General features: G+C 40.6%; 2 protein-coding genes and 1 pseudogene across 2 annotated transcripts; all 3 read right to left on the bottom strand.

The window, feature by feature from the left end:
• Window positions 1-1,447: 1,447 nt before the first annotated feature.
• LOC139457608 (contactin-5-like) lies at window positions 1,448-17,363 on the bottom strand. The gene is made up of 12 exons (XM_071238965.1): window positions 17,297-17,363; window positions 15,782-16,090; window positions 14,876-15,184; window positions 13,819-14,160; window positions 13,033-13,338; window positions 12,030-12,323; window positions 10,984-11,265; window positions 9,587-9,868; window positions 7,003-7,284; window positions 6,250-6,348; window positions 2,393-2,408; window positions 1,448-1,577 (listed from the first exon to the last, which is right to left on the bottom strand). Exons 1-12 carry the CDS (start codon window positions 17,361-17,363, stop codon window positions 1,490-1,492), a joined length of 2,676 nt encoding a protein of 891 aa, XP_071095066.1. The 3' UTR covers window positions 1,448-1,489.
• Window positions 17,364-24,862: 7,499 nt separating this feature from the next.
• Window positions 24,863-41,556, bottom strand: LOC139457607 (obscurin-like). Its single transcript, XM_071238964.1, has 11 exons — window positions 41,479-41,556; window positions 35,733-36,032; window positions 34,707-35,024; window positions 31,580-31,921; window positions 30,625-30,930; window positions 29,882-30,175; window positions 28,952-29,248; window positions 28,470-28,751; window positions 28,178-28,285; window positions 27,220-27,235; window positions 24,863-25,738 (listed from the first exon to the last, which is right to left on the bottom strand). Exons 1-11 carry the CDS (start codon window positions 41,540-41,542, stop codon window positions 25,651-25,653), a joined length of 2,415 nt encoding a protein of 804 aa, XP_071095065.1. The 5' UTR covers window positions 41,543-41,556; the 3' UTR covers window positions 24,863-25,650.
• Window positions 41,557-56,855: 15,299 nt separating this feature from the next.
• Window positions 56,856-57,039, bottom strand: part of LOC139457955 (C-type Lectin CRL-like) — a 2,191-nt pseudogene continuing 2,007 nt past the window's right edge.

The following is a 57,039-nucleotide window of genomic DNA, read 5'->3' as shown; positions in this document are numbered from 1 at the left end:
CCTCAAAGAAAAGGAAAGGCATGCTGTCAAAGCTCATTTTTCAGTTTCTAGCACTTTAAAGTTGTAGAATATTTGAGTCTGGCAATACATTGACTCCTATTAGCATGCATTGCAGAGTTCAGCTAGTCAGTGATTCATAATACACACATGTTGGTTGGTTGGTTTGTTGTTTAACGCCGCACTCAGCAACATTCCAGCCATATGACGGCGGTCTGTAAATAATCGAGTCTGGACCAGACAATCCAGTGATTGACATTAAGTCTACACACATGTAAACGACAACATAAAAATATGTGGCAGAATATTTATTTAAAAAGCAAATTCAAAACAACAGAATTATAGCTGATTTTCTACAAGGACAGCAGCGTGAAGACGTCCAAAAGGATTGACATCTTTCACAATAAATCATTATGAAAAAGAGGTTTGTTCAGGTCAACCTCACATCAACACAACGAAGAAGGAATTATGAACAAAAACAAAGATAGTTTAAATCCCTTACAAACAGTCAATAACGGTCAAATAAAATATATTAAGCTGCAGTTAGATGAAACCAGAAGTCATATATGCTCAAACAAGCAGGTGTACAAAAACATCAATGTTAAAGCTGGTTTACAAGTCTAAATTTTCAATTTTGATCATCAGGTGGCCATTCTGATTTGTTATCGAAATAACATAGAACATACTGTTATATTGCTTTTCAATGAACACATGAACAGTGGCCTTGCTTCTGAGTTACGTCCCTTAAAATGACAGGATGCACTGACCATTGGTTCTTAGTAGTTAATCACTGTAAACATGAGGTTTCACAAACAGTGGTAACAGGGTATGGCATCACAAAGGTTTTCAACCCATGAAGTTAACGCACATTGATATAACTGAAATATTTACAAAAGTGAACGAAAAAATGACTCTTTCAAAACAATATCTAATAAGATAATAATCACAAATATCAGATAACATAAATTGACATTAATACGTATATAAACAAAAAAGGATCGTAAAAGCAATGACCAACAACAATAAATGATCAACACCGCAGTTTGTGAAAGACTGCAAATCAAGGCCAAAATCCAATTTAAAAACAAACCATTTGCTTATTACACTTTTCTTTTACCAAATGACAGGCACATTGTTCAATGCAATATCTAATGTATAAAATTCCCTTATAACAAATAATATCTATGGACATGTCTACGCATATATACACCAAATAGAATGATAAACGCAACGACTAAAAGAAATAATTGTTCTCAATAAAATAATAATTCATAATACTTCAGTAAAACACTCTCTGTGTGGTGTGACTGGAATCTTGGATTGCCCTATGGTGATAAGTCAGTTCTTTAAATCCCATGCCATGGGATTTCGGGCTCTTCTCACGTATTAGGATGAAACACTATGATATAAATGAAATAATCCTCAAAGCAACATTATACATCTCCCCCAACAAAATTGCTTCACCGAAAAATCATGAAGTTTCGGGATACAACTAGTCTTGTATAAGCATTTCCTGATCTGAGACATATATGTCTGGCTGGTCGATGTCGCTCATCCGAACACTGTCTGCAGGGATATATCTGTGGAATGACAATGAACAACAATGTATTTGATATGAAAAACCATGATAAACAACGCACTGTTTCTTTCCAAATGTATCTGTTATACGTCTCAATACCTCTAAAATAGAGACTAGAGGAATGTTTTCTGTAGTATGGATTGGATAACAGGATTTATTATAGGCTTCAGGGTGTGTTTATTACCACTTAAATTGTCTCCCTTTATCGTAAGTGTCTGGCACGTAATCAAACTGTTGACTTCCTTTTTACGTTAGTTCCAGATTGACAAGATAAAATAATGACAGCTAATCGTTTGTGGAGTTAATGTCGCTTCTTGACGTTTGCTATTTTTACCTGAAAATGTTTCGTTATAAACTTTGAATTACTCCTTTCACTGAAGTTGCGTTTCCCTCATCGAGTGGCGGGGAAAAGGAGATATTTTCACGAGTGGCGTACCATGAATATGCCTTTCAACATTGCGGTGTTGTTTGTCTCTCGAATACGTCAACACTTTCATTAATGTTTCTTATTAATAGCTAAATGTAATGCATTTTAATGTCGCACGTCACATATCACGAAGCACACAATTCAAAGTACCAGTCTACCAATAATACAGAGATCACTTTCCTTTTCTCAAATCTGAACTATAACAATATACACTTATTTCAACATTAGGAGCTCTGATTAAATGCTGCGAGAAGACAGGCTTAAGATTATTGTTTCATGTAGCTATATGGGTGTAGTTGGGAGTGGGCGTGAATATTTGGATAAGGCGTGTTTACTGATTATTATCATCATTATCATTTAAATAGAATATTTTAAAATGAATACTGCACCTTATTTCCACTGAACCTGTGGAGGAAACGTAATCATGATTATGCATACTATGCATTCACATTATTATGCCCAGGTATTGTCAAAGCGTATTTGGACTGTTGAAACATTTAGGAGTGATACACATAAGGAGAAGATTTTATGGATTTCAACTTTCAGAGATTATACTTACTCCTCCATCAAGTGAATAAATGCTCTGAATGTAATGAGGCCGCATAGCATTTAGTCACCTGATGAAGGAGTAAATATATACTCCGAAACGTTGTGTTCCTCATAATAAAGAAGTTGACATCCATAAATTCTTCTCCTTATTTAGATTGTGTTTATATTGCACCTCAGAAAAACATTTCATGCCATTACTCTTCAATGACTGAAAGACAACATTCAACTATGACATCAATACAAGCATGCAACCTATGTCAGCAATGTGTTAAATACAAGCTGGTACTCTCTTATTGCACTTACTTAATGGTGGAAACACCCTAAAGTGTAAATGGGGACCGCTGGTCGGGCATTTTAGCGTTTGAGTGGGGATAAGTATAATTGATATTTTTACTCTAAAGAGTGAGTGAGTATTGTTTTACGCGGGTTTGAGCAATATTCCAGCAATATCACGGTGGGGGACACCAGAAATGGGCTTCACACATAGTACCCATGTGGGGAATCGAACCCGGGTCTTCAGCGTGACGAGCGATCGCTTTAACCACTAGGCTACCAAACCCCCCTTATTCCAAAGAATACATATTTTACCTTATCATGACTAATTGCTTAAATGCAACAGAAGGTTGTGGGTTCCACCAAGTGTGTGATTCAGACAGTAATCTGTGCATAGAACCCTATGGGAACGTTATTCTTCTTAGTTCTTCCATATCTTGTGGGGCACCAAAGACTTCTTGGTGAAATGGTAGGGGTAAATCTTTTAGATTTCATGGATTTGTATAGTTTGCTACGTCCTTCCCGCTTGATTTAAATGGTTATAGAAGAAAGAACACAATCTTTGTCACGCTTGATAGTGGGTGTGTATTCTGTAACAAGGTCTATCTTCTAGAAGGCATTGTCAGTTGTTGTGCGATTAGGTTTTCTTCGCAAGAGGTTCGAAGTCAAAAGAACTCTGCTTCTTGGGTTTAAGTGGCGTTACTAGCTAATGAAAATGCCTTAGATCTTGCAAATTGAACAAATCTTTTCCATTTATCATCATTTAAATTCCATAAATTATATTGTAAAAAAGGGAACATTGGCACTCAGTCATGGCTATGGGACAGGAAGCTGACGTCTGCAATCTGCGTGATAGTGGGTGAGTTTTGGTAGACATTTTCAGTTGTTGTGCGACTTCTAATGATCTGACGTGAATAATTCCAGCTGCATACTTCTAGCAAAATCCCTAATATAGTGATTTGCGAAGACAGTGTCCAATCTCGAAACACAAGCTTCCATAATCGTCGGGATGGAGCAGTTACCATGTAGAGCTAAAGTGGATGCTTCATGTGGATTTGATGCTGAGGGTGGAACTAAACCTGCTGCCTTGTAGGTTCTGCGTATAACTGCTCTTATCTAGGAGGAGAAACTTCAGCTAAAGAATTCCTTGATAGGTGCTCCTGCATCAGATGTTTAAAGTGAGCTTGTTCTAAAGTTTTGTAGGCATCACTGGTAAAATGTTGGAGTACTCTATTCAGGTATATTGCTATCTGTTTGTTGAATCTGGTTGCAAATAGATCCACTGATGGTCAACCTCCTTACTTTTATTTTGCCAGTCTTCCGCCTAGTCTTGTTGCTGTATATGGACGGTGGAAAGTCCCAATCGTTCATCTGCTCCCACCTCTTCATCAGTCTTTCCACCTGTCTCTAGCTTTCTGGATTCCACAAATTGGGTTCTGGATTAACTCTCTGGATACGACTGTCACAAAAAGAGGGTTTACGTAATAAGGGCTTCATATAAAGGTTTAGCCAATGTGAACTGGCTACTAAACTTTGATGACGTAGTAATGTAATATCTGCAGAAATTTAGCTGATATGGCCTGAGACGAATTTTTGATACTTCTGACTGTCCATTGCTGAAAGATAATGGTATCTAGTTGGGCCAGCTTCTTGTCCTCCATTGTCTTTGTCTACTTCTGGTGTACGAATGAAAGTGGTCATGTCATGCATGGGTTGGGTTTCCTTGGGTTAAATGGTGGGGCTGTTCTTGTAGTCTTAACAAAAGAAACGTTCTCATTCTTTGCCGCTTGTGATGCATTTGTAATACGTGGAATGGGTAGAGCGTCAGTGTCATCTTCCTTAAAACATTAAGTATTAGAAGACGACACTTCTCTAGAAGGTGAAGAGATGGGAAGTCTATCTGTGATCCCAAACATTAACTCGACGCCCTCGTAGATGGAGGATGGATGTTCCTCTGGTTGTGATGACCTCCCATGAAAGACAGGTTCAAACACATCCTTTTCCTACAGAAGGTACGATGGGTTAAGGTTTGGAGCCATGGCAGAATGGAGAGAGCTCTTTGAAACTTCATCAGCAAACAATGCTGAAGGGGTGGTCAGCATGGAGGGGTAGTTTAGTGTCTGCCGCTGCTGTGCAGCACATAAAATATATATGCCATGTAAAACTGTTAACTATATCTGTATCAGATGATGTAGTAGGCAAAAATGTACCTTACTGGAAGAACGCAGGCTGCGTGATCACCAAAGTCTGCGTAAGCCATGGAGCCGTTGTGAAGGTAGAGTGCTGCATGAAGGTTTGCTGCTGTGCAAAGCCCGGTAGTTGCACAAAGGCTCTGGGTTGTATAAAGGACTTGTCCTGCTTATAGGTCTGGATCTGTAAAGGTTGTTGGAGGTTCATGAACCTCTGGAGACGCGTGGAGGTTGTCGGCTGCGTGCAGGTATCAGTTATCTGTGCTTAAACAGCAGGCTTCATGGAGATGATAACCTTTGCTATGATATGCGCTCTTGAAATTAAGGACGACTTCGATGAAGAGGACGAAATTCTCTTCTTCATAGGTATGTAGATTCTTACTGTGGTTGGTAGTAACAGCAGTAGGCTTCTTCTTAAATGTGAACGTACTCTTACATGGAGTATTGACGCCTTCCAAGGAAGAAGTTTGTAAAGGCTTTACTGCTTTACTCTTTGTGAATATCGACCTTGATTTTTTCTGTGTCATCAGTCCTCCTCTGAAGAGGGTGTAGGCGTAACCACACCCTTCATTTACTTTATGGTTGTCGTCTTTGATGAAGGTGATCTCTTACAGTCAAAGTCGTTCCTCTGCATGACAAAGAGGTAATGTGCAGTCTTCTTATCTTAGTGAAACACAGAAACTGCACTTCTTATTTTAAGGTGCAGTGTTGCGGGACACAGGATGCGCAGAGCTGACATCCGTCATATTGTTGAAGTACTGCAGCATTAAATCTAATTCACTCATTCGGATTATCCATATTCACTGACATACTATTTAACATGTAACTAGATGGTCAATTTGGAAAGACCATGGTCTAGTGGTAGAGCGTCCATCCGGAGAGCGGAATGTCCGGGGTTCGCTCCCCGGCCGTGTCATACCAAAAGTCGTTAAAAAGTGGTACTTGCTGTTACCCTGTCTGGCGCTCGGCATTAAGGGGCTAAAACAAGGACTGGTCGGCTCGGAGTCAGTATGATGTGTCTGTGTGGGGTATTCATGTTAAACTGCGGCATGGTATCTCAGTGAGCTAGCACTATAAATCGGCATCAGTCCGGACTAGTACAGGCAGCCACATACACACACACACACACACACACGTGCATGCACGTCGCTATATAAGTGCAATAATCTTGGACGCGACGTTAAACCCAATTTCACCTCACCTCTTCAATTTGGAAAAAAAGTGTATATACTGACGTTTCATCTTTTTGTACAGAAGTATGATGATAACTGCAGCACTTGCAAAGACTGCTGCACATGCTCCAGCAACAACAGTTGTTGTATGTGATTGCTCCGCTGCAAATGAAAGACAAAATGCCAAAGGAAATGCTCAAATTAACATTGATGGTAACTACCACAGATTAAAGGTTTATTATATCTTTTGTCTGATTCTCAATAGATACATATACATTGATATCCATGGTTGTATCCTCTATAAATAATCCGTCTGCCTTAAATCTTATACATGGCTCATATGTTTAGATCAATGTGGATGGTTTGCATTGATGGATATTTTGCTGAATTGCAATAGATAAGAATATATACTTGTATACATTCCACTTTCTTTATAAACATCATGTAATTGGATGTATTGAGCTTAAAGGCACATGTGGCAGGATGTCCCCATGAAAGGTTATTAACCAATTACTTTTTTCAAAGAGACCCGTGAAGATTACGGGGTAGAATAGGTCTTTAGCAACCCATAAACGACAATGCTTGTCGTAAAAGGCGACTAACGGGATCGGGTGGTCAGGCTCGCTGAATTGGTTGATGTATGTCATCGATCTGAATTGCGTGGATCGATGTTCATGATGTTAATCACTGGATTGTCCGGTCCAGACTCGATTATTTACAGACTACCGTCATATAGCTGGAAAACTGCTGAGTGCGGCGTTAAACAACAAACCAACCAACCAGACATTTTTTTCAAAGAAGATGATCAAAACTAACCCAAAATCAGGACCTCAGTTGTCTCACTCCAGTCAGAGGACAACGTATCGTGTTCAGTCTGACACGAATATGTGCCCTCGTCCTCCTTTCTGGCATCAGTAATGGTGAGAGTACCTTCTTCCAACTGATACCTCCCTCCACTCTTTACCTGAACGTTGTTCCGTCTCCAAGTGTAGGCCACATGTGTAGTTTGGGATCGACTCCAGGCAGGGGAGGAACATGTTAGTGTCACAGTCTGACCAGGTGTAGCTTGAACCGGGGCGCTGACATGAGGGGCAGGGTCTGTTATAACCATGCAAAACACATTTTAAATTACACTTTCACAATATGGCTTACATTTCATCTCCTTGTGGAGAAGGAGAGAGAAATGATAAAGATAAATGTCGGTTGTTGTCATCTACAAAATGTCAATAAAAATGTTCAAATCAACATTGATGGTAACTGCCACAGATCAGACGTTTATTTTTCTCTAATTTTAGAAAGGCACAGGTATTGATATTCATGATTCTAAAATTACATTGAAGAATGCCTTTTTCTGATCGGTTAAAATGAGGCATTAGGTTTCATTTGGTTTCACCTATTTGCAGAAACAAAATATAAATATGAATACGCCGATAGGCTGTACATTATTCCATACAAAATGGCTACCGATAACCAGTCAGAACCATTTATACTGAACAACAAAAGTTCCAGTGACATTGAAAAAGATTTAATGCAAAGTTATGTTTTTTACCAAATCTGAAACAATTTCGGTTTGCAACAAATAAAAAAACTCCTGTAAGTGTTCAAATTTTAATTTGCAAAACTGACTTCAGAAAATGCGTGATTTCATAAAAAAACCATGAACATGCCAAAATGTCAGTTAAACATCAATAGCGTGTGTTCATCTCTGGTTGCGATGCAAGCAACACATCTTCGTCTCATGGAATGGACCAGGCGTCGCACAAAGTCCTGTGGGATATCTGTCCATATCTGCTGGAGCATGTTTCGAAGTTCCTGGAGTGTCTGTGGAACACGTGGTTGACGTCGAAGGCGCCGATCCATCTCATCCCACATGTGCTCGATTGGTGAGAGAACAGGGGAGCGAGCCGGCCAGGGGATGACATTCACGTTCTTTTGTTGAAGGGAATCCTGCACAAGTCGAGCCATATGAGGCCGGGCGTTGACATGTTGCAAAGTAATGCCTGGGCCATGACGACGCAAAACGGTAGAACAACAGAGCCGATGATCTCGTCGCGGAGGCGCGGTCCATTGAGATTTCCCTCTACCACTATCAAACGGGTCCTCTGTCTTGCTGTGATCCTACCCCATACCATAACGCTGCCGTCCCCGAACCGATCTTCTTCCATGACACAACGGTACACTCGAATCCGTCCATCGCTGCAGCTGAGCTGAAAACGAGACTCGTCAGTGAATAGAACTTGTCCCCACTGCATGGCCGTCCAGCGTAGACGCTGTCTGCACCACTGTGGACGTGTTTGACGGTGGTTTCCTGTTAAAATGGGACGTGTGGCGGGTCTTCTGGCGACAATCCCTGCATATCTGAGGCGGCGACGTACGGTTTGTGAAGATATTCGTCGAAGGCCAGAGATGCTTCTTGAGGTCACTGTTGTGTGGCTGGAATCGATTTCGTAGGTGTGTTGTTCGAATCCAGTTGTCTTGTCGATTATTGGTTACACGTGGCCTGCCACTCCGAGGATGGTCTCTGACTGCATTTGTCTGTTGCGAACGCTGCCATAAACACCAAATGGTGTTTCTATGGACGTTAAATTGTCTTGCAACATCACGATCCTGCTTCAAGCATACCAATGGCTCGCAGACGCTCATTTTCGGACAGGCGTGGCATTTCGTAATATTGAATGATTGCGTGATTTTGTTGTTTTTCTGAGTGGTTGTCAGCACGCTGCTAAACAATGCATATGGAATCCCGTTAACGCACATGTTTTTATACCCATTCTTGGGTAGTGAAATGCATAGGGGCTTGCATAAAAGTCAATTCTGCATGGAATGCATGCTTTTCTGTAGCAGTTGCGTTTTTGTGACTTGATTCCATACATGTACTACAATATTGAAAACCAAACTTTACTTGTTTGAAAAATACACAAAAATATTGGTGTCACAGGAACTTATGTTGTTGTGTATTGCTTTTGCGACGACTTTTATGCCCTTTGATCTTAACCCTGATCGGTAAGGTGTTGAGGTCTAAGACGTCAACAAAACATCAAACAATGATGCATGTCAATTGCGTGGATCGATGCTCATGATGTCAGTCACTGGATTGTCTGATCCAGATTCGATTATTTGCAGACCGCCATCATATAGCTGGAATTCTGCTGAGTGCGGCGTTAAATAACAAAAAACAAACACATGCATATAATTTCATGACAATATTAATTCAGTTTTTACCCATCAAAATCATGCATTCTTCCATGTCATGCCATTATAGTATATATTCCACTTTCTTATAGAATCATGCAGCTGAATGTAATAGATATAAAGGTCCTCGCGACAGGATGTCCCTATGAAAGGTGATATGAAGATCATTTACGAATTACTATTTTCAAAGAAGACGATCAAAACCAACCCCAAATCAGGACCTCAGTTGTCTCACTCCAGTCAGAGGCCAACGTATCCTGTTCAGTCTGACACGAATATGTGCCCTCGTCCTCCTTTCTGGCATCAGTAATGGTGAGAGTACCTTCTTCCAACTGATACCTCCCCCCACTCTTTACCGGGACGTTGTTCCTTCTCCAAGTGTAGGCCACATGTGTAGCTCGGGATCGACTCCAGGCAGGGGAGGAACATGTCAATGTCAAAGTCTGACCAGGTGTAGCGTGAACAGGGGCGCTGACATGAGGGACAGGGTCTGTTATAACCATAATGGATACATTTCAAATTGCACTTTCACAATATGACAAGATACTTACATTTCATCTTTTTTGTGTAGAAGGAAAAGACAATATATAAAGCTGATGTTCTTGCAATGATTGTTGCACATGCGCCATCAACAACAGTTGTTGTAAGTGATTGATCAGCTACAAAATCTCAATGAAATTGCTCAAGTTATCTAACTGTCACAGATCAATCGTTTCTGATAACTTTTCTCTAATGTTGAATAGTCACAGGCATTGATATACATGATTCTACAATGATATTGAAGTATACTTTATTCTGACTGGTTAAAATAAAGTATCATGTTTCCATTTGATTCTTCTGAATTTAGCTTTTTTGAAGAAATAAAGTATAACTATGAATTCGTCGATAGACTTTATATTAATGCGTACAAAATGGCTGCCGATAGCCCGTCAGAACCGTACAGTTTGATGTCGGAACATTATTCGTTATTTTTGGCGTGGACTTTTATGCCCTGGACCTTAACCTTGATTGGTTAGGTGTTGATGCCTAGGACGTCATAAAATATCAAACAATGTTCCGATGTCGAACATATACAGTTCTGATCGGGTATTGACAGCTTTTGCTTTATGCATAGCACATTGGACTATCAATATATTCATACACATGCAGGCCCGTGAAGATCCGTGTTAGAATAGATCGTCAGCAATCCATGCTTGGATTAACAGGTGACTTGACTTGTCATAAGAGGCGATCGGATGGTCAGGCTCGGTGACTTGGTTGATGCATGTCATCGTATCCCAATTGCAGGGATCGATGCTCATGGTGTCTGGATTGTCTGGTCCAGATTCGATTATTTACAGACCGCCCTGATATAGCTGGAATCCTGCTGAGTGCAGCGTTAAGCAACAACAACAAAATCATACGCATGCATAGAATTTCATGTCAATATTAATTCATTTTTGACCCATCAAAATCATGCATTCTTCAATGTCATGCCATTATAGTATATATTCCACTTTCTTTAAAGCAGCTGAATGTATTAGATATAAAAGTCCTTGCGACAGGAAAGGTGATATGAAGGTCATTAACCAATTACTATTTTCAAAGAAGACGATCAAAACCAACCCAAAATCAGGACCTCAGTTGTCTCACTCCAGTCAGAGGCCAACGTATCCTGTTCAGTCCGACACGAATATGTGCCCTCGTCCTCCTTTCTGGCATCTGTAATGGTGAGAGTTCCTTCTCTCATCTGATACCTTCCTCCACTCTTTACCGGGACGTTGTTCCTTCTCCACGTGTAGGCCACATGTGTAGCTCGGGATCGACTCCAGGCAGGGGAGGAACATGTCAATGTCAAAGTCTGACCAGGTGTAGCGTGAACAGGGGCGCTGACATGAGGGGCAGGGCCTGTTATAACCATGAAGGATACATTTTCCATCACACTTTCACAAAATTACGTTATACTTACGTTTCATCTTCTTGTAAGTGGGTGAGTGAGTTGGGTTTAACGCCGCTTTTAACATTATTCCAGTTATATCATTGCGTGTCAGCTTAATGTGGGAGAGAAGACCGAAGTGATGCAGGTCTCAAACGTAGACCACTTTGGTGAAATCCACGAGCACGGGTATGGTGCTGACAAACCTAGAAACATAACTGGGGCGAACCGAGATTTGAACCCACAATCATAGGTTTCTGGCGTGCCCAAGGGACGCAAGTCTGCACAGCGAATCGCGGCGCCTTAGACGACTGGGTCACCCATGCCCCGCCCCATCTTCTTGTGAAGGGGAAAGGCGATAGAAAACTAATATTGGTTTCTGTCAATACTGATTCAAATTTATGATTAATGGTATTTCTTTCAATCTTATCCAGCACATCCGGTTTAGAATGATTTTTGAAATCTCAACAAATATGCAGTTATGAGTCACATATATATATATACCTGAATGCAGTGACATTAAAGAGTGAATCCTTGATAGGACTGAAATATTTTTCAACGTAATGATAAGCATTTCTCATGCTCTCACTTTCTACATGGTTCAACAAGCACCTTATTTTAAAATTGTAAACACTCTCTTCATGAAACTCATTTTAGTATGTGTGCAACAATCGAGATTACATGTATATTGATTAATATCAGCAGTTATTTGTATACAACACATAAATATTCTAACCAATGATGTCAACACTGACGTCATCACTCCATACAGAGGCCAAACCTCTCTCTTTGGTCTGACACGAATATCTGCCTCTGTGACATATGTTAACATCAGTGATAATAAGATGAGGTCCTTCCATCGCATATTCTCCTCCACGTTCCAACAGTTTGCTATTTCCCCTCCAGATATAAGACAATGGTTGGCGGTATTCTCTCGGCAGACTCTGCGCTCCTGAGATGCAAGTTAATCTCAAATTCCCTCTGACAACAGCTGCGTCACTACCATGTATGAACGGTTTGGCTGGTGGTTCTGTCAGCAATAGAGAAAATCTGGGTAGGACGTTTTGTTTATCTGATGCTGAACCCAGCACCTGGCAACATGATACTATTGTGACGGTTTGTAAGTAATGAAGTCGAGATCTGACAATGATCGATCTTCAGGGATATGATAAAATGCAGCAACCAAGTTACGGGGCATGACTACCCGATCCTGTGAGTTCGCCTCTCATGGAGAGTATGGGATGCTATCTGCGCCTCTGACAACTTGATATCTGACTATTGGCAGGTCTGCCTTAAGGACGGGGACCAGTGTATTCAAGTATAATAGAAATACTTGTCTGACAGATATTTACCATGTGATCATATGGTTAGAACGGTTGGTCATTTTGTTCCATGGGAGTCAGGTGAGGTAAAGTGGGATTTAACGTCACGTTCAAGAAATTGCACTAAATTAGCGACGTGTGTGTGTATGTGTGTGCGTGTGGCTGTATGTACTACTCCAGATTAATGCCGGCTTTGTAGCGCAAGCTCACGACGATACCATGCCTTAGTTTGAAATGGATGTCCCACTCCGAGCCTACAAGCGGATGGTTTATCCCCAGAATGCCAAAAGTCCGGCAGAGTAACAGCAGCGGCAGTCTTTCGACGTCTTTTGGCATAAGTTGGTGTGGGGGGTTCATGGTTGCTAACATTCATTATACAATGCCTTAATGCTGAGTACACACATGAACTACACTTACTTTGTACAACCAGAACATTGTCACACAACCATCGGTCACAGCGGTAGTGTCCAGCATCTGTCAACATCACGTTGTACATTGTCAGCAGCAAAGCGCGAGAGTCAGGGAAGACAATAATCCTTGTTATCTTTATTCTCGTCCAGAATTTCTGAAAGACGTGCACAGTGTCATGTAACATGGACATCATGATGCTTGGTTTCGGATTCATTATGCGGAACCAAACTGCTTGATGGGGCATCTTCCATACCATGGTGGCGTTCCCTCCCTCACGTGCAAGTGTGTAATTCATATAGAGTTCTGTTGGCACTGAAAAACGATTGAAATGTGATGACTTAAATATACTTGTACTGCAGATCTCATTTTTCTAACAACTGGATCTTATATGAATTGTGTTATATTTATTGTTTTGGTGGATACATACAATAACAAAATGACACGCTTAATCGTAAAAATATCTGTGGATAATCAACACTTATTGTCAGTAATTTGAATAGAGCATTATTATTATTTTTGCATGCTGGTTCCTATTGTTCTCTTGTTTTTATTGTTTGCGAAGTTTTGTCATATGAACACACAGTTATAAAAAATTGAAGATAATATCATCAATAGTTTATGTCATTACAAACGTGCTTACACACCTATGTACAAAATGCGTACATAGGTGCATCCTGGTTAAATATCATTGCTTCCATATTTTTGGTAAGGAAACTTTCAGGAAGTGCTATAAGCATTATATATGATGAACATCTGAAAAGTGTAAGCATTAGATCAGAAACATTAGCCCACATTTCTTCCCAATGGTGAAAGGAACACTCTTCTCAGTGCGGAGTCGGTGATCCAGTTGGGCTTGACACGTGTAGTTATCAGTGTCGTCCTCCATACTGACATTGTTGATAGTCAGATAGCTAATGTGATATCGTACTCTTGGCTCCCACTGAGCATGTGTTGACGACAAGGAATATCTATCTCCTGTCTCCAGGGTTACACCATTCCTCCACCATGTGAAGGATGCGATGGTATGATGGTATCTGTTGCCGTTAACAACAATATTTATGTGGCAGGCTAGCTGTAACCCTTCTCCAGGGTGTGGAACATCGGGCCCGACGATGTACGGATGCTCTAGGTCACCTGATTAAGAAAAATACCGTAATGATTTACTTGCTTTGTTTTAGTTTAGATGATAAAAGAGTTGAAAAGCAAAACTAACCACTTTTAGCATGATTTTGTGACTCATGTATCGGCATGTAGGGTATGAAGATGGTAGGATATTGTTATTTTGTAACAGTAGATTGGTTTCACACCATTATCAAGCATTTAAGCTTCAGTACAGGCATTTGTTAGATAGAATTGTGTGCAATTGGTTACAAAGCTGCATGATTAGGTGATTGACATGATGATATTGCCAGAGACAAACTATTGACAATGTCACAGATGTTCAGTGATTGCAGAAGACGAGTTTGGCTCAGTGATGTGTGGTTTGTCAGACCTCATTATCGGGACAAAGTTTTTAGAATTAGTCGGGGTACCCTTGTCACATAGGATTGGTCGTTAGTTGCATAACTCCCACGTACACACAGTACATGTTTCAATGGATTCCTGGTCGCAACACTATTGAAAATCATTGGGTGCAACAACTTCCAGTAGAGCCTCACAATCTTTACCAATTCTTTGTACCTTTGCAAGGGAATTGGCTATATATACACCAAGGGATGCATTCCTAAGCCAGGCAGTTGTCCGGGCCTACTCGGGTGACACTCGAAGTGGCATCCTTTATTTCACATTGTACTTGAAAATGACCATTTGTCATCTTATGCCCACTAAATAATCATTGTAGAAGCAATACTTACTAATTTACCACATGCAGGTATTCTTGTCCCTATTGAATTTGGTGAGCCGAAATAACATCTGAAGTATCCATCATCAGATCTGCTCAAAGTTGGCAGATCAAAGCTGAATACCCCACTTCCTGATTGTGTGATATTTCCGGTGAAAGTTCCGTTAAAGCCGCCGCACTTTGAGACTTGATTGTAATTGACTACGTGGAAGAAGCATTCACCTGACTTCATCACAGTGAACTCCATGATGCTCGGGTTTGGCAGGTTCCAGGAAATAGACAGAGGTTCTCCATGGATACCATATGTGGCATAGACTTCTGAAAATATCATGTTGTACATGACAATATCATGGTCTTTGGTTCTATACAGATTAAATCACAATGTGCTCCTCTTAACATAGTGGAATATAAGTATGCACGTGTGTTCGAGACAAAATGTAACAATAGGTGTACAAGCAATGAAAACCACCTTCTTGGTTTTATTAGACAGCAGGTAAGTGGTTTGATCCCTGTTGCTCCACGTAGGCCACACCAAAGAGAACGAATTTGACATCTCTTGTCATTGGCACCATATCAAATCAAAAGGTTCTGCTATTAACAGTGTTGAATTAAAGCAGGTGTCTATTGATAACAATTAAATACACTGGATGTAAAAAAAAATAGACTGTCCATGGACCGATGCATTTGGCAATAGCTGATAACGATACAATGTCATAATTGACATTTGACTGAAAAAAAATAGACTTGCATAGTTAACGCATACACTAGACTGTTCCACTTTGTAAGGGATGATGAACGAACTTACAGTAAACCATGTACATCTTTAAGTTTATCTCCCACTAAACTTTACCTATGAAGATGTTGTTTCATTAGTCTTATTACATAACCTAAACATGGCGTACATGCAATACGTACCCACCACATTAAGTTCTTCTCCACAATGAGCTATCATTGATCCCCCATGATGAGGTGAACCTCCATAACATATATACCAGCCGTCATCGTCCTGTGTGACGTTCAGTAGAACAAAACTGAACACTCCAGCTCCGTCTGATGTCACGTTTCCGGTGAACTCTACTCTCGGGTCACAGGCTGTGATGTTGTCAAAGTCAGTAACGTTGAAGACACATATGCCTGATTTTAGTACTGAAAACTCCCTGACAGGGGGGTCGGGCTGTTTCCATGACAAAGACACATTTCCTCCCTCATGGATAACGGTAAGTCCTAGAAACATACACATATACACCTGTTAGATCTTAATTGTAGCTGCAACAGTATGTATGTTTTCCTCCGTTTGGCAAAAAGAGTCACATACTACAGAACAAGACGTCGTCGAAACGTGTCTTCACGTGGGGCATGTTATGAGGATAAAATGCCTTATTTAGGAGATCTAGCTAGTGTATTTTCAATTTAGAGATTTTGACACAATGAAAAAAGAAACGTGAACACTTTAGTCATAGAAGAGACGGTTAGTAATGTGACATCGGTTGGACCAAATATATTTACAGAAGGTTGAAAGGTCGAATTCAGGAATCATTGAAGATCGATGATTTTAACCTGCTTCTGTTTCCTTTATCTAACCAAACCATAATTTTCACCCTAATACTTGAACCAGTTCATGATCAATGAGACGCAAAAACATCACGTAGGCAGATACCATGTTGCCACCCCTTTAGCATCCTAATAGCATCCCGCAATCCGCCTGGATTATATTGCCGGACATGTTGTAACTACTCCCCCTTTTTATTTCGAAAAAAAATCTTTATTTCTGTATAAATTACCACCAACGACAATAAATAGATCTTAATTGTTTCAATATGATTCTTAAATGTTAGGCAGACTAAAGGTTGATTTACGAATATTTCTTATATAATTACTTGACTTGAATAACATGGGACAGAGGTTTCCTTAAGCTGACATACATGTTTATATGCGGGAAACAACCTTTACCACCACTCTGCTCGTTTTTGATATATACTGAGCTTCAATGTACCTACCTGAAATATTTAAAAACGAGGTCATTATTGTTTGCGTTTATGGAAGAATAACATACAAACAGGTGTTGTTCATCCATGTAGCAGTCAAGGACAGTCATGGAACAGATATTTACATGTCATTACACATCCAGTTTGGTTTTCTGTATGTCAATACGTTTGTCACTAAATAAAAAAAATGTATGTCGACAGTAATGACTGAAATATGTTATTGTTTTAAAGAAATATATTATGCGGTACTTATCTTTGTTTCATGTATATGTTTCTAGTGTTTTTGATTCGATAACTTCGTATACTGCTTCAGAATAGGAGCAGTATCCTCATAGATATTAGTCAAACTGACACGAAATTTGCAGAAACTAACATTGTTACAGTGGCGTTACCACACCCTTTCACGCTTCATTTCATAATATACATAACATTAAAGCCGACTTACCTTCAGCAGACCGACATAGTACAATCCAGACTATGGCAATATGGAGCACGCACTTGAGTGCCTTCATCGTGCCATACGCTGTCATACTGAGGAGGTAGCTGTCACTAATTTTCAGTTGTTCACGTGATTAAATAAATATTACGTGCTGTTTACCATCAACTATATTTTAATCTGTGGAGTCATTGTGGATCATCATATATGTATCATGCATCCGCCTTGGAAACGTATTGCACGGCAATATGAATTAATAAACATTTGAATCTGACCTGTGACCGAGTGAGTAGACTCACCACCCAAGCATTGTGTCCTGCCACATCAGAGAAGGGTGCCCTCGTGAGGATTCCGGGTTAAACTGAGATCCAGGCTCGGTGACACTGCCTATTGCGTGTCTTTGTACCCCGACGCTGTTGGCCGCTGCTCATCATATCAAACACTGGATTGTCTGGTCGAGAATCGATTTTTTGGCAGGCAACATAGACAAATGACATTTTAAATGAGCTTCAAATGGTGTATCAATTGCATTAAATATACGGAGCTAATAAATGATACCTCTGCTACGTATGAATCCATGCATCCTTCAGTTGGAATTAGGGGCGGTCGGGTAGCTTATTGGTTAAAGCGTTCGCTCGTCACACCAGACCCGGGTTCGAATCCCGACATGGGTACTATGTGTGAAGCCCATTTCTGGTGTCCCCCGTGGTGATATTGCTGGAATATTGCTAAAAGGCGTAAAACCAAACTCACTCACTCACTCAGTTGGAATTCTTCCTTGGTCTACCTTCTGAATGATAAAGTCAATCACGAGATTGTGACGATCTCTATTTAATAATTGTTCACTTTGTTTACACTATCATCAAACTTGATATGAAAACCATTCATTTAGGTTAATGTGGACACGTGTGTCTGTGTGAGGTCTGACGGGCAACCATAACAGACAGGCGGGAGGAAATGACGGTCTATGATTTCAATCAAATTATCAGGAAAGGCGAGTCATCTAAGCGTGTGTCATGCATGTAAGTATTTGATGTATAAAGTGTGAAGTATATACGGATATTGCTTCGGTTTAATGCAAAATTCCCAGAGAATGTAATAGATTTTGTGTTTGATAAAATTGTGTTTGAAGCAAGTGGAATGAATCATTACTATCTCAATCACTGATGATGATGCTCCGTGCCCATCTCTCTGATTCTTAAATTTAATATATTGCCAAAACAGCACCATCCCAGCCATTCCCTTCCAACCCTTGGCGTCAGACAGTAATATACTGATTTACAGCCGAGGGTCCAGGGTACAATATACATGTACACATAAGAAAAATAAAATCGCGTTTAGACAAATGCTTCTGGTTAAAGTTTTTTTAGCCGAGGAATTCTTTACGTTGAACAAGTCTTGCTGAAATGATTCAGAAAATTGATCTATGTTTTGAATCCTGCTCATACATGAAATTTTCAAACTGTCAGACATGACCCTGACTCATATGTTTCTCTCATGTTCACGCTTACATATCCTGAAGCCATAATTGTCCCCCGTGTTCAAACTGTCAAACATACCCTGTAGCTATAGGTGTCTCCCGTGTTCAACCTGTCAAACATACCCTGTAGCTATAGGTGTTACCAGTGTTCAAACTGTCAAACATACCCTGTAGCTATAGGTGTTTCCCGTGTTCAAACTGTCAAACATACCCTGTAGCTATATAGGTGTCTCCCGTGTTCAAACTGTCAAACATACCCTGTAGCTATAGGTGTTTCCCGTGTTCAACCTGTCAAACATACCCTGTAGCTATAGGTGTTTCCCGTGTTCAAACTGTCAAACATACCCTGTAGCTATAGGTGTTTCCCGTGTTCAAACTGTCAAACATACCCTGTAGCTATAGGTGTTTCCCGTGTTCAAACTGTCAAACATATCCTGGAGCCATAATTGTGTCCCGTGTTCAAACTGTCAAACATACCCTGTAGCTATAGGTGTCTCCCGTGTTCAAACTGTCAAACATACCCTGTAGCTATAGGTGTCTCCCGTGTTCAACCTGTCAAACATACCCTGTAGCTATAGGTGTTACCGTGTTCAAACTGTCAAACATACCCTGTAGCTAAAGGTGTTTCCCGTGTTCAACCTGTCAAGCATACCCTGGAGCCATAATTGTCTCCGGTGTTCAAACTGTCAAACATACCCTGTAGCTATAGATGTTTCCCATGTTCAACCTGTCAAACATACCCTGGAGCTATAGGTGTCTCCCGTGTTCAAACTGTCAAACATACCCTGTAGCTATAGGTGTTTCCCGTGTTCAAACTGTCAAACATACCCTGTAGCTATAGGTGTTTCCCGTGTTCAAACTGTCAAACATACTCTGTAGATATAGGTGTTTCCCGTGTTCAAACTGTCAAACATACCCTGTAGCTATAGGTGTCTCCCGTGTTCAAACTGGCAGACGTGCCATGTAGTCTTTTTTCTCTCAGGGGTTCATGCTGTCAGACATGTTCTGTAACCACATTTATCTCCCGTGTTCATACTATCAGGCATGTCCTCTGACCATGTTCATGAAACAGAGAGGAAGTGGGTGTGTAGTAGGAGGTATGGCTTTATGGAACAGAGAGGTAGGGTTTGTGTAGTAGGAGGTATGGCTTCATGGAACAGAGAGAAAGTGGGTGTGTAGTTGGAAGTATGGCTTTATGGAACAGAGAGAAAGTGGGTGTGTAGTAGGAGGTATGGCTTTATGGAACAGAGAGAAAGTGGGTATGTAGTAGGAGGTATGGCTTTATGGAACAGAGAGAAAATGGGTGTGTAGTAGGAGGTATGGCTTTATGAAACAGAGAGAAAGTGGGTATGTAGTAGGAGGTATGGCTTTATGGAACAGAGAGAAAGTGGGTGTGTAGTTGGAGGTATGGCTTTATGGAACAGAAAGAAAATGGGTGTGTAGTAGGAGGTATGGCTTTATGAAACAGAGAGAAAGTGGGTATGTAGTAGGAGGTATGGCTTTATGGAACAGAGAGAAAGTGGACGTGTAGTAGGAGGTATGGCTATATGGAACAGAGAGAAAGTGGGTATGTAGTAGGAGGTATGGCTTTATGGAACAGAGAGAAAGTGGATGTGTAGTAGGAGGTATGGCTATATAGAACAGAGAGAAAGTCGGTGTGTAGTTGGAGATATGGGTTTATGGAACAGAGAGAAAGTGGGTGTGTAGTAGGAGGTATGGCTTTATGGAACAGAGAGAAATTGGGTATGTAGTAGGAGGTATGGCTTTATCGAACAGAGAGAAAGTGGGTGTGTAGTAGGAGGTATGGCTATTTAGAACAGAGAGAAAGTCGGTGTGTAGTTGGAGATATGGCTTTATGGAACAGAGAGAAAGTGGGTGTGTAGTAGGAGGTATGGCTTTATGGAACAGAGAGAAAGTGGGTGTGTAGTAGGAGGTATGGCTTTATGGAACAGAGAAAAAGTGGGTGTGTAGTTGGAGATATGGCTTTGTGGAACAGAGAGAAAGTGGGAGTGTAGTTGGAGATATGGCTTCATGGAACAGAGAGAAAGTGGGTATGTAGTAGGAGGTATGGCTTTATGGAACAGAGAGAAAGTGGGTGTGTAGTTGGAGGTATGGCTATATGGAACAGAGAGAAAGTGGATATGTAGTAGGAGGTATGGCTTTATGGAACAGAGAGAAAGTGGATGTGTAGTAGGAGGTATGGCTATATAGAACAGAGAGAAAGTCGGTGTGTAGTTGGAGATATGGGTTTATGGAACAGAGAGAAAGTGGGTGTGTAGTAGGAGGTATGGCTTTATGGAACAGAGAGAAATTGGGTATGTAGTAGGAGGTATGGCTTTATCGAACAGAGAGAAAGTGGGTGTGTAGTAGGAGGTATGGCTATTTAGAACAGAGAGAAAGTCGGTGTGTAGTAGGAGATATGGCTTTATGGAACAGAGAGAAAGTGGGTGTGTAGTAGGAGGTATGGCTTTATGGAACAGAGAGAAAGTGGGTGTGTAGTAGGAGGTATGGCTTTATGGAACAGAGAGAAAGTGGGTGTGTAGTTGGAGATATGGCTTTGTGGAACAGAGAGAAAGTGGGCGTGTAGTTGGAGATATGGCTTCATGGAACAGAGAGAAAGTGGGTGTGTAGTTGGAGATATGGCTTTATGGAACAGAGAGAAAGTCGGTGTGTAGTAGGAGGTATGGCTTTATGGAAGAGAGAGGTAGGGTTTGTGGTATGAGGTATGGCTTTATGGAACAGAGAGAAAGTGGGTGTGTAGTTAGAGGTATGGCTTTATGGAACAGAGAGAAAGTGGGTGTGTAGTAGGAGATATGGCTTCATGGAACAGAGAGAAAGTGGGTGTGTAGTTGGAGATATGGCTTTATGAAACAGAGAGAAAGTCGATGTGTAGTTGGAGATATGGCTTTATGGAACAGAGAGAAAGTGGACGTGTAGTAGGAGGTATGGCTTTATGGAACAGGGAGAAAGTGGGTATGTAGTAGGAGGTATGGCTTTATGGAACAGAGAGAAAGTGGGTGTGTAGTTGGAGGTATGGCTTTATGGAACAGAGAGGTAGGGTTTGTGGTAGGAGGTATGACTTCATGGAACAGAGAGAAAGTGGGTGTGTAGTTGGAGGTATGGCTTTATGGAACATAGAGAAAGTGGATGTGCAGTGGGAGGTATGGCTTCATGGAATAGAGCGGACATGGGTGTGTAGTTGGAGGTATGGCTTTATGGAACAGAGAGGTAGGGTTTGTGGTAGGAGGTATGGCCATATGGAACAGAGAGAAAGTGGGTGTGTAGTAGGAGGTATGGCTTTATGGAACAGAGAGAAAGTGGGTGTGTAGTTGGAGGTATGGCTTTATGGAACAGAGAGAAAGTGGGTGTGTAGTAGGAGGTATGGCTTTATGGAACAGAGAGAAAGTGGGTGTGTAGTTGGAGGTATGGCTTGATGGGACATAGAAAAAGTGGGTGTGTAGTAGGAGGTATGGCTTTATGGAACAGAGAGAAAGTGGGTATGTAGTAGGAGGTATGGCTTTATGGAACAGAGAGGTAGTGGGTGTGTAGTTGGAGCTATGGCTATATGGAACAGAGAGGTAGGGTTTGAGGTAGGAGGTATGGCTATATGGAACAGAGAGAAAGTGGGTGTGTAGTTGGGGGTATGGCTTGATGGAACAGAGAGAAAGTGGGTGTGTAGTTGGAGGTATGGCTTTATGGAACAGACAGGTAGTGGGTGTGTAGTAGGAGGTATGGCTATATGGAAGAAAGAGGAAGTCGGTGAGTGGTTGGAGATATGGCTTTATGGATCAGAGAGAAAGTGGGTGTGTAGTAGGAGATATGGCTTTATGGAACAGAGAGAAAGTGGGTGTGTAGTTGGAGGTATGGCTTTATGGAACAGAGAGAAAGTGGGTGTGTAGTTGGAGGTATGGCTTTATGGAACAGAGAGAAAGTGGGTGTGTAGTTGGAGGTATGGCTTTATGGGACACAGAGAAAGTGGGTGTGTAGTAGGAGGTATGGCTTTATGGGACACAGAGAAAGTGGGTGTGTAGTTAGATGTATGGCTTTATGGAACAGAGAGGTAGGTTTTGTGGTAGGGGGTATGGCTTCTTGGAACAGGGAGGAAGTGGGTGTGTAGTAGGAGGTATGGCTTTATGGAACAGAGAGAAAGTCGATGTGTAGTAGGAGGTATGGCTTTATGGAACAGAGAGAAAGTGGGTGTGTAGTTGGAGGTATGGCTTTATCGAACAGAGAGAAAGTGGGTGTGTAGTAGGAGATATGGCTTTATGGAACAGAGAGAAAGTGGGTGTGTAGTTGGAGGTATGGCTTTATGGAACAGAGAGAAAGTGGGTGTGTAGTTGGAGGTATGGCTTTATGGAACAGAGAGAAAGTGGGTGTGTAGTAGGAGGTATGGTTTTATAGAACAGAGAGAAAGTGGGTGTGTAGTAGGAGGTATGGCTTCATGGAACAGAGAGAAAGTGGGTGTGTAGTAGGAGGTATGGCTTTATGGGACACAGAGAAAGTGGGTGTGTAGTTAGAGGTATGGCTTTATGGAACAGAGAGGTCGGTTTTGTGGTAGGGGGTATGGCTTCGTGGAACAGGGAGGAAGTGTGTGTGTAGTAGGAGGTATGGCTTTATGGAACAGAGAGAAAGTGGGTGTGTAGTTGGAGGTATGGCTTTATGGAACAGAGAGAAAGTGGGTGTGTAGTAGGAGGTATGGCTTTATGGAACAGAGAGGTAGGTTTTGTGGTAGGAGGTATGGCTTCTTGGAACAGGGAGGAAGCGGGTGTGTAGTAGGAGGTATGGCTTTATGGAACAGAGAGAAAGTGGGTGTGTAGTAGGAGGTATGGCTTTATGGAACAGAGAGGTAGGTTTTGTGGTAGGAGGTATGGCTTCTTGGAACAGGGAGGAAGTGGGTGTGTAGTAGGAGGTATGGCTTCTTGGAACAGAGAGGAAGTTGGTGTGTAGTAGGAGGTATGGCTTTATGGAACAGAGAGAAAGGGGGTGTGTAGTTGGAGATATGGCTTCTTCCAACAGAGAGAAAGTGGGTGTGTAGTAGGAGGTATGGCTTTATGGAACAGAGAGAAAGTGGGTGTGTAGTTTGAGGTATGGCTTTATGGAACAGAGAGAAAGTGGGTGTGTAGTAGGAGGTATGGCTTTATGGAACAGAGAGGTAGGTTTTGTGGTAGGAGGTATGGCTTCGTGGAACAGGGAGGAAGTGTGTGTGTAGTAGGAGGTATGGCTTTATGGAACCGAGAGAAAGTGGGTGTGTAGTTGGAGGTATGGCTTCATGGAACAGAGAGAAAGTGGGTGTGTAGTAGGAGGTATGGCTTTATGGAACAGAGAGGTAGGTTTTGTGGTAGGAGGTATGGCTTCTTGGAACAGGGAGGAAGTGGGTGTGTAGTAGGAGGTATGGCTTCTTGCAACAGAGAGGAAGTTGGTGTGTAGAAGGAGGTATGCCTTCTTGCAACAGAGAGGAAGTGGGTATGTAGTAGGAGATATGGCTTCTTCCAACAGGGAGGAAGTGGGTGTGTAGTTGGAGATATGGCTTCTTGCAATAGGGAGGAAGTGGGTATGTAGTTGGAGGTATGGCTTTATGGAACAGAGAGAAAGTGGGTGTTTTGTAGGAAGTATGGCTTCTTGCAACAGGGAGGAAGTAGGTGTGTAGTTGGAGGTATGGCTTCAGAGAACAGGGAGGACGTAGGTGTGTAGTTGGAGATATGACAACTTGCAACAGAGAGCGAGTGGGTGTGTAGCAAGAGATATGGCTTCTTGTAGCAGAGAGGAAGGGGATGTGTACTAGGATGTATGGTTTCAAAGAACAAGGTGTGTAGTTGGAGGTATGGCTTCAGAGAACAGGGAGGATGTAGGTATGTATTTGGAGGTATGTCTTCAGACGACAGGAGGAAGTGGGTGTGTTGTAGGAGGTATGTCTTCAAAAAGCAGGGAGGGTGTGCTATCGAAGCTCAATCTTTAGTTTCTTGCGTTTGAATGTTGTAGGATATTGTAGTCTGGAAACGAAGGACAGGTCAGTGGTCTCACACACTGTAGAACCTTGCTGGTCAGTAAGTCAATGTTCACGCATGCAAAAGACAACATGAAATGTTTATGGCAGACGTTTTTATTTTCAGAAATTGAAGTCATACAACACAAAAATTAAGGTCAGGAACGTGAAGACGTTTGAAAGGATTGCCATCTTAACACAATAAATCAAGGACAACTGTTCGTGTCAGCTTCCTGTCAACACAACAAGGATTATTGAAGAAAGACAAACATAGTTAAACGTTCATATAATTATTTCAGAGGAAATCAGAACCCATATATTCTCAAGCAATATATACAACACCACCAATGCTAAGGCCGGATTTCAATTTCAATTCGAGTCATCTGGAGACAATTCTGATTTGTTGTCAGCGTGACACAGAACCTGACGGTCATATTGCTTTTCAAGCAACACAAGCAACAGCGGCCTGGATGCAGAGTAACCTCCCTGAAAATGTCAAGATCTGCTGACTATCTGTTGGAATCTTATATACGCCCAGGGCATGGTTCATGATAATTAATCACTGTAAACATGTGGTTTCACAAAGAGTGGTAAAGTGTATGGCATTGTACTATATAACGTGTAACATTTATGATTAACTAATAAAATCTGTGGACCGATCTTCTTATACATAACCAAATATAGGAACGAAACGGCAACGACAAAAAGCGATAAATGCTATCAGTAACATAATAATTCATAATATGTTAGTAAAAGACTCCCTGTGTGGTGTGACTGGAATCTTGGATTGACCAATGATGATTTGTCAGTCCGTGTAAATACCATGCCATGGTGCTCAAAGCAACATTATCCATCTCACTTAACCATTCATGAAGTTCATGACGTTTCCGAATACTAACACTAGTCCTTTATTAGCGTGGCCTCATCTGAAACAGGAATTGCTGACTGGTCGATGTCGCTCATTCGAACACTGTCTGCTGGGATGTATCTGTGGAATTACAATATACAGCAATGTATTTGACATGAACTTAGGCCATGGGCTACTTAGGTCCACCGTGCACCCCGTGAAAGTTTGAGCGATCTGCGTAGAGTGAATTGGCATATGTGTATTCTACCAAGTAAAAGTTTAATAGCTATTATGCTTGTCATTATATTTTTATGAAAGTAACATAATCGTAATCGTATTTTTATATATTACACATGGAAATTGGACAATTTTAAAAACATTTATTGACCTTTGTTGAAGTACAAAAATGACGCTGACGTGGAATGCAAAATCGCGATTTTGAGGGTACCTCCACAAATATGATGAAAACAGGAAGTACATCCCTATATTTTCAATGTTAACATATGATTTCATGTTCAGGACACTCTAAAGCTTCAGGAAAAGTAAGTTTTGTTGGGATGTGGGGTTGGGGGGGGGGGGGGGGGGGGGGCGGTTAGGAGCACGGTGGACCTAAGTAGCCGATGGCCATGCTAAGCAAACACGCTGTTTCCATCCAAATGCAACGTCTCACTTCAACCTATTAGAAACTAGAGGAATAAGCAGGAAATGCGCCCTGCTACCTTGATTGGATAACATGATGTCCACCCTCATTATGTGTTTCAAAATGACATTGGAGGTGAGATAAATCCTTGATGGTAATCACTCGAAAACGTGAAAACTTTCATTGCTAAAATCACTGCATTTGAATATTAGATCTCAGTTGTACATGCACGTGGCATATCATGTAGCACAGGGTTAAAAAGAGTACTAAGTTTCAAACAATACAGATATCACATTTCTTTCCTTAATTCTGAAAAATAAAATTTACACTTCTTTCAACATTCGAAGATCGTACGTTTCGAGAAGAGGAGCTTTGGTTTATACTATGCTATTTCTTTAATGTCTCAAGATGGGTGTGTAAGGGAGACAAATTCTATGGACATACAGCTTCTTCGTCACAGTGAAGTCAACGTTTCTGTGTAGATACTAACACCCTTATCAAGAAAGTGATGTACAGAAGTGCAAAGTAAGAAGCTTATATACTTGAGGATAATTATAATTTATACAGGTTGAATAAGGATAGATCCATGTTTACACAACACCTAAGGTTGGAGCCTGATTGATGTACATATTAGAATAAATAGTATTAACAAGGATGGATAGAGTAAGATAATAGAGTGATTGATATGGACAAGTTGATTGGAAGCTAGTATTAAGACAAGAAGGATTAAGATATATACACAAAATGGACAAAGGAAATGAGATAAATATTGTTTAGTGATAGACTCGTGGGAGGCCGTATCTACACGGAATTCCTTGTAATACAGAAGTTGTATATTCATAGAAGTGTATCATTTCATCATAATCAATTTCTAAAGAAATAACCATACAAAGAATTAGATGGGTGTGTAAGTGATTATTGGATAAGGCATGTGCATTGATTATTATCATTTGAATATAGTATTTGAAAATGAATACTTTACCTTATTTCCACTGAACCTGTGGACAAAACGTGATCATGAACTATTCATTAAGAAGTTTTCATGATACCATTACTCTTCAACGTTCAAAACAAAACATTCATCTGTGTTACGTTTATAAGTATGTACACGGTCATCGAATTGCAAGACCCCCCACACCCCCCTTTCGTGTGGTGGTGATATTATATATCAATTGAAAGTGCATACAAAGAACTTTCATTTGGAATCATCATATATTGCCAATGCAAGAGAATAACCATTCAAGATTATCCGCCGAAAAAGATTCCATTTGACACAAAGGGACAATAGCTGTGTATGCACCACTGAAAATCAGTGATGACACCAGGTGTTCCAGAAAAAGGGTATGCATCCTGCCCAACCGGTAGCTCCCAGCAGAAACTGATGAGCGTTCATTGGTTGAAACCTTGTTGCCAAGCTTCTACCTAAAACTATGTTTCTCGTACATTAGCCACTGCAATATTAGCTCCTAAGCCACATAGTTATGTCCCGTAAGCGTAGCATATACCTTTGAGTATGGGTTTAAATCCTGGTTCGCCCTGAGTACGTTTCTGTATTTCTGTTTTTTTTATTCTTTGTTGTGTAACACCACAGTCATCAATATTCCAGCAATATGACAGGGCTCTAATAATAATCTGTCCCAGACATTATGACATTATGATCATCGGTCTACACAACTGGTACACGGTGACATGCATCAACCAAGTCAGGGAGTCTGACTACCCGTTAGTCCCTCTTAAGAGAAGCATGGGTTGCTGAAGACCAATTCTAACCCGGATTTTCACGGGTTTAATGCATGTCAGCCGAGTGCCTGTTCTCGTGGGCTTCACCAAAGTGGTAAACGACTGACATCCAGTGCACTCATTCAGCATATCCATATAGAATGACATACAATTCAACATGCAACTACCTTTGGAATTTAGAAAGAAGTGCATATACTTACGTTTGGTCCTTTTGTATAGAAGGAGGAAGACGACAAAAATAATGGCAACACTTGCAATGACTGCTGCACATGCACCAGCAACAATAGCTGTTCTATGTGATGGATCAGCTACAAACGAAGGACATAATGTAAATGAAAAAGCTTGAAATAACATTGTCTATGACTGCCACAGATAAAAAAGTTGAAGACGTTTCTCTGATTCTGGAGAGGCACAAAGAATTTGATATTGATGCATTTACATCTATACATAATCTTTTTGTCAGATAACCTCATACAAAAGATTAAAACTAACCCCAAATCAGGATCTCAGCTGTCTCGCTCCAGTCAGAGACCAACGTATCGTGTTCAGTCCGACATGAATATGTGCCCTCGTCCTCCTTTCTGGCATCAGTAATGGTGAGAGTTCCTTCTCTCATCTGATACCTTCCTCCACTCTCTATTTGGACGTTGTTCCTTCTCCACGTGAAGGCCACATGCGCAGTCCGGGATCGACTCCGGGCAGGGGAGGAACATGTCAGTGTCACTGTCTGCCCAGGTGTAGCTTGAACGTGGGCGCTGACATGAGGGGCAGGGCCTGTTATAACCACCAAAAAACTGTTGTATATCACACTTTCACAATATTATAGAATATTTTCATATCAAATATTTTCTTGCACTACACGTTATTGTATCTGGATAAATTAAAAACATACACAATTCCACAATTTTTGGTCAATCCATTTCAAGATACCATGTATTTAACATTGATTTAGAACTTGTGCTTTGCATTCTTACCAAAGATGTCAACCTCTGTAACGTCACTCCAAGGTGATCGATATCCTCGTTCCTCTGCTCGACAGGAATAATTGCCCGCGTCTTCTTTGCCGACATCAGTGATAGTGAGCATAGGTCCGTCAATGTCATACCTCCCTCCACTCTGTATCTTGATGTTGTTCCTCCTCCAAGTGTATGTGATGATACCGGGGTGATGATGACGCCGCCACGAGAAAGAGGATGATAAACACATCAGTTTTACAGTCCGTACTGACACAGTCTCCACCGGGGAACTGATGATTGGTTTGGAAGGTGACTCTGTTGACAAAAAACACATACTTTCTCATCTGTTGAATCCGGACTCTGAATCCTGTTAATCTGGAATCCTGTTAATACCGAATCACATTTTCGGTCCATGTATGCTTTCTTTAATGATATTTTGTTCAGCCCCCGCCATTATATTTCTGGAATATTGCTAAAAGCGGCGTAAAAAACATGTTCACTCTTTCAATCTTATCCTAAATACCTATTTCTTATATGCAGCAATAATCTGATCAATCAGAGTCCAGGTAAACCAGACTTCAATTCTGGTCCTCATGAAGTCCTGTTTAGACAGAATCAACTGCAGTGTGCATCACACATTTGGAATTTGATGACACAACAAATATGTAAATATGAGGGCAACATATGTAAACCTGAAACAAGTAGAAATTGATATACTAAGGAGATTCTGCGTTTGCCAATATAGAATTATACTGTAATATAATTGAAATATTGTCTATAGTAACGTTTACCTCATTCACTTATTGACTCCATGGTATAAGAAACACCTTTTTGCAAAATTGTGAACATTCTGCCTATGAAACTCAAAATGTGGGTGCGTCATTTGAGTGAACATGCATCTTGATTTACATCAGCAGTAATTCTTACACAAGAATAGCATATTCTTACCCATGACGTCAAGACTGATGTCATCACTCCATGCAGAGGCCAGACTCCCTTCCTTGGCCTGACACGAATATCTGCCTCTGTGATGTTTCTTGGTTACATTGACAATAAGGTGAGATCCCTTCATCACATACATCCCTCCATGTCGTAGCCGTTTGTTGTGCCTCCTCCAGATGTAAGACAGTCGTGGGCGATATTTTTTCGGCAGACTCTTCGCTTCTGAGGAGCAAGATAATGTCACAGGTCCTCCTACAACAGCTGCATCACTAGCGTGTATGGCTGGTTTGCTTGGTGGTTCTGTGAGCAGTGGGAAAAAATACTGCACTCAGAAATAATCCAGTTGTACGATAGCTGTCTTTACATTTTGGAAACTGAAACAGGCACTCTATTGATTGAAATTATGAGCATTGATCTTCGAAATTGCGATGCAATGACATGCATTATCTTCGTCACTGTGCTTGATCATCCGATCGCCTCTTACGACAAGTGAGGGTTGCTGGAGAACAATTCTAACCTGAATATTCACTGGGCAGTAGAAATAACACTGTCTTGTATAATATATTGTGTGCACATTAAGTGCACTGACCACATTTACCTACTTCAGGAATAAGGGCGTTGTGGAATCTTCCCTTTATATGCCGGTTGCCATCCTGTCTTTGAGACAGAACATGTTAGCTATATGATCATGGTAGAAACATTCATAATACGATGCCGTAATACTGAGTACACCATGAAATTATACTTACTTTGTACAACCAGAACATTGTCACACAACGATCGGCCACAGTGGTAGTGTCCAGCATCTCTTAACCTTACGTTGTACATTGTCAGCAGCAAAGCGCGAGAGTCAGGGAAGACAATAATCCCTGTTATCCTTATCTTTGACCAGAATGACCGCCAGACATGCACATTGTCGTCTATCACGGACATCAAGGCGTGTGTTCTCGGTTTCTCAACGCGGAACCGACCTCCTTGGCTGGGCATCTTCCATACTATGGTGGCGTTCCCTCCCTCACGGGCAAGTGTATACTTTGTGTAGAGATCTGTTGACACTGGAAAATGATTCACATCTATTTATTTACTTATATACAATATATTAGCACTATTGATCTCATTATTATAACAATTGGTCCTGAGATTAATTGCGTTACATGAACTAATGTGTGGAATGACATAGTCATGGTTTCTCTTGATAATCAACAATTATCGTGACTAATTCTAACTGAACAATATAATTATTTCACCATGCTGATTTATTGTTTGCAAAGAGTCTCATAGCAACATGACGTCATATGAATGTCGTCCGTTCATAGTTTATGACGTCAAAAACGATCACATGGGGCGCCGTTCAACAACTGACCAGATGAGTTTTCATGCATTTGTTTTTAAAAAGAAAATGGTGAATATTAGGAATCACCCTCTGAGAACACGGAAGCGAAGTTTATCTGGTCATGCAAGGGTCTGAACGTAATTCAATCTGGGCTGACAATCCGTAATTCCACGTAGCTAAGGTTGTAATCTAAATGTCTCATGTATTGTGTTTAGAATATTTCGAAAAAACTGGTGTGCATTTTTCCAGGATATATATTTTAAGACATACGAGACAGTAAAAGACGTACATTGGTGCATCTGGTTAAACTCCATTTCTCCCACATTGCAGGCAAGGAAACATATTGACTTCATATATTCTGAAAAGCTCACATTTCTTCTCTGTGGTGTACGCATCACTCTCCTCAGTGCTGAGGCGGTGATCCAGCTGGGCGTGACACGTGTAGCGATCTGTGTCCTCTTCCATACTTAGATCGGTCATAGTCAGAAAGCTAATGTAATATCGCAGGCTTAGCATCCACTGAGCATGTACTGACGTCACATTATACCTGTGTCCTGTCTCTAGGGTTACACCATTCTTCCTCCACGTGAAGGATGCGATAATATGATGGTACCTGTGGCTGTTAACGGCAATATTAAAGTGACAGGCTAGTTTTAACCCCTTTCCAGGCTGCGTGGCATCGGGACCGACGATGTATGGATGCTGTAAGTCATCTGATTTAGATAGAAATATAGAAAAATGATTCACTTGATGTGATATACCAGATGCTAATACATATCATTAATGAACATATTTATCAACAACATATATGCTCAGCACGATGTCTGAAAAACCAATATCGGTTGAGATTCAGTTCAGATATTTTCGTTGGTTTTCGGACCATGCTTACACCTAAGCAATATTCCACGCGTGTCAGTGTGATTTAGATACATAGCCTGGTTTTGTGGTTAGACAATTATTGTCATTAACATTAACGTTGATGCACATTCAAAACCTTACACATATGATACAGGAAACAGTGAATCACATGTTGAATGATAGAGTGGTCACATTTAATTTAACCTTTATTTTATTTAATTACTGCCTTTGAAAACCAAAATGCAACGCAGTCTCGGACAAGACATGCAGCAAGACCGCTAGCATGATTTTGTCACCCTATGTAAGGTAAAATAATGATGGGTGGCTGTTGTTCAGTAACTGTAGAATGGAATTGGCAAGGCGTCCTAAGATCATGCAGTTTGGTCACATGTGTTCAGTGAGACCCACTTGGCCCACAAAGCGATCTTAGCGCTAAGATGATCGTAACTCCCCTACTTTAACAGAGGCTTACAGTAGTCGTTGCACTAAGATCGCTTTGTGCAAGTTGGCCCTGCCCTGCTAATGAACGCTACCAGCAGTGTATCATAGCACAATACGACCCATATGTCGATGGCTCAAAAATGTGTGATTGTCAGACTTCTTTATTGGTATGGAGTTTGAAGGCTGTTTGCACACAGAAGTAGTCGTTAGTTCCAACAAGATAACTCCCACCTTACGAACAGCTCGTGTTGCAATGGATGCCAAGGGCTGCATCCAGGACCCTCATCCAGAGCATACCCTGGCGATGTAAAGCAGTTGTGCGGGCCACGGTGGCCTCTGTCGTTATCATATCCTTTACGTTAATTAATTGTGTTGATTCAATACCATGTGGATTCTCAAAAACTCGGGATTTGCTTGACTTTTTTCAATCTCAGAAAAGAACCAAGTGCATATTTGATTTTTCGACTTTGTACACCACTATCCAACATGAGAAACTTCAGGAAACACTTCATTCCTTGATCTATAGAGTAATTGTTACAAAACGTGGGGACCACAGATACAGTTCAGAGGATCAGGAAAATTTGTAAAGTTAAACGCAAATGCCATTTGAAGTTGGCTGAGAAAGCAATTATGTGAAATGCTGGACTTTATCATTGATAGCATCTACTACAATTTGGGGGTAAGACATTTAGGCAAGAAGTAGGCATCCCTATGAGCAGCATTAGTGCCCCCCCTTCTAGCGGATCTGTTTCTTTATGCGTACGAGTCGGAGTTTCTGTTCGGATTGGCAAAGTCAAAACAAGGTAATTTGGCAACAAAACGTTTAACTTCAACTTCAGGTATATCGATGATCTGATATCGCTTAATCACAATTCCCTTCCGCCGTTTTACCCACCTGAACTAGAAATATAGGAGACCAGTGAGACAGCTTGATGTGTTTCATAATTAGATGCTTGATGTGTTTCATAATTAGATGCATAAAGATTCCAAGTGACAAAACACTCCACAAGAGGGATGACTTCAACTTTCCAATAGTCAACTATCCATTCATGTTGAGCAATATTCCAGCAGCTCCAGCATTTGGTGTTTACATTTCACAACTTTTGGTATACAATCGAGCATGCTCTTTCCAGCAAAATTTCAAAGAAAGTCTTATGACTCTTTTTCAGGAGGTTTTTGATCACGGTTACAACATTAAAAACCTCAGTAAAGCTTTCAAAAAGTTTTATGGTAGATATGTGGAGGATATTTTACAAAATTGACGCATCAGTGACGAAAATTATGTCTGATGCAATTCACTATTTTGTACCATATGTTCCCGTGTTTTTATAAGTGAACAATTGACTTGCCTTTGCGTGTGTTTGTGACGGGTGACACCAGTCGGGCAGGATACGCTCATCTTTTCATGAACACCTGGTATCATCATTCATAAACACATGCCTACGATATAGTCCGAAACGTGTTATCGACACTATTGAGATTTCTATAGGATATGGAAAGGGTTTTGTTGCTTTAGTTACACACCATCGTCAAGCATTTAAGCTTCAGTGTAGGGCCGTCGTCGACAGGCATTTATTAGATAGAATTGTGTACAATTGGTTACAAATCTGCATGATTAGGTGATTGACATGATGATTTTGCCAGTGACAAACTATTGATAATGTCACGTGCTTATGACCGCTTCCAGCAGTGGCTCAGTGATGTGTGGGTTGTCAGACCTCATTATCGTGACAAAGTTTTTAAACTAGTCGGGGTACCCTTGTCACATACAATTGGTCGTTAGTTTCACAACTCCAACGTACACACTGTACAGGTTTCAATGGATTCCTGGTCGCAACACTATTGAAAATCATTGGGTGCAAAAACTTCCGGTAGAGCCTCACAATCTAAACCAATTCTTTGTACCTTTGCAAGGGAATTGGCTCAGTATACCAAGGGATGCATTCCTAAGCCAGGCAGTTGTCCGGGCCTACTCGGGTGACACTCGAAGTCACATCCTTTATTTCACATTGTACTTGAAAATGACCATTGGTCATCTTATGCCCATCATTCAGCCACTAAATAATCATTGTATAAGCAATACTTACTAAATACAGTTATTTAGTTACATAGCAGGTAAACATGATCATCTATAGCTCACCATCCAGTCACTAAATAGTCGTTGCAGAAGTACGCCAAAAAGTAAGAAGCAGTACTTACTTATTATAGAAACCTCTTGTCCACATGCAGGTATTCTTGGCCCTTTTGAACTTGGCGAGCCAGCAAAACACCTGAAGTATCCATCATCCGATCTGCTCAGAGTAGGCAGATCAAAGCTGAATACCCCACTTCCTGATGGTGTGATGTTACCGGTGAAATAGCCGCTTGCGTTGCCGCACTTCGTGACTTCTTTATAGTTCGTTATGTGGAAGAAGCATTCACCTGACTTCATCACCGTGAACTCCTTGACGCCAGGGTTTGGTAAATTCCAGGAAATAGACAGAGGCTCTCCATGGAGACCATAAGTGGCATTGACATCTGAAAATAACGCATTGAACGTTAGTGGTCATTGCCACTGGATTAAATCACAAATTGTTCCTGTTAACAGTGTGTATTAAAAGCATGTGTCTATTCGAGACAGTACAATGCACTTGGTGAAGAAGCAGATACATTGTCAGTAACGTTGAAAACACATTTGCCTGATTTTAGTATTGGGGGTTGGGGGGGGTTGGCTGTGTCCATGACACATTTCCTCCCTCATGATAACTGTAAGTCATAGAAACATACACATATACACCTGTTGGTTTATAATTGTAGCCACGACAGCTTATATCTTTTCACTCATTTGGGAAAAGTCTCATGAAGCAATGGTATCTTCATTCCAATAGAAGAAAAATATGTCATTTCGGGGTTTCAGGCGTTTTCAAATAACTCTCCAAAGATATAGAATGTCCATGAACCGATGCACTTGCCGATTCAATCATGATTAGCATTATCAATAGCTGATATCAATACCATGCTGTATTTGATGTTGGAATAATGCAGGTCCAATTTTGATATAGATCTGCACAGTTAACGCATAAACTTGGTATTCCGCTACAATATAAGGGATGATGAACGAACTGAAAGTTAACCATTTACATCTTCTCATGTTAACGTACATCTCACACTAAACTTAGCCTGTAAAGATACATTGCCATTTAGTCTTATTCCATAACCTAAATATGACGTACATAAAATACCTACCCAACACATGAAGTTCTTCTCCACAACGAGCAATCCTTGATCCCCTATGGTAAGGTGAACAGATGTACGAGCCGTCATCTTCCAGTGTTACATTCCGCAGAACAAAACTGAACACTCCAGCTCCGTCTGATGTCACGTTTCCTGTGAACTCTACTCTCGGGTTACAGGCTGTGACGTTGTCAAAGTCAGTAACGTTGAAGACACATATGCCTGATTTTAGTATTGAAAACTCCCTGACAGGGGGGTCGGGCTGTTTCCATGACAAAGACACATTTCCTCCCTCATGGATAACGGTAAGTCCTAGAAACATATATGAGAAAGAAATGTCACAGTTGTGGCTCTGACACAGGAGGGGCGTGTGTTTAGATTAATTGTGCGTGTTCTGCAATTGACTTCATCATGTTTCATAAGCTGTTGTGACCAAGTGCCTGTACAGTGACCCTTCAGAGACATTATTTTTCGAGTTTTCATTGCTTTTCTAAGGAAACAGTGTTTTCAGATAGATTTTCAAATCCTCTTCAGCCAAATCCTAACGGTGGTGGTGCGTGGAGATGGCGGTGTCATGAATAAATCTTTTTTAAAACACTTTTTTATGATGTTTTATTTTACCTTTTCTATCGTTTGGTTCAATGTGAAATATACCGAACATGTCCATGAGAGTGTCATAAACGTTATCATATGGAAGCAAATGATATGCCTTCATTAAGTGTATACATCTCATCATCAAACAAGTCAGGGTTCAGGCCAAGGACACTCAAGTCATCTGATACCAAACGTATACAGTTCTCATGGAGTATCGGCATGGATCGATATGTATAAGGATGTATTCATACGCAGATTTTCTTATGTGTGAAAGTGCTTCGTCAAAGGCCACACTCCTCAGATCAACAGCCTTTGTATTATCATTTGCCTTCAAGCTTTTTCACACCTTCTCCGCTTACCAATCATTGAACTGTTGGCTCAATTGTTTTATTGTATTGTTTTTACGGAAGTGCTCCACTCACTGCTAATAAGCAGTGCTATTTGCTGATTGATTGAATTAAGGTAAGGGTGGAATAAGGTAAGGATTGTTTCATTCCACTGGGGAGGGGGTGGGGAGGTCGCATTGATACTGGGTCGCATCTTTGGCAAGGCGTCACTGGTCGTGTTAATTTGGAGACATATTAGTTGAAAGTACCAGTACCAGTACGAGGTGAGTACCAGTGCTGTTTTATTTTCTGGTTTATTAAATTGTGGTTGTAATAGTAGCGTAGTGTAGTGGGATGTATGTGTCAGGTGGTGGTTTGTCATGACTATATGTGTCAGGAATAGGGTTATGTGGTATACCTAGGTTATGAGTATGGAGTAGTTTAAGTAGGTGTGTTATAAAAAGGGTGTTTCAACTTTTTAAGGGTTTTTTGCTTGTGTTTTGATATTTTGTCAATTTTATGTAGATGGGTTTGTACTGGGCCCTAGTCAAGTAATTAAGTAAGTGTTTTATGTTATGGTTATGCCTAATATTAGTATTAATGTGTTTAGTCCCGTGAGGTTCCGGGTTAGGATTGGCCTTCAGCAAACAATGCTGGTTGAAATGGGCGACTCGCGGGATCGGATGAGTTGCCTCGCTGATTTGGTTGATGCATGTCATCGTATCCCAATTGCATGAATACGGTGAAATTTAGAGAAATGATGTCTTTCATGATCACTTGATAACCATTATCTAACGATCAGGTATCAGAAAGAGTTGTGTTAGACCTCTAGTGTTTGTCACTTTGGAAAGTATGAATGGAAATCTTTGGATATCTTAAATACGTCCATGTATTGCTTTGTTGTTTAGGTTTTGCATCAGGCCATTGCCCATAAGGATGTCAAAAGCTTTGCTGTCATCGATAAATGTCCAGTGTGTATTGTTTTTAGTTTTGCGTTGGTCTGACATCCTGCTCCTAATGTAAATGTTTGACGATTTGGACTTAAGCTGCTCTCGTCAGGGCTAGTATGTTCTTTTTGAGAGATTTGGAGTTTGAGCCTGGTATTTATAATTGAGTCCATGATTTTACAAAGGTAGGAGTTTAGGCAAATGAAACGGTCACAGGGAGGCTCATGTGGTGTTTCCCTGGTTTAAGGACTAGTATCATTTCAGCTGCGGTCCATTGTTTGGGGATTGTGCAAGATATAGTAATGACAGTATTTAAAAAACATAATGATGGGGAGTTTATTTAATGTGATTTAACTTATATTGTCTAGCTCTGTGGCTGAGACTGTATTTTTTGGTATTTTTAGTGTTTTGGGTAATTCATTTATGTTCATTGTTGCGTTATGTGATAAGTGAGTGTGATCTAGTCTCTGTGAAAATTTGTGGTAATTTGTAGTAGAGTTTTGGAATTAAAGTAAGTGAGTGAGTGAGTGAGTGTTTTTTTTACGCCGCTATAAGAAATATTTCAGCAATATCACGGCGGGGAACACAAGAAATGGGCTTTACACATTGAACCCATGTCGGGAATCAAACCTGGATCTTCGACGTGACGAGCGAACGCTTTCCCCACTGGGCTACCCCACCGCCCCTGAAATTAAAGTGGGTGATGGAGGTAGCTGCTTCTTTGTGAAAAAGTGGGCAGCAATAAACTTCGTGATATGTGGCGAAATAGAAGATATCTCGTATTACTTTAAATCTGTTGCACAATATTCGAGAAATTGCTTGCCTTTTATAAGATACTATCAAAAGTTTGCCAATGATTTGTTTTTTGGTATTATTTCTTAGTTGTTTTACCAATTGTAATTTAGAACGGTGTCTCTTTGGTGCATTGAGGGCCTTTCTGTTCTTTCTTTTTTTTCTAGCAGTTAGGGTTATGTGTATGTTTCATTTTGGATAACGGTAAACATTAAGTAGTAATTTCATGTTTTTTGTTTGTGAAGTATGTTTTGACGGTTTGTGTGCCTGTGTTTTGTATTTATGTTGTCTATTTGGTAGCAGAGTTTTATAAACAGCCGGCGGTAGGCTTTTTTTACTTATTTATTTTTTTAATTTATCTTCTCGGTATTTGGGTCTATTATTATATTTGGGGATAGAGTTTGTTTGTTTGTTTTGACAGCTATATAACTGCGGTCTGTAAATAATCGAGTCTTCACCACACACTCAAAGGTTTGACATCATGAGAATCGATCCACGCATTTGGGATACGATGACATGAATCAACCAAGGCAGCGAGTCTGACCACCCGATCCCGTTAGTTGCCTCTTATCGCATTGGTTGCTGAAGACCTATGTTAACCTGGACCTTCCTGGGTACTGGCAATAGTGGGGGTTATTGTGGAACAGTGGTCGCCGCTCCAGGTATCATTATACTGGGTATTTAATAAAGGTTTTTCTGTAGTCACAGAAAGGTCCACAAAGGTTTGTAAATGGCTGGTAGGATATCGGGTTGGTTATGATTTAACATTATTTATATTATTACTGTCAATTCAGTCTATAAGGAATTTGCCGAATTTTATCAGTACGTTTATTTTTGCCACACATTGGATGGTGAGCGTTGAAATCTCCTAAAGAGGTGTATCCGAGGTTATAGATTTACGAGCTTAGATGTCAACGTCAATTTGTGAATAGGGTTTCGTTTTAGTATGTTAGATAGTTATTGAATTTAGTCAATATTGTTTTATGAATCGTGGTACTTAGAGCAAGCACTTAAAGATTTGTGTGAAATGTGTCAGTTATGCCACAATATAAATTATGTTAAATGCATATACCAAAGTCGAAAATAGGCATCTTCCCGAGGCAAGGGCGTTAACCGACTTTAAAAGTCTAGTTCCCACAAGTCTAATCCATTACGTCATTTGTGTGATAGTACTGATTAGTTATTAATCATTGCTGCTAACTTGTGCACATCAGTTTGTTGAACGCACCTGACGCTGTGTGAGTTCATTGTGTGTTACTTCCCTAAAGCCTTAAGGTTTTACGTTTGTTATTATAACTCAGCGTTAATATACAGTAAGATACGGTTATAACGAACTCAAAGGGACCATTGATATTAGTTCGATATAACCGTAGTTCGTTATAAGCATATATACAACATATATACAGCAAATGTGGGGGACCAAAAACATATTCGTTATATCCGTGAGTTCGGTATAAGCGTGTTCGTTATAAACGTATTTTACTGTATCCGTAGGCTTCAGTATGGTTTATGTTTGTCAATACGCAATGTACCATCGGTCTTTCAAATTTCACGACCATGTTCGCTAGTAACTCTTTAAACCATTGCGTGGCACCTGTGTGTGAGGCGTATTCTAGCGCCGACAGCGTAGGTAGCGTAATTGTTGGCTAAGCACCGTGACAGTAACCCCTGTGTGTTCATTTTAGACGTCTACTTTGATTCCCTATCTGTAAATGTTTCAAAGTCGAAACTTCTTCCATAACACAATCACAAAAAAACTGTGAACTCTTCGGTTAAAGAGAATATGATGAAGGAAGTGGCATCGGTTAAACCGAATATTTTCAATGGTTTGAAAGGTCGCATTCAGGGCGGAGTGAAGATTTTAATCTGCAGCTATGTCTGCTTTATGTACCCAAACCTTATTGTCGCCATAATACTTGACCCACTTCAATGATACACAACAGAATCACGTGGGCACATATCCTGTAAGCATCCCTTGTAAGGTTTTCCGCCTGACACATATTGCAACACTTGTTGTAACTAATGTAGATACCTCAACACGTCCTTGCAGGCTTCGACACAGCGTCAAAGCAAGTCTTTACAAATAAAATGTCCCTATTTTGTAAATCCAAACAGGCATGTTCAAGCCATAATGACCAATACTGTTTAAGATTAATTCTATGTTGGACATCTTACTCGTGTTTTGGATTACTATGTGATAACTTCGATTTTACTGAATTTGATAAACAGGCCTTTCTACAGTAAATGAGCGCAGCAGTCTATTCAGGCCGGAACTAGGTCAAGTTGCATTGCACTTGTGATGAACCGGCATGTACTTGACACTGTCCCCCTCAAATTATTACGGTAAACTTTCTGACATATGGCAGACATATCAGGTTTTAAATAAAACTAAAAAACTACAAAAAATATCGAACAAATTTAAGAACAAGTAAGCCAAATATGACATGGTATAAACATATAAAAACATCAGTTGCTGAAAGAAAATTCTAGGCTTCTCTCTGGGTGTGGGGCGGTCGGGTAGCCTAGTGGTTAAAGCGTTCGCTCGTCACGCAGAAGACCCGGGTTCGATTCCCGACATGGGTACAATGTGTGAAGCCCATTTCTGGTGTCCCCCGCCGTGATATTGCTGCAATATTGCTAAAAGCGGCGTAAAACCATACTCACTCACTCACTCACTCTCTCTGGGTGATTGGACACAGGATTACAAAGTAGTTATATTCATGATGTAACGGACACAATTCAACTTCATCATTCATTTGTCAGTTTGACGAATATCTATAAAGAAACTGCTCTTACTGGAATGCAGTATCCATTATCATCGTATCTAAAATACTTAAACCTGCAATATTTGTACCCTCGTAAATTCCTAGTGAGTGAGTGAGTAAAGTTTTACGCCGTTTTAGCAATATTCCAGCTATATCATCGGGATTCGAACCCGGGTCTTCAGCGTGACGAGCGAACGCTTTAACCACTAGGCTACCCGACTGCCCCCGTAGATTCCTAAACTAAGCGTGAAATTGCTACTGTGGTACAAATACACTCTTCCACAGATCAAAATGTCTAAACATTATATGATCATTAAGATTCAAGCCGCCTTACCTTCAACACTACGCCACAGCAAGACCCACACTATGGGAATATCAAGCAAGCAGTTATGCTTCATACTGGTGGGATAGCTGCCACTGATTGTTAGGAGTTCACGTGACTACAGGAGTTTTATGTCCCGTTTCCCACCAGCTGTATTTTAGTTTAGTTATGAGTCAGTGTGAATGCTTATAGGCTGTACACTACATCCCCGTTGGAAACTTATGGTCCAGTGATGCCAATTAATGAACATTAAACTATTTGAATCTGACTGGCAGACTGACATGGCTCAGTTCTCCGCCCCCCGTATTATGCCATGGCATATTTGTTTGTTTCGTTGTTGTTTAACGCCGCACTCAGCAATATTCAAGCTATATGACGGAGGTCTGTAAGTAACCGAGTCTGGACCAGACAATCCAGTGATTGACAACATGAGCATCGATCAACGCACTTGGGATCGATGACATACATCAACCAAGTCAGCGAGCCTGACAACCCGATCCCGTTAGTCGCCTCTTACGACAAGCATAGTCGCCCTTTACAGCAATCATGGGTTGCTGAAGACCTATTCTACCCTGGATCTTCATGGGCGCATGGCACATCAAGACATGGGGCCCACGTGGTGATTCCGGGTCAAAAGAGGAGATATAATGGATCTCGGTAACCTAGCGTGGGTCGTTGATTATAATAATAATCAGAGGATTGTCTTGTCGAGATAGTTTATATATAGCCATCCACATTGTTTAATGTGTTTCTCATCTCCTTCCTCAACCAACAACAGAGCGTGCAGGAGATAAAAAACCAAAAACCTTGTTTTTCAATAATTGAACAACATATTATATACAGTTTTTTATATCAAGTTTTAAAGAACACTTGGTAATAGTCTTAAATTCAACTAAGAGTCGCCTTACTTCAGAAACGAATTTTTAATGAATATAGATAAAGAAAGATCAATCTGAATTGTTTTTTTTATTGAACATGTCACGGTAGGAATATTTTTTCATGTCACATCGGGGAATCAATTTCCACACCGGCGGGGAAAATTAAGATCAGAAAACGTGTTTTATTTCACATCGGAATAAAAATTCAGGGCGAGCGGGAGATCGGAAACACACAAAAATATTCGGACAGCAAAGAAGCGCAGGACGGCGTGAGACAAACAGGTTATCTTGGTTGTAACTGTTGCATCCGATGTATCGAGTGTAAAAGATTTTAGGGAAATAAATATCACAATTCCCCACTGCTATGTTTGCATCCTTTAGTTTGAATACACAACATGTTATCCCAAATGTAACATTTGCTACATGTCAATACATGTATGTGATCACGTATATGTGATACCAGTTCACATGGACAATAAAACATCGAGGGTCCATGAATATAGGTACAAAGGATGATATTGTGTTACCCTTGTCTGTTATACGGACAACAAGTATGCCATAGTCAAGAATGTTAACATAACACCTCACTGAATATAAAGCCATATCCACTGGGTAGTGCCTAGTTAGCCTTTTCCTTTAGTGCTACTTAGACACTTGTAAAGAACCTTCACTGATCTGACCAACGATGGCTGTTGTGTTCGACTGAGAACTGATATCACACTGAAAATTGTTGTTGTGATGTCTAACAAATCTGACAACTGTCACGCTCTTGGTCTTCAAAGTGACTGATAATGTTTTCAAAAATATAACTCCTAGTGAGCTCAACTGCAAAGATCGAACATAACCCATATAAGGCATCGGTACCTGTACACTATTACCCACCCTCCGTCGCAGGGGTGACTCAGCATAACACAACTGCCACAGGCTAATTTGCATATCACGTGACCGGACTTTTCTCTTGTTTGTAAACAAACGCGCTTTTTCAGAATTCAGTATAGAACGGACTAATGTAAGTATTTGGGGGCGCTTTACATATTGTTTTGCATAACTATATAGATATGCTACTACAACTGCGACAGTGAGTTGCATGACAATATATATTTATGCATCAAAGTGACCGTGTCGCTAGCTCTCCGTTGCGCTTCGATGACAGCACGTGGAGCCGTGCAACCAATGTAAACATAGGATAACTACGCAAAAACAAGTAGATTTTTACGTATTTGCATACTTTCTCAATGAAAGTTAACCATTCTTTGACATTTGTTTATGAAAATGTGTAGACTCGTCAAACATGAAACGGATGAAAAGCATATGCAATATCTTGAATGGACTGTGAAAGATGTGACGAATCGTCACATGGAGCTGGCCTGTGGCAGAGGTACTATGCTAGCTGGCTGCCGGCCGCATGGAACTCTGGGTAGGAGAGTGACCGTTACCTACAGTCGCCCGGATATCAGTGTATTAGTTCCAGTGGTTCTCTCGGGGCGCGGGTGGCCCAGTCGTCTAAGGCGCTGCGATTCGCTGTGCAGAGTTGCGTCCCTTGGGCACGCCGGAAACCAATGTTTGTGGGTTCGAATCCCGGTTCGCCCCGATTATGTTTCTAGGTTTGTCAGCACCATACCCGTGCTTGTGGGTTTCACCGAATTGGTAAACGTCTCAGACCTGCATCACTTCGGGCTTTCCTCCCACATGAAGCTGACACGCCGCGATATAACTGGAATAATGTTAAAAGCGGCGTTAAACCCAACTCACTCACTCCAGTGGTTCTCACAAGAGATTATCGTGTTTTCTGGTTGAATCGTTCACTCTAACTGTTCCTCTGACTATATTGCGACGTCACATCAACTCATATTTACAAATAACGTCATCCATTGTTCAGGAAGCGTTAAAGGAGTTTATGTATTTATTACCTTTTTTCCAACGACTAACGGAGCTGACATTTAAGGTCTCAATATCCACGTTTCTCTGAAACAAGACGAGTAATATATAGAACAACATGGGACTTTGATTTTCTGTCAGTCGTGAATTAACGCCCTGCTCGTAACTTACAAAAGGTATTCACGTCTGCAATACGTATACGTATTCAGGAGGGGCAGATACTGCGTAATTCATGTAATGTTGTCATGTAATATCTACGTATGTACTCAGAACATACGATTAACGCGTAACAAAAAGTAAAGAAGACAACTCTTGTCATGTTGTAAAATATGTTATTTTTCAACTTCGTAGAGCGTAACATTTTCTGAGGTGTACTAACGGTACCTATATACTCTGTGTACGCCTCCTGCGTTCACGTTGTACATGCATATCTTAGTAAAGACATTGAGGAAACGCATATCTACTGCGGTTTATTGAATCTAAGGGGAGGAGACGAATGGACCAGTCACCGCAATACGCAGATTGGTCATGGGTTCGCCCCTTTTATGTTTCTAGGTTTGTCGGCACCCGTGCTCGTTGGTTCGGCCAAAGTTGTAAACGTCTGAGACCTGCATCACTTCCGGCTTTCCTCCTCCATAAAGCTCACATGCCGTGATATAACCGGAACTCTGTTCACCCACTCACTCACTTACTCAATCTCAACAGGGACATCTACACATCTTGTCATACAAATCCTGCGTTAACCTAGTGTTGGACAAAATCATCGGATCCTGTTGACTCAGGTCTTAGTTATATCATCCGTCGTTTCGCCATCGACATAAAACAACTCAAAACTATTTTTAAACCCAATAAGCAAAGGAGCACTGTACAAACGAACTGGGTCGGATACATCACGCAGACATTTCGGCAGTGTGGGCAATGATATCCACTTCACGATATATCCTGTATCCTTCCGGGATAACAGTGCTAACGAGTCATTGAAGAGTCTCATGTATCACGGCAGCTTTTAGGTGCATGCCCATGAATGCGTGATGCATGTGATATCCGTTAACACTATGTTAACAATTCCTGTTCCCATATGTCCCGTAGCCATATTTGGATCTCTTGTTCAATCGGGGTAGATTGTTATGTGTAGTGTGGGTAGATTGGGTAGAGTAGTGTGGGAAGAGTGATGTTTGCAGTGCGGGTAGAGTGGTGTGTGTTGTGTAGGTAGGGTGGTGTGTGCAATGGGGGTAGATTGTTGTGTGTAGTGGGGGTAGATTGGTGTGTGCAGTGTGGGTAGAGTGGTGTGTGCAGTGTGGGTATATTGGTGTGGGTAGAGTGGGTAGAGTGGTGTGTGCAGTGTGGGTATATTGGTGTGGGTAGAGTGGGTAGAGTGGTGTGTGCAGTGTGGGTAGATTGGTGTCTGCAATGTGGGTAGAGTGCTGTGTGCAGTGTGGGTAGATTGGTGTGTGAAGTGTGGGTAGATTGGTGTGTGCATTGTGGGTAGATTGGTGTGTGCAGTGTGGGTAGAGTGGTGTGTGCAATGGGGGTAGATTGGTGTGGGTAGAGTGGGTAGATTGGTGTGTCCAGTGTTGGTAGAGTGGTGTGGATAGAGTGGGTAGATTGGTGTGTGCAGTGTGAGTAGATTGGTGTGTGCAGTGTGAGTAGATTGGTGTGTGCAGTGTGGGTAGATTGGTGTGTGCAGTGTGGGTAGAGTGGTGTGTGCTGTGTGGGTAGATTGGTGTGTGAAGTGTGGGTAGAGTGGTGTGTGCAATGGGGGTAGATTGGTGTGGGTAGAGTGGGTAGATTGGTGTGTGCAGTGTTGGTAGAGTGGTGTGGATAGAGTGGGTAGATTGTTGTGTTCAGTGTGAGTAGATTGGTGTGTGCAGTGTAGGTAGATTGGTGTGTGCAGTGTGAGTAGATTGGTGTGTGCAGTGTGAGTAGATTGGTGTGTGCAGTGTGGGTAGATTGGAGTGTGCAGTGTTAGTAGATTGGTGTGTGCAGTGTGGGTAGATTGGTGTGTAGTGTGAGTAGATTGCTGTGTGCAGTGTGGGTAGATTGGTGTGTGCAGTGTGAGTAGATTGGTGAGTGCAGTGTGTGTAGATTGGTGTGTGCAGTGTGGGTAGATTGGAGTGTGCAGTTTGAGTAGATTGGTGTGTGCAGTGTGGGTAGATTGGTGTGTGCAGTGTGGGTAGATTTGAGTGTGAAGTGTGAGTAGATTGGTGTGTGCAGTGTGAGTAGATTGGTGTGTGCAGTGTGGGTAGATTGGTGTGTGCAGTGTGGGTAGATTGGTGTGTGCAGTGTGGGTAGATTGTTGTGTTGTGTGGTTAGAGTGGTGTGTGCAATGTGGGTAGTGTGGTGTGTGCAATGTGGGTAGTGTGGTGTGTGCAATGTGGGTAGAGTGTTGTGTGTAGTGTGGTTAGACTGGTGTGTGCAATGTAGGTAGATTGTTGTGTGTAGTGTGGTTAGAGTGGTGTGTGCAATGTGGGTAGATTGTTGTGTGTAGTGTGGGTAGAGTGGTGTGTGCAATGTGGGTAGTGTGGTGTGTGCAATGTGGGTAGAGTGTTGTGTGTAGTGTGGTTAGAGTGATGTGTGCAATGTGGGTAGTGTGGTGTGTGCAATGTGGGTAGACTGTTGTGTGTAGTGTGGGTAGAGTGGTGTGTGCAATGTGGGTACAGTGTTGTGTGTAGTGTGGTTAGAGTGGTGTGTGCAATGTAGGTAGACTGTTGTGTGTAGTGTGGGTAGAGTGGTGTGTGCAGTGTGGGTAGACTGTTGTGTGTAGTGTGGGTAGAGTGGTGTGTGCAATGTGGGTACTGTGGTGTGTGCAGTGTGGGTACAGTGTTGTGTGTAGTGTGGTTAGAGTGGTGTGTGCAATGTAGGTAGACTGTTGTGTGTAGTGTGGGTAGAGTGGTGTGTGCAATGTGGGTAGTGTGGTGTGTGCAGTGTGGGTAGAGTGGTGTGTGTAGTGTGGTAAGAGTGGTGTGTGCAATGTAGGTAGAGTGTTGTGTGTAGTGTGGTTAGAGTGGTGTGTGCAATGTAGGTAGACTGTTGTGTGTAGTGTGGGTAGAGTGGTGTGTGCAATGTGGGTAGTGTGGTGTGTGCAGTGTGGGTAGTGTGGTGTGTGCAATGTGGGTAGAGTGTTGTGTGTAGTGTGGTTGGAGTGGTGTGTGCAATGTAGGTAGATTGTTGTGTGTAGTGTGGCCAGAGTGATGTGTGCAATGTGGGTAGTGTGGTGTGTGCAGTGTGGGTACAGTGGTGTGTGCAGTGTGGGTAGTGTGGTGTGTGCAGTGTGGGTAGTGTGGTGTGTGCAGTGTGGGTAGATTGGTGTGTGCAGTGTGGGTAGAGTAGTGTGCAGTATGAGTGGAGTGATGTGTGCAACTCTATCCAGTGTGGGTAGAGCGATGTGTGCAATGTGGGTAGAGTTGTGTGTGCAGTGTGGGTAGAGTGATGTGTTCAACTCTACCCAGTGTGGGTAGAGTGGTGTGGGTAGAGTGAAAAGTGCAATGTGGGTAGACTGGTGTGTGCAGTCTAGGTAGAGTTATGTGTGCATCTCTACCCAGTGTGTTTACATCTGTAGATTAGTATTAAATCTACCTATATACCACTTTCTAATGTCTCAGGTCGCGGTATTTAAAGGAAACAAGGTGCTCAAAGTGAAGCCTTTTTCCCTCTACATTCTCAACATAGTCTCTATCAGAAGTGTTTGGCTTGTGTTGGGTCCGACTTGGTCCGGGATGTCAAAACCAACTTTAAATACACAGATGTATCATCAAATGTGTTTACATCTATAGATTAGTATTATATCTACCTTTATACTACTTTATAATGTCACAGATAGCAGTATTTAAAGAGAGTAAGGAGCTCAAAGTGAAGCACTTTTCCCTCTACATTCTGAACATAGACTCTATCAGAAATGTTTGGCTCAATTCTCGTATTGTTACCACATCATTATAATACACTTGTTTTAAAATAAACTTGTTATAATGTGCCTTCTCTGTATGTTGAATGTACTTATGTGTTTTGCACTTATTGTGCATATATTTTGTAGTTTGTGATAGTGTAATATTGCCACTGTTTCTTCATGGAATTATACGCAATACATATCTCATGTTCAACATCTTTGTTGTATGATAGTTTGTTACAGTTGTGTACGGGGGCACGGTTGGCCAAAGTCGCCTTATGCGCTGCAATTCGCTATGCAGAGTGGTGTCCCTTGGGGACGCCAGGAACCTATGACAGTGTGTTCGAATCCCGGTTCGCCCCGATTATTTTGTCAGCACTATACCCGTGCTCATGGGTTTCACCAAAGTGGTGATCGTCTAATACCTGCATCACTTCGGGCTTTTCTTCCACATCAAGCTGACACGCCGTGATATAACTGGAATTATACTTTCAAAGCGGCATTAAACCCAACTCACTCACTCACTACTCTTGTGTACGGTTCCGTTTGGTTAACTGGGTTTGTGTTGTGATTACTTCCGGCTTAAATTTGAAGTATGTTTAAAAGAATGTTACTATGTTCAAGCCAAACATCGTGAATATATCATGCAATTTCTTTCAGGAGAATAATTGCAAAATAAGGGCCAACATATTGATTTCCAGTGTATCCAGAAGCAAAGAACTTATACAGGTGTATAATCTCTGCAGGAAGTTAAAACAACTGTCAATACAATAAACCATTCAAAACCATAAACCACCGTATGAAACAGTATGAATGATATTTTACATACAGTGAACTACTTGAAACTGTGCTCAAATCTGCACAGCAAGCACCATACATGTGATTGTGTAGACAACTTATTACAAATAGCTGATATCAAACGTTGTTTTACATGTGTTGATTATTGAACAAAGGCACGCTTCATAGAAGCCTGGTATTTAATCGCGTTGAACAATAATTTGCAATAGCAGCGTGAAGGGAGAACGACTGAGTGTGCGTTACATGCTTGACCTTAATTCCTCCCCGGAACCATTCTCGCTGGCTGCCTGAATAACATACGATACATTGCAAAGGTAGTGCGCAAAAGAGCTATTCGGGTAAGGGAGATACTCACTCACTCTCAGTGATACAGCTTGAATAAGATACGATGTACAGCATTGCAAGGTCACGCGTGATAAAGCTCTATACTACGCATACAGCTAAAGGAGATAATTGCTCAATGCGCAATAGGTAGATTTGTTAGTAAATTTATTGAACCTAATAAAGTCGATATATTTAATTTAATATCATAGATATAAATATAAATTTTTGGAGTCCGATAGTGGCATGCTGTCGTTGTACAAAGGCATTGAAAACTGTTCAATCACCCGCTGTCAATATACAAAACAGAATAATACATCAAGATGACAGCTTTCATGTAAAGATTAAGTATTTCTAAGCAAATTAAAGATACATATATCTAGATATTGTACATATCTTTAAGTTGCTTAGAAATACTTAATCGTTAAATGGAAACTGCCATCTTGATGTATTATAATGTATTGTATATTGACAGATTGTGATTAATTGTTACCAGATGGCTCCAGATGGGGTAGCAGACGACACACTTTCCAACAATGGGGAACAGGGTAAAAATATGAGTAGGCTGGTTATCATCGAGCAGACGACTCACCAGTCTAAGATGTATTGAAAAAACACACAATTAATTCTCAACCTTATCAAATGTTAATTCAACAATTTATCATATACTTAGCAGTGGGATATTCTGTAGATAATCTCTCACAATTCTTCTGGTTCTGTACATCTCAATGTTTATTTGTACAAAGCTGTTTTATGTATGTACAGAAGTGAGACATTAATAAATTATTGTCTGTCCATCTACAATGTATACTTACAATTAAACCGATTACACACAGCTTCACTTTTAGCTCCTTATTTTCTTTAAATACTGCGATCTGAGACAATTTAAAGTGGTATTTAGGTAGACATAATACTTGTCTATAGATGTAAACACATTTGACGATACATCCGTGAGATTTAAGTTGATTTTGATAAACCTGGACCAAGTCGGACCCAACACAAGCCAAACACTTCTGATAGAGACAATGTTGAGAATGTAGAGAGGAAAGGGCTTCACCTTGAGCACATTGTTTTCTTTAAATACGATGTACTGTGACATTATAAAGTGGTATATAGGTAGATATAATACTAAGCTACAGATGTAAACGCATTTGATGTTACATCTGTGTGTTTAAAGTTGATTTTGACAGCCCGGGCCAAGTCGGACCCAACACAAACAAAACACTTCTGATAGAGACAATGTTTAGAATGTAGAGGGAAAAGGGTTTCACTTTGAGCACCTTGTTTTCTTTAAATACGATGTACTGTGACATTATAAAGTGGTATATAGGTAGATATAATACTAAGCTATAGATGTAAACACATTTGATGATACATTTGTGTGTTTAAAGTTGATTTTGACAGCCCGGGCCAAGTCGGACCCAACACAAGCCAAACACTTCTGATAGAGACTATGTTGAGATTGTAGAATGACAATGGCTTCACTTTGAGCACTGTGTTTTCTTTAACTAGCGCAATATTAGACAATAAAGTGGTATATAATTAGATATAATACTAGTCTTTAGATAAAGATTGTTAGGAGCTTTAGAAGTGCTAGGACAGTTCTTCACACGTGTCGTGTCAGCCCTATGACATTCGCGAATATCCACTTCCAGAAAACATCCTGTGTTGGTTTAACATGAATTAGTAAAGGTTAATTAGGGATGCCCAACACGTTAATTTATGAAAGAAGAGTAGTAAAAAAACTGTCGTTTCTTGCCCTGGACATCACACCCCTAAACGCTAAGGTCGGTGAGAAACCTTCTCATCAAAGAAAACACACAGTCAAGACACTGACTTTTCTACGGTATGTAGTCATAATCATCAGTTTATTACATTGTTGAAGATACCTTAAATGAGCAAAACTATACGTTTGTGGACATTTGCGATCTACCTAGATATGCACGTTTCGTTTTATTATTCTGCAATCAATTTTTAGTATTACCCGCTGGCCCGGCCCGGCCCGGCCAGAGTTCTCTTGGCCAGACTTTTAGGCAATCCCCTACATTTATTATCACAGCTCACGGAGATTAGCTTGATTAAGTACACCAGGACCTGAAGAGTTGTCACCCTTGTCATCCTCACATGGACTGCTACAACCAATATGGAGTGCAACAACGAGTAGAAAGTGGGTGAGGTAGTGGCGTGTGCTTGATGTGGGAGAAAGCCGCATGACGCAGGTGTTAGCCGCTTACCACTTGGGTGAAACCTGCGGGCCCTAATAGTGCTGACAAACTTAGAAACACAATCAGGGTGTAATCAGAGCAAATGACTACGCCCAGCAGATAGGTTACCAATATCTACTGATTTCCAAAATCTTACTTTTAGCAAATACATGCTAATGTCAAGACAACCATTGTATGACAAGAATGAAAATATCATCATCTTTCTCTTACTGTTGGTTATTCATAAAATGTTTGCAAATGTCACTTCACATTAGTTGATAATAATCCACCAATATTCTACTGGTGCCATGTAATAATAATAATAAAAAAAATAAATAATGAAATAAATAAATAAATAAATAATAAAAAAATAAATAAAAATAATAATATGTGCATTTATAATGCGCCAGATTCCATTCACCAAGTTAATGCTCATAGCACTACACTATTACTACCCTGGTCAATGGATCTGTGAGCACTCGATTTTCATTCTCAGCCACCTGGGGAGTATACAACCGAAGCTGCCTGTGAGGCGCTAGAAGGTTAACAGCCACATTACCATCTCATCCTACCGGGTACCCACTCACTGCTTGGTGAACAGAGGCACATTTCGAAGAAAGTCACTTGCCTGTGGTGACAACACATGTGGTGCATGTGCTTCAGTGTTGGGCAGGGCCAAAGCCCTAGAAACTCTCAGGAGTCAAGCTCAATGCGGTCACCCATCCAACTACTCTCCGAGACCGACGTTGATTAGTGCTCTGTGCACAGGACCACGTGAATGGCGTTGTATGTCCATCAAATTAATTAATTGTCATCTCATTCGCCATACTGATTGTTGTGCTGGGTACACCTGAATATACTCTGAACAGTCGCATTAGTTTGGAGATGCATTAATCTATAGATTTAGAGCAGTTGTACACGAGGACGTTGAAGGCCTGTTTTGTGTGCCTTAATTGGGTCATGTGCATTAATTGAACTTGTAGTAGTATAGATGATGGAGTACGAGGCGACTAACGGGATCTGGTGGTCAGGCTCGGTGACTTGGTTGATGCATGTCATCGATCCCAGTTGTGGAGATCGACGCTCATTATGTCAATCACTGGGTTGTCTGGTCCAGACTCGATTATTTACAGGCCGCCATCATATAGCTGGAACATTGTTGAGTGTGGCGTTAAAGAACAAACAAACAAACATAACATATATTTATATTATGATGCAGCAAGATGCTAGCCTTTACAAAACTTTTGCGTACTACATACTATCATTTGCAAATCTTTATTCTTCAAGAAACCTTTAAACAAAATTGAAATGGAAGTATTCTCTATTATGATTAGTCATATACTTATTATTACTTCGGACATTTCAAAGAAACATCAACATAATTAATGATGACCTCTTCTTTCTTCTGGATCATATGGTAAGATGCAAAACATATTAATATGCCTTAACTGTAGTAGATATAGCTAGTCGATACAAAGAGGCTGAACCTTTAAATTCAAAAGATTCAACTGAAGAAGCTAATATATTATGCACCTGAAAGTGGTCTGAGTTATTTCAAGTAGATCCTGGACGAAAGTTTATGGCATCAGGTACTAAAACATTAATGAGGCATGATGTTAAAAATAGTTTCGGTGCAAAACAGGCCCATCGTAGCCAAACTATTGCTGAACGATTTAACCGAACATTAGCGGAACGCTTGTTTGGATATCAATATGCCCAAGAGACGGTGAATAATTACTGACAAAAAGATGAACGGCATTTGTGACATGATTTTGTTGTATCAGCACTTAATAATGAAGTAACAAAATTATTTGGTAGGAAACCAGCTGATGCTACCAAGAAGAAATCTGTGTTTTCTGATTGGGCAGCGCCATGGAGAGAAAAGAAAAGAAGTAAATAGTGAGTGTAAGATATTTATACCAGCCTGGTGATCTCAAAGGAGGTCACCGCCGTACCACTGATCCAGTTTGGTTCCTAAAGATAAAAGTTTGAATAAAATAGGAATGATGGAATGATTGATCCAAAAGTATATTTTAAAATATTTGATAAACAGGTATTACCAATATTTTTATAGGTGTCAGAAGTATGGGGTTACCAGCGGTAAGATCAATTAGAACGAGTTTATCTTTTGGCATGTAAAAGTGTGTTTTTTAAAGGTGGGAAAACAAACGCCAAATGCCATTGTCTATGTTGAATGTTGTCGCTACCAGTTCTATGTCAATGCACAGGTCCGCATTATAAAGTTTTGGTTACAATTAACCCGAATGTATGAAGGGCGTATCCCAAAAAAAGTATATAACATGTTGATGTATTTCGACAACATTGGTCATAATGCTTAAGTAGCATCTGTTCGTAACATTTATTTTCTCATGCATTTGGGATTTGTATGGTTAAACGAGACTGTTGGGGACAATATAGCTCTCATTGGGTTATTTAAAACGTGTCTTGTAGATGAATTTCGTCAAAACTGGATGTCAACACTCAACAGTAGTACCCGTTATGTGATGTATAAAGAATATAAAACACTCGATATTTGAGTATTTACAATAGCAAACATGTACTCATTGTTTTTATCAAATTAAGACAGAACGAGGGTAGATGCAAATCTATTGAATCATGTTTACGTATGTGTCCTGTTTGTAATATGAAAAGTATGTTGAAGATGAATAACAGTTGGTATTGATCTGTAAACATTACACTGAACTGCGTAAAGTTTATCTGCCAGAATTGTATTAGAAGTTTCCAACTATATAAACATTTAAAAGTTTATTGTGTACAACTCAGGATGAGTTATTAAAACGTCTGCAATATTATGTATATTTTGCATACAAAAAAGACATGATATCGTAAAATACATGTAATGTGATTCACATTGTATTATTGGTATTGCATGTCTTATATATATGGGCCAAAGGCCTACACACAAATAAACTAATTTTGACTTTGAAAGATATGAAACATTGGTCAATAGGATATGAAAGAAGATTAGCCTTTCTGTACTATCAGATGGTTTGTATGAGAAGAGTTGCTTATCGTCCCAACCATACAGTATTACCTCTCAAGGTAACCATATTCATAGGTAGCTATACCACCCTTTTCAATCAATCTCATTGTATCGTTGGGGCATAATGACGTCATATTCATTCTTAATCCATGTATCCTGTGCTTATTACTTCTTAAAGGATTCCTGTCATGTTTGAATGTTCTACTGTTGAATAATGTCTCGTAATACTTTCATGTGTTATATGTTTTTTTACCACATACGTCTCCACACCTTTAGCTTTTTCTTATCTCTTCGTCAGAATAAATTGAGGATTGTTCATGTGTCGAGTGAAATATCATGTTTCTCTCATCAAGTGATGTTTTCAAGAATGGCGTACGCACGAGTTTGAAACGTATATACTCCCTACCTGTCACCCAGGGGGCGGTTCACCCCCTTTGTATTTGCGACTTAAAACATATTTTCGTGTTTGCAAAATCTTAAAACATATATACCAAAGTATAAACAAATATTTCGGGTCACGGAAATTCCTTATCATACAATACGATATGATTATATACAAGTTTTAACAATAAGAATGGCGCTCTGCGTCTCGATTGACCAGTTAAATGAGAAATGTATAGTTTGTAACAAAACATTTCGAGAGAATAACAAATGGCAAGAAGTGATATTAACTCCATAAATGACCACCTGTGATCATTTTGCCTTGTCGATGTGGAACTAACGTTAAAAGGACGTCGACAGTTTGTGTACCGGCTAGACACGTTCGTCAAAGAGAGACAATTTAAGGGGAGGTAACCCTTGTATAACAATAGTTCCGGCAAAGTGTTACGTTCACTGCAATGGAAATATCACTTTTCTCAACTTCAGAAAACTCTGTCTCTTACACTGACGTATACTAAAATTCTTCGATCTTAACCCATCTTACTCAGCAATAGGAGTACAGGAGCACAGGAGTACTTCATTCTTCGTTCCTAACACCGTTTTATTTATTGTGCTGTGCGGTAGCTTACCTTTTGGTAAACCGCTTGTGTCATACATGTACTTATATTTGTTCTGCCACGGCTTTATACAAATCATTAGTCTGTATTTCGATTTAATCTGTATCAGAATATAACACCTCATATCAATCACCATATTGCTTCTTAAGTTCCTTAAAAAAATAGTCATACATTCACTGTTTTGACAAATCAAGAACACCCATACTAACTTCTTCATATGTAATGTCACTACGTCATTATCAAATATCTTACATCTGTTAAAAGTGGTTAGTTTCCTGAGTGTTTCTTCCTCAAGAGATCTGACCAATTTAACATCAACACGCTTTCTTAGATTCTCAAGAAGTAAGGATAACCAATATGGATGAACAATCTTCTTTACTACAATTAGGGGGGCGGTCGGGTAGCCTTGTGGTTAACGCGTTCGATCGTCACGCTGAAGACGTTGGGTTCGATTCCCGACATGGGTACACTGTGTGAAGCCCATTTCTGGTGTCGTGGTCTCACTCACAACTACACTTAGGAACGACGTTTCGGTATAGGTCCTAACACCGTTATCAAGCAAGCAGCATATTTGATAACAATGTTAGAACCTTATTCTAATTATTATAAAGAAGTTGTTTATCCATATATCATAACCTTATTAAACACTCCATCTTCTTCTGGTGTACCCCGCCGTGATATTGCTGGAATATTGCTAAAATCGGCGTAAAGTCGCGTTAGTCGCCTCTAACGACAAGCATAGCCGCCTTTTACGGCAAACATGGGTTGCTGAAGACCTGTTCTACCACGGATCTCCACGGGTCCAGCACAACTGGGACATGGTCTCAACAGTGAAAGAGTTAACTAAAAAGGAAAAGTTAAAGTTCTGGTGAATAAACAAAATGTCTGGATACATTAATCCATGAAGGATTGTTTAAATTTATATTTGGAACATAAAAAACAACATAAGGTATCATATTACACACCGACAAACATGTTATAAAGGTTTTGTTGTTGTTGTTGTTGTTGTTGTTTAACGCCGCACTCAGCAATATTTCAGCTGTATGACCACAATCTGTAAACAATCGGGTCTGGAACAGCAAATCCAGTTATTGATATCATGAGCATCGATCCACGTAATTGGGATACGATGACATGCATCACCCATGTCAGTGAACCTGACCACCCAATACCGTTAGTTGCCTCTTGTAATAATCATGGACCAAAAGTAACCCGGAACTTCACGGACGGCAAACATAATTTGACAAAGAGTTATTTTACAACGACTCGATAATTTACAGACCGCCGTCATACAGCTGGAATATTGGTGAGCGCGGCCTTAAACAACAAACCAACAAACCAACCCAGTTGTTGTGACATGGGTTATAACAACGTCTGTAGTGACACAGGACATGCGCGCCATAATGTGAAGACAAGTCCCTCTTGTCACTTCTGAGATCGTATTTGACAAATAAAAGATCCATTGTTCCAACAATATACGTCATTCCATTCCACTACTTCTCTTCGGTAGCCAGATTGTATGATAACACAATTTTCTTTTTGACCGTTATGTGAATGGGACGGATGCCTGCCCAGCCAATTCAGGTAAGTGGCTGGGGTACCATCTGTC

Source organism: Haliotis cracherodii, unplaced genomic scaffold (genome assembly GCF_022045235.1).
Source record: "Haliotis cracherodii isolate W230 unplaced genomic scaffold, xgHalCrac1.p SCAF_12, whole genome shotgun sequence".
NCBI classification, from domain to species: Eukaryota; Metazoa; Mollusca; class Gastropoda; order Lepetellida; family Haliotidae; genus Haliotis; species Haliotis cracherodii.
Note: the sequence above shows the minus strand (reverse complement) of the source record. Positions and strands in the feature narration are given on the sequence as shown.

Coding starts and splice junctions, on each gene's coding strand:
- LOC139457608 (XM_071238965.1), bottom strand. CDS start 17,363: ATGAAGGCACTCAAGTGCGTGCTCCATATTGCCATAGTCTGGATTGTA. Junction 15,185..15,781: donor AGAAGAACTTAATGTGGTGG/GTACGTATTGCA, acceptor TGATATTTTCAG/AAGTCTATGCCACATATGGT. Junction 12,324..13,032: donor CAATGTTCTGGTTGTACAAA/GTAAGTGTAGTT, acceptor TATTGCTGACAG/AACCACCAGCCAAACCGTTC.
- LOC139457607 (XM_071238964.1), bottom strand. CDS start 41,542: ATGAAGCATAACTGCTTGCTTGATATTCCCATAGTGTGGGTCTTGCTG. Junction 29,249..29,881: donor CATCAGTCTTGACGTCATGG/GTAAGAATATGC, acceptor TTTTGTCAACAG/AGTCACCTTCCAAACCAATC. Junction 28,286..28,469: donor AGCTGAGATCCTGATTTGGG/GTTAGTTTTAAT, acceptor CTTCGTTTGTAG/CTGATCCATCACATAGAACA.